The following is a 68,263-nucleotide window of genomic DNA, read 5'->3' as shown; positions in this document are numbered from 1 at the left end:
TCTTTCGGATAAATATACCCAGGATGGGATTGCTGGGCCATATGCTAATTCTACTTTTACTTTATGGAGAAACCTCCACACTCTTTTCCGTAGCAGCTGCACCATTTTGCATTCTCACCAACAGTGCTCGTGGGTTCCGATCGCTCCCTGTTCTTGCCAACACTTATCTTTTGCTCTTCTGATAGTGTCATCCTAACGGATGTGAGGTGGCATCTCTGAGTGGCTTTGATGTGCATCTCCCTGGTGATTAGTGACGTTGATCACTTTCTCATATACCTTTTGTGTGTGTTCTTTGGAGACGTGTCCATTCGAGTCCTTTGTCCACTTTTAATAGGGTTATTTGTGTTTTGGCTATTGAGTTGCAGGAGTTCCCTCTATATTTTGGATGTTAATATCTTATCAGATACATGATTTGCAAATATTTTCTCCTGTTCCATAGGTTTTCTTTTCACTTTCTACATACAATTGAATATTATTCAGCCTTTAAAAAAGAAGGAAATTTGGGATATGTGACACATGGTTGAACCTGGAGGGCACAATGCAGAGAGAAGTCAGCATTGGGACAAATACTGTTCCATCCACTTCTATGAGGAACCTAAAACAGCCAAGCTCATCAAAGCCAAGAATAAGATGGTGATCGCGGGGGGCTGGGGGAGGGAAATGGGGAATTGTTATTCAATGGATGTAAAGTTGTAGTTATGCAAAATAAAAAGGTTCTTGAGATCTGCAGAGCAATATTGTTCCTCCAGATAATAACACAGGATCGTCCACTTAAAAATGTGTCAAAAGGGTAGCTCTCCTGTTGAATGGTTTTACTTCGATAAAAGAAAACAAAAGGGAGGGATTCGGCTGGAGTCCCCAACTTCCCACTGTGCTTCCTCTACAGCTTCACGTGAGCTTTTTGTGTTTTAGTTTTGCCAACCCCAGATCCAGCAGACAGAGCCCCCTGCTTAGGGACGGCCTGGATTTAAGGGCCACACCTTCGGGGCTCTCAGGTTACCCGCCCGGCCCCTCGTAATGAGCAGATGGGCATCTGGGGCGCGCGTGTGGACCCACCATATTGGACCACTTTTCCCTGCCACCCCTCCCCCCGGCGCAGGGCAATCAGAGGCCCAGATGCCAAGCCTGGTTTGGGGAGATTTTCTCCAGCAGGCCTGTCCACCTCAGCCTGCCCCCCACCTCCTCCTGGTCCTGGCAGCTGTGAGGGGACCTCTAGACCTGCTAAGTGACGGGTTGGAGGGGCCGGGGGGCCAGCTCCAAACTGCCTCTGGAAACAATTTCTTGCTCTGCTTTGGGAGTCTGTGAAATTTTCCCTCCTGTCTCCCTGCTGCCTTGCTCTGAGGCTGTCCCTGGGGTCTGCTTTCCCTCTTGCCCCGGCCTGCGGGGTATGTATGTGTGTATGTGTGTGTGTGTATCAGAGAGACAGAGAGACAGAGAGAGATAGAGGCTGGGTCTGTGTTCACACCTCTCTCCCTCTCTCCTTGACCTCCACCTCTCTGTCCTGTGCTCTCATGTGGGGACAGCCCAGGCCTGCTGGGGGTCCAGCCAGCCAGCACCCCCCGATTGACCACCCTGGCCCAGGCACTGCCTGGGGTCCCTGAAAGATGACTTAGTTGTGGTTCCCTGCTGTTGGCATGAGAGGTGGACACTAAAACTAAGATGCTCAGGAGGGAAGGCTCCGGGCTCAGTGGATGTGGGGGGCACACACGCTCAGGGCTTCAGGGCCAGCATTGCTTCCGTTTGGGGACTCGGGAGGAAGTTACTTGAGTCTCTGTCCCTGAGTTTGCTCCACTGTCAGACCCAAAGAACCCCTCCCTCCCAGGGTTGTAGTGAGGACTGAATGAAGACATTAGTTTCTGAAAACGTGCTTCTTCGGAGTCAGCATCTTTATAGGCTCCATTTCACAGATAGACTTGCTCGTGGTCACAGCTAGTGGCTGGCATCAAGCTGCCACCTAGTACCTGAGGCTCCCAGGGTCTTTCCACAGAGCAGCCCTGCCTCCCCTCCTCCTCGTCAAGCTAAATCTGTCCTTGATTCTCCCCCCTTCGTAGCCACAATTGTGACACTCGGCCCCGTAGTGCACAGCTGCACAGCCAGCTCCTCCAAGGCGGGGACTGCCCCAGGCTCCCCTGTGTGGGGCAGGACGATCTGACCCAGCATTACCAGTGCTGCTGGAGTGCTTGCTTGTCCCAGAAGGCTGACAAGCCTTTGAGTTTCATTGTGGCAGGACTTTTGGGTCACGGGATGGAGAGCCACATCACCACACTGCCAGAGGGCCCCCTAGTGGCTTTGGGATTATGGATGCCTGAGGCCTTGGACCAGATCCTCTGTGGATGGAAACAGATGGATGGCCAGCTCAGAGGGACAAACAGGCATGAGTCCCTTAAACCCAGAAGGGAGGAGGTGGGGTACTATGAGCAGGACACCAGCGTGTCACTCCCTCACAGAGGCCCGGGGGTGTCTGGGCCTTGAAAAGGGCCACCCAGGGATAGGTGGGAATAGCCGGAAACGGGTGTCCCCAGAAGAGACAGATGGAAGATCCCGGCTGCCTCCTAGCCAGGCCTGCCAGGAGCAAAGTACAAAAGGAAACCACTTTCCATATGTGTCCAGAGACTGACAAGCTATCAATTAAGCTAAAACTGACTGCTGGATACAATTCATCCCTTGGAAAACAATTCAGAACAATAGAACTGAAAGTTCTGTGCACAGCTGCAGCGTTATATGCCTGAAAGTCAGCAAAGCACCAAAGACGACTGAGTTTAATTACTATTGCACATGTCCAGGGCCAGTCATGTTTGATGAAAAATAAAATAGAGACATGGGTAAGTCACAAATCTTTATATATTTTCCATTACGTTGATCGGTCTTGTCTTCCTTTCAGCAAAATCACTGACGTTGTTGTTGTAACAAGTATCTTCACATAAATGGGCTCCACGGATAGAAATCGTCTCAAGGAGAATCTTGCACATTTTTGTAAACTGGGGTCAAACATGTCTGAGCCTGTGGACCTGTGATTTAAGCTGCTTCCTAGCTGCCACCTTCTCTCTCTGGGAACAGTCTCATGCTTGCCTGGGAATTAAATGCAGGTCACACCCCCGGCTCTGGATACAGATTAAACCGAGGCTCCGGATGCCAGCACCTCAGCCTAGGGCCAGCCTTAGGGATCCGGCGGAGTGCCCTCCACTCTGCCCGGCTGCCTTCCAGACCCACTGCCTCCTTCATTTACCCGACACGTTGTTGGCTGCTTGGTTGTATTTTTTTTTAATTGCATGTGTTGTCAACATTCAAAAATGGAAACAATTTTTTACATAAAAACCTGGCTTGTTAATTTCTCTCAAAACTTGAAAAGCCAGCAACCCTTGGACACCTTTCTGCAAGGCAATATCCAACTGAAGCTGCCAGGAGCTTAGGCAGAGGCTGTGTGTAGAGGTCCCCAATAATCAATCATCCCTTCTTCTAAACTAAGAGGACCCTCAATTTTGGGCTGGGCACATGGTCACCCAAGATAGAAACCTTTCTCTGCCTCTCCTGCAGCTAGGTGTGCCATGTGACTAGATTCTGGCCAGTAGGAGATGAGCGGAAGAGACACGCCTAATTTGCGGGTTATACCTTGAAAGGGAGTGAATTTGCCCTCCCTTGGCCCCTTCCTGTTGCTGGAAGGTGAAGACACTGGTCGGTGGCCTTCAAACACCCAGAAGAAGACAATGCCCTTGGGACAGCAGGCCCACAATTTAGCAGAAGCCTCATTCCCTGAAGACTGGGTAGACCAGAGCTATCGTACCCACTCGCATTCACAAAATTTAAATTTCTTTCTCATCTAAGACACTGTCACTGGCAGGCCACCTTTGGGTGCCCCCTTTAGATAAGCCTCCCTCTCCAGTTCACCACAGTCCCCACCACCCCTTGTTTCCCCAACACCAAGGTCAGCTGATACCTTCTATTGAACTTGTGCTGATATTTTTCCTCCTAATCCCTGCCTGCTGCCCACCTGGCTCCACAGGCATTTGAGTTTGGGGCCCCTATTGACAACCCTTAAAAAACAAAGGGGAGAAGAAACAAGCTGGCGGCGTAGGTAACAGCTGCCCCCGCCGCCTCCCACAACCACATCAAAATCACAACTAAAATCCAGAACCACCAGCACTCAGAGCCTCCTGAGATCTGGCTGAACAGAAGCCCCACAACCAGGGAGCTAAAGAAGAACCGAGACCGGGAGGAGGGGCCCACACCCGGTGCCACAGGTTAAACCCGGGAGGGAATCTCAGCGGCAGAGGTTTCCCGGAGGAGCGAGGGGTCCCAGCCCCACAGCAGGCCCCCAACCCAGGGCTCCAGGGCTGGGAGGAGACATCCCCACACCTTCAGGCTGTGAACCCAGCGGGGACTGTCCCGAGGGTCACGGAGGCTGCGGGAGCCCCAGCAGCTCCTCTAAAGGGCCCGGCAGGACTCACTCGGACGCTCCCTCTGAGCTCAGCGCCGGGCAGCAGCCTGAAGGGACCCGGGACACTCGGGGAGGAACTAACCTGCCTGAGATCCGGGCGAGAGGCGGAGGGCGGCTTCCTCCCAGGCAGAAGGGCTGGCGGAGGCCATGGCTCCTGTGGCGAGTCCTCCCCGCACAGCCGGCAGGCAGGCGCCATGTTTGAGTCGCCAGCACCTGACTCACCTTTGGCCCCGCCCCGTGATTCCCGGAGGCCCCGCCCCCCCACCTGCAGCTCATCCGGGCCATTTCCAGGGGCTTTTCTGTGCAAGTGGCCTCTCGAGCCTCAGGCTTAGGACTTTCCTAAAATCTCTCAAACAAGCAGCAGCTGCCCCATGCGGCTTGATAAGCGGCCCCAGGCCTGGCACTAGCGGCAGCTGCACTGGCTCATAGCTGGGCCTCTCCTGGGCACCTCCAAGCCCAGCACAAGTAGCAGCCAACTACGGTTTGCTATGTAGCTCATGCTGGGGGGCCCTGGGCAAGGCACTGGCACAGGCTGACTTTGCACCTCCCGGGAGGCCCCAGAGACAGTGCACCTGGTGGTCAGACTCCACCACACTGGGTTACAACCCTACCACAGCCATGAGTGACACTCAAGGGGCGCACTTGGTGAAGTAAGCTCCACTGAAGTAAATCCTGCTCCATAGGGGTGTCTCCAGCACAGCAGCTCTTTGGCTGTAGTTGCAGCGGGTCCTCACAGCTGATTGGCCTGGGGGTCAGTTCCTCCCAGGGATGCCAACAGCAACCAAGGCTCAACTACAACAGGACAGTGCACACAGCCCACACAGGGAAGCAACTAGAAGGCCCAGCTCAGGGGACTGGGGAGGCTGAGCCACTGGACCCTACAGGACACCTACTACACAAAGCCACTCTACAAATTCCAGGAGACATAGCAGCTCTACCTCATACATAGAAACAAACACCTGGAAGCAGCCAAAATGTGGAGGCAAAGAAACATGTCACAAAGGAAAGAACAGAAGAAATCTCTAGAAGAGGAACTAAATGAAATAGAACCAAGCAAGCTAACAGATACAGAGTTCAGGGTTTTGTTTATAAGGATGTTTAAGCAGACTATTAGGGAAATAACTGAGAAAATCGATAACATAATAAAGTGCCAATTTGAAATGAAAGAACTGAAATGAAGAATAATTTACAGGGAATCAACAGTAGAGTAGAGGATGCTGAGAATCAAATCAGCAGTTTGGAACATGAGGAAACAAAAAACACCCAACCAGAAGAGCAAAGAGAAAAAAGAATCCAGAAATATGAAAATAGTATAAGGAGCCTCTGGGACAACTTCAAGAGGCCCAACATTCGTACTATTGTGGTGCCAGAAGGGGAAGACAGAGACCAAGAAATTGAAAACCTATTTGAAAAAATAATGACAGAAAACTTCCCCTACCTGGGGAAAGAAATCGACTTACAAGTCCAGGAAGCACAGAGGGTCCCAAACACGAGGAACCCAAAGAGGCCCACAGCAAGAAACATCATAATTACAATGCCAAAGGTTAAAGACAAGGAGAGAATCTTAAAAGCAGCAAGAGAAAAGCAATTAGTTACCTGCAAGGGAGCATCCATATGACTGTCTGCTTATTTCTCAACAGAAATTTTGCAGGCCAGAAGGGAGTGGCAAGAAATATTCAAAGTGATGAAAAACATGGAACTACAACCAAGATTACTCTACCCAGCAAAGCTATCATTTAGAACTGAAGGTCAGATAAAGAGCTTCGCAGATAAGAAGAAGCTAAAGGAGTTCATCACCACCAGACCAGCACTACAGGAAAAGCTGAAGGGTCTTCTTTAAGAAGAAGCTAATGAACAAAAGAATCTGATGAACTAAATAGATCCAGAGACACTGACACATGCAACAGAGAATCATATTTCAGAGGCAAGAGGGAAGGGGGGTGGAGGGTGGGAAGAGATTAACCAAAGAAGTTATATGCATAGCCCATGGACACAGTTAATAACGGGGTGAAGGCCTGGGGAGGGGTTGGGAGCAAAGTGGAGGGGGTCAATTGGGGGGGAAAAATGGGACACCTGTAATACTCTCAACAATAAATATAAATTTAAAAAAAATACACACAAAACAAAGGTAAAACACCCATTTTCCAGTCCTTTGGGGCTGCTCAGCTCTCTTTTTAGGGGATACACTCAGTGACTCTGGGCCTCCCCTTTCTGGAGAGGCCAACTTCGCTGACTCATTGGTGCTTTTTTGACACCTTCTCACTTGAGAAGAGAAAAAAAAAATCAGCAAGTTTTATCTCTGGCAGTAAATGTAAAGGAAGGTAAAATGAGGTCACTGCAGCCCCTTGACTATTATTCGGCCTGGCTCTTTGTGTCTGCCTACAGTCCCCATCACTGCTCCCCATGGGCATCTAGAGAGAGCCAGGGGAGGGGATTCAGTCTCGAGTGGTCTGGCCCTAAGGCCTGTGAGACTCCCTTCTGTGCAGCTGGAGATGCAGGGACAGGAGCCAGGTGACAGCCTAGGTCTCAGTTGCAGTGACTGACATGGAACACAGCCCCTATAATATGCCTAAAATGGGCAAAAAATGCCTTTATTCAGGACACTTATTTCCTCCCCAAATGCTCATTACTAGGTGACCCTAAAGCAAGCTTTGCCAGCAGGCTTCAGAAGGTATTGCCCAATCTGCTCAGCCCCATGGATGCACTGAGGGCTGGGGCCACTCCTCTGCCTGCTGACCGCACCACCTTGGCCCCTCCTTTGGTCATGGGGACAGAGCATTTAGCACCAGCTGGTCCAGTTCAGTCACCTGACCAGCAGCCTCAGCATCCCAAGACCTTGTGAGGAAGGCTGGACCTCAGGCCCCAGCCCAGACCTATTGAATCAAAACCTGTATGGTTTTTCCCTAAGATGCCAGGGGATTTGTGCACACAGCAAGTTGGAAAATCACTGATTTAGCAAAATGAGTGAAAATGGAAAGAGTCCAGGCTTTGATATGAAACACACCTGAACCCCAGCCACGCTACTTGCCAGCTGAGCGACCTTGGGCATATGTCTTAAGTTCTAAGCCTCAGCTATACGAAGGGAGAAATAATATTAGGTGAAACCATATGAAGGCCAAATGTAATCAATTTCATACGGTTCAACCTAGTACTTATCTTGTTAGGTGGTTGTGGGAATTAATTTTAAAATGAGGTAAAATATACAGCGCACCAGGTACATAGCAGATGTCCACTCAGTGGCACAGCCTGATCCCTCTCCTACCCTCACCCCACAGACCCCATGAAAATCACGCTACAGACTAGGGTGTCGCCCTGTCTCGGGAACATGATCCTCCGGCAGGGGCCCTTGGCATGTGCGCCAGGGGTTATCTCATGGCGATGAAACCTGCACCAGGGTACCTGCCACCATCACCCCCTTGAAACAGTTCCCATCTCGCTGCCAGATGAAGAAGGGATACGGATACCCTGGCGATGTCTCCAGGGCCACAGGGAGACTGGGACGCTGACGCTGTCCCCTACTTCCCTCTCGGGGTCCCCAGCGCATTACCCCAGGGGGTTTACGATCCTCCCCAGGAAAAGCATGCTCCCTGTGTCTGTGTGGAAGGTCATCACCAGGAAGGGCCTGTTGAACTCAGTGTCTGGGGCGGGTGTGGTGTCGGGGCCGGGGTGGGGCCCGGCAGTGAGCTGGATGCTGGTGGCAGCCGCGGCCTCAGAGCCCTTCTCATCCAGAGTCATCGCAGCCCTGTGAGTGACCTGCAAGGAAAACTCCGGAATCATCAACTGACCCTACAGGAGGGATCAACCAGACCTTCATTTTTGTATGATTTTTTTCAATTCCCTTACTTAGCCCCGTACTTAACCATTTGTTCACCTACCGGGCCACCTATCCTTCTCGTCCCCTTTGGGTGTGGAACTTCCTGCCGCCCCCCGAGGTATGTATCTATTTCTTTGGTTGTTGGGCCTCCCATTCCCGCCCTGAGTCAGACCTGCTCTGCCCACTGCTCTGTCCCTGAACTTCAGCTACGCCTGGGACCTTCCTCCCCCTAAGAGCACGTCATCTCCGTTACCGCCGCTGTCCGGGAAGGCCACCTAACCCGGAGTCAGAGGGCCTGGCTCCACATGTCCCCGGGTGATGTATCTTGGACAAGTTCCTTTCCTCTCAAACAGGGCTCCTGGCCCCCAGTTATCCGGTGAAGCGCCTGGGGCTCGGCAAGGTGGTGAGCCCCGTCTGAGTTCACACAGCCAGACGGGACGAAGCCAGGGCTCAGACTGGGGTCTGTTTGACCTCAGAGCCCACACTCCCTCACCCACCCTCCACTGCCCCTTCTAGAATGTGTGGGACAAGGCCACAGGGCCCGGAGCTGTTCAAGAAAAAGAATGTGGGCCTTTGATGGTCAACGATTTAGCTTGGCTCAGGCACTGGCTTGACACTAACTAGCAGTCATGACCTGGGGTGATTTCCTGAGCCTTTCTTGGCCTCAGTTTCCTCATCTATGAGATGGAGACAACAGCACAGACCTCGCCAATGTGCTGCCAGGTGCCAGCATGAGGCCTGGCATAGAGCGGTGCTCAGTGAATACCTTACAAGGGGCATGGAGGTGAGGCCAGTGGTGCCCGGGAGCCATGCACTCTCCCTCTCCTGCGATTCACCCCTAGGCCCCCAGCTCTGAACACTTCCCTCTGTTCTCTGCCTCTAGGGCTGGGTCTGACCTGTGTCCCCCCACAGATCTTTCTAGATCCTTCTAGAGCACAAGTACCATCATGCTTAAAACCCCAAGTGTGTCTCAGGATAAAGTCCCAGGTCATCCGTGTGGCTTCTGGGGTCCTCTAGGGCCTCAGCTCCACCCAGATGGGGGACTCTCAGTTCCCCAAGGCTGTCCCCATGTTTCCTCTCAGTCCCTTCTTTACACAGCTTCTCCCTCAGGCCCGAAATCAGGAATGGTGCCCCCCGCCCAAGCTTCCTCTGCACTTTCAGCCCTGATTGCATGTGCACCCATTCCTGCCTTCCCTCTCCTTGTCTGTCACCGAGGGCAGGAGCAGGGGCTGATTCCCCTGGGACCCCAGTGTCTTGTGGTGGTTGGTGTGCGATAGAGTGGAATAAATGCAGAGAACAGATGGTAACGTGCACAGTTGTAGAAAATGGCATCCTGTGTGTAAGGAGATACTGGGTGGCTTCTTCCAGTCTCTGCCCCAAAGCGTGGAGACCCCACCACCACCCATTTACCTTGGAAATGCTCAGGCCAGGCTGCCCGGGGAGGCCTCCGCCCACAGTCACTTGTGGGAGGAGCAGCTTCAGTCTGGAGGTGCTGGAGATGGAAAATTTGGGGAAGTGGAAATCGAGTTCTCTGTGGAGAGAGAATTGGTTTGCTGTTGAGACCCCGAGAGATCCTGTGTGTGTCACAGGCACCTCCACCCCGAAAAAGCCTTCTCACCCTCACTCGCACCTCTGGTCTCTCTGCCCCTTCAGCCCCTCCTTTCTGAGAGAGAGGGGGAAGGAGAGAGAGAGCTTTCTAAAGTGCACACTGTCTTCCATTCAACACCTGTCCTGGGCCCCCTGCTTAGGGGCTGGAACTCTGCTCGTCAAGGGGTCACCCAGGTTGGCACCAGAGCTGGGACTAGAACCAGCCTCTAGACTCCTGGGCCAGTGCAACTGATCAGGTCTCGCCCTGATGCCTGCAGGGAGGCCAGGGACAGTGCCCTGGGATGACAGTGCCCTGGGGTGACAGTGCCCTGAGAATTACAATGCCTTGGGGGTGACAGTGCCCTAGGGTGACAGTGCCTTGGGGGTGACAGTGCCTTAGGGTGACAGTGCCTTGGGGGTGACAGTGCCTTAGGGCGACAGTGCCTTGGGGTGACAGTGCCTTAGGGCGACAGTGCCTTGGGGGTGACAGTGCCTTAGGGCGACAGTGCCTTGGGGGTGACAGTGCCTTGGGGTGACAGTGCCTTGGGGGTGACAGTGCCCTAGGGTGACAGTGCCTTGGGGGTGACACTGCCTTAGGGTGACAGTGATCTGGGAGGTGACAGTGTGTTGAGGGTGACAATCACTGAGGGCGCTGCATGGTGGCTGAGCAAGGAGGCAGGGAGCCGTCTCCCCGGGCCCCTGCTGTGAGCAGCCTACCTGGCCCTGAGCAGACTGTCCCACTTGATCAGAGTCTCGGGCAGCAGGGCGCCCTCCAGCTGCCCCAGCCGGCCCCGCTTGGGGAAGATGAAGAGGGTGGTGGCGTTGGCGGCGTGGTCCATCTGCAGCACGGTGCACTGCAGCTCGGGGTCGTGGAGGAAGCGGTGGCGGGCCTTCTGCTTCATCATGGGCACCTGCACGCTCCGGCGCTCGTCCATGAAGAACTTCCTCGGGCTGGTGGCGCTCGGGTCAAAGGGTCGCGCCCACCCCGCTGAGTGGGAGAGAAACAGCGACATCACCTCAGAGAGAATCAAGAATGGGCTCGGGGGTCACCTACCTGGCAGCCCGTGGGGGTGGGGAGTCCACAGTTTGGACACCAAGCCCAGCTTCATAACCCTGGGGGTACAAGCTGCTCTGAAAACGAGTGCGGATCTGAAGCTGAGGCTCAGCCTGGCTTGCAGGCCTAAGGCAAGTTACCCCACATTGTGCCTCAGTCTCCCCACCTCTCAAGTGGACATAACAGTATCACTTTGTTGGGCTGGAAAGAGAATTCAATAAAACTTAAACATGCGCAGTGACAGGCATGATATCAGGGACTTCATATTTAGACCTGTGTGTGCAAACACGCTTACATAAAACACATGATAAATGTTCACAGGCACGTATTTGAGTAATGCTATAGTGGCTCAGGCAAATCACTTCTTTTAAAAAAATCTGTCTTCCCACCTGTGAATGGAAACATTAATCTTAGCCTTATATGCTTCATCCAGGCGAGAGGGTCAAATGAGAGGGTGGGTGTGAATACCCCTCGAGACCCGCAAAACACTGTACAAATACGAAGAGCCCTGGATTCATCTGCTGAATTAGGGAGTGTGATTGAGAAGTGAAGCGTATGATCCTATTGGCTCTTCTGGAAAAAATAAAAGGTCTCCCTGTCTTAGGAGTTCTCCCTGCTCTAACCCGTACCTTCTGGGACCTGCCAGAGGAAGGGAATTCTTGCTCCTTGACAGGGTTGCTCAAAGTGGAGGTCACAGCCCTCCTGCAGCAGAATCACCTGGTGGCAATTCAAATGCAGGGTCTTGGGTCCCTGACTTACCTACCGCTAAATCATTCTTCTGGGCACAAGTGCAGAATATCTGCATTTTAAACAAGTTCTTCAGGGAGTACTTATGCACACTAAAGTTGGAGGAAAATTCTTCTTTGAAAAAAACAAGTAGCATTAAAATGGGGTAGGTGAGGAGTTCCCCGTCACTGGAGGTATTCAAGCAGAAACATCAAGAATTCAGTGGACCTCCTATATCTAAGTAAGCAAGGGAAGCTTCTGGGTGCTGTGAGGAGCGGGGCTGCGGTGTGATTGGAGCCCCAGTCCCTGAAAAGAGATTCCACGTTGGATATATATATCCTCTTACCTCTAAGGAACACGTGATTCACGAGGACTTCTGCAGTCTCATTCCTGAGCTCCTCCACCCAGGCCCCAAGTTTCCCCTGCGTCTGCTTCTCCACATACTCGTGGATGCATTTCTGGGCCCCCACTGGGTCCTGGGGGGCTCCAGGGCCCAGGCCACTGAACTTGCGCTGGCCCACAGTCAGGAAGAGCTGGGGGTCCTGCGCAGGGAGCCTGAGCAGCAGGTCCTGGAAGGCCTCCTGGATCTCGGCCTCGGGCAGCATGGTGAGGTTGAACCCCAGGCCCTCTAGAAGTTGGGCCCTATTGGCTACAGGGGCTCCCAGGGAGAGCGTGGCCAAGGCCAAGGTGATGCTCGCTGGGGAGAAGAGAATGTTCTCTCCAGGGGCATCCAAAGCCAGCTGTCTGTAGAGGTCGAAGGCAAAGTCTATGTTGCTCACAGAAAGCTTGTGGCAGGGCAGGGTAGGCCCGGGAGGATTGTCCTCAGGGCTGGGGTCGATGGGATCAGAGTCTTCTTGGTGAACCAGGGCCAGACAATGACCCACAGCCATGAGTGCAGGGACCAGCAGCCACCACCGAGGGGCCTCCATCCTCTGGTGTCCTCGGCCTGAAAGCAGAGGCATGGAGAACAACAACAAGGACAAGAGTAATAGTAATCATTGATATTCAGGGGTGTCTGCTCTGCCCCGGGCACTATGCAAACACTTCCCAGGCATGTCCTCTTTTCATCTCACCACAACCCAGTATTTTCACACCCCGATTTGACAGATAAGAAAACAGAGGCTCAGAAAGGTTAAGTAATCCCCCCAAGATCAAACAGCTGGTAGGTGGTGGAGTCAGGACTTGAATCCAGAGCCTGGGGGGGGGGGGTTGGATTCATGATGAGATGAGAGGAACGCCCAAGCAGGCGTCTTGTCTGAACAGAAGCTCTCATCTGCTGTGCACCTGCTGGGAGCGCCTGGTCCCCAAGTGCATGTGGGAGCTCTATTTGTCCCCAGGGGCAGCAATCCAGAGGCCACAGGTCTCAAGTCCCCTGAATCTTCTCCATTTGCTTCGGTGGCCTGGGAAGGCCTCCTCTGCCCTGTGTCCCCTCCCTCCCAGCTCGCCTACTTCCTGCTCTCACACAGAGAGTGGGTCTCCTCAGACACACTCTGAGCCCCTCCTCCAGCTGAGCCTCTTCAAATCCTGGCTCTGCGGTATCCCAGGATGTGACCTTGGGCATGCTTTTGGACTCCTAGAGGAGGGAAGGGGCAGCAGGCCCCTTGCAGTGCAAGGAGGAGTCCTGGAGACTTGGGCTTACTTAGCCCAGGCTCTGCTGTCCTGTAGGAGCCCGAAGACATTGGTCAAGTCACTTTACCTCTCTGGGCCTCCACCTCCCCTCTGTGGGATGGTGCTAAGAACCTTCCCAGGTTTGTAGAATTTTACAGCAATCGCGCACCAAGCTGACCCCACCCAGGGCCTGGCACAGGACAGGACCCCGGGAAGCAGCAGATATTATTACTCTGAAGAACTGAGGCCTCCCCTCTAGCGATTCTGACTCAGCAGATCCCAGTCAACCTGAGAGTTTATTTTAGTAAGGGCCTAAGCTGGCCCCATGCGTCCACTCTGGGTTTGGGTAATTATTGACAGAATAAATCATCATCACACCACCCCATCCCGCCCCTGGTTTTTCCATGTGACCTTGGGCAGCCCTGGACCTTCCTAAACCTGAGTTCTCTTGTCTGTAAAGGGGAGAAGCAACTGAGACTCAGCCTCGAGGAAAGCCTTGTGGGCCAAGTTTGCTCCGTATCATCGATTTGTTGGCAGAGAACAGACAGGTCTCCACTCGCCTGGTAATTTGCTGTGATGAATATCTTGGCTTTGATGAAGAGATTATGGAGAGTTCATTTCCTTATTCCATTTAATCTTCATTTGTTCACTCATTCATTCATTCATTCATTCACTCACTGACCAAACATTGACCAAAAGTCTGTCGGGAATTGAGCTACACATGGGGGAGGCAGGATGGATGAGACACAGTTGCTTCCTCAGGGAACTCGGGTTCACTGGGGACAGGCACACAGAATTCATTCAGAACATTATGTGGGCAGGTCCCCCCAGCCGTAGAGCTTTCGAGCTGACAGGATGCCATGATCCAATTCGAGCACTGTGCAGATGAGAGAACTAGACCAATGTCTCTGGGCTCCTACAGGACAGCAGAGCTTGAGCTGAGCGAGCCCAGGTGGCCAGGGCTCCTCCCTGCACCACCAGGGGCCTTCTCTCCCTACCTGGAGAGAAGCTTGTTCATCCACTTATTGACTCATTCAACAAACATTCGGCAGTCAGGACATGAGGGGCTGGCAGCCCGGGCCCTGTCTAGAAGAAGCTTCTCAGCCACCGGGAGAAAGAAATGCAGAGATTACAACTCCCTGAGCAATGGCAGTCAGAGGTGACCGCCTACATAGGGTGAACAAGGGGCCTGCAGGAGTCAGGGAGTTCCTGGAAGGCTCCCTGGAGGAGGTAGCCCCTGAACTGAGACTGGAAGATGAAATCAGGAGAGAGCCAGGAGAAGGGTTTCAGCAGAGAGAAGAGCATGCTCAAGGTCATGGAGCAGGGTGAGCCAGCACCACTCCAGACTGCGGTCTGTATGCACAGCTCTTGGAGGAGGAGGGGTGCATGTGTATATACATGTGTGCATGCTTCTGAGTGTGTATGTGCACCTGTGTGATTTGTGATGAGGTAACTTGTGGCAGGTTCACCACACTGGCTGGGGGCCCCACCCGCAGCCCCATCCGCAGCCCCACACTCACCTGAAAATCAAATGCTTTCTGTGAACCTTCAAAGGAGCTGGAGAGACTCAGCAGGTCTGCGTGGCCCCGGACACAGACATTTGTCCCTGCAGGGAGGATTGTAACAGGCTGGAGTCTAACAAAACTAATAGACTGCACTGAGGCTGCCCTTGGCCCAATGTCAATTTTCAGCACAATCAATAGCGAGGAAAACAACCCGCCCCTCCATTCGGGTTGTGTGAAAATCCATGCACCGGAAAGAGCTCTGGAGCATGGTGGGGCTGGTGTCCCAGAGAAGAGTCCCAATTCCATCAGTATTTACAGCCAGACTCTCTCCTGAATCTCAGATTCCTCCTTTGCCCCCCTTACCACTCAAGGCTGTCGTGAAGTTTAAATCTAGTGACACGTGTGGACATTCTTTAAATCCAGGGAAAGGCTGAGTTCATTGGAGCCACACTCCAGCCTCTCTTGGTTCCACTCTTCCATCTGATACGCATCTATGGGCACCCACTTCCCAATAGACACTGCTCTACGCAGGACGCAGTTCAAATCCCGGTTCTCGCCTCCACAGAGCTTCTCGGGCTATGACTCTTTAAAATGCCATGATTGCTGTTCATTCTGCTCAGTGTTTTCCAAATTGCAATGACTAGTTCTTCAGGAACATCAACAGACCTCGCCGATTAAAGCAGCATAAACAGAAAAGTTGATATGTACTCAACAGAAAGAGTATTTGCGAAACTTTGGCAACTCAAATACCTTCTCCGTCCTGAGCTGGCTTGGTGGCAGGAAAGGGTCAAAGGTGGCCTGCAGACTGAGTGCAGAGACAGGGTTTACATGGGCTAATGGGTGTGAGCCAGACTTAATTTCTCCCAGATTTGGCTATTACTACTTTATTTTTACTCTCTTCATCCACTGCCTGGATAAACACCCACCCAGTTATTTCTTTTTTTTTTTTTTAAATCTTCACCCGAGGGTATTTTTCTTGATTTTAGAGAGACAAGAAGGGAGAGAAAAAGAGAGGAACATTGATGTGAGAGAGAAATATCGATCGGTTGCCTCCCGTACGCACCCTGACCCGGGATCGGCCCACAGCCTGGGCACGCGCCCTGACTGGGAAGCGAACCCACAACCTTCTGGTGCACAGGACGCTCGCCCAGCTGAGCCACACTAGCCAGGGCAGGAGATTCGTTCTTACTGGAGATCTTAGTTATGTCAGCATATGATTTTTTTTTTTCCTTCTTAAGTTGAGAACTTTCACCTTTTCCCCTAAAGGAAGGACTTTACGGCTTCTCTTTGGCATGTTTGAATTGCCCGCATCACTGCTCTCATGCTTGGGGCTATTATTAAGGCAAATAAGGGTGGGTGGATCACCCGCAGGGAGACACTGTAGGCACCGAAGGACTGCTGCATCCCACTGCCTCACCCCTAGGCCCCACCCCGTCCCCTTGGGTACTCTTCTCTTGGTCCTGGGGTGACAACTTTCCTCGGGACCCCTCCCTATGGGCCAGTCTCCTTGGTGAGCTGCCCTTTCTTAGATGACCCCTCAGTGGGGCATCACCCTTCTCTTTTCACCCCCAGGGAACTCATTTTAGGGGACCTCCCCCGACTGCTCTCTTGCCATCCCCGGGGGGCGAATCCTGACTGCCCCCTATGGCCCGGATTTGTGTCTCCTGAAGTCCTGAGCAGATTCCTCGTCTGTCTCCAGGGACCCGGAGAGCTCTGAGTGTGTCCAGACCTGAATGTGTCAGCTTCTCCCGCACGCTGCTCCTCCTGGGGCCCTGTCTCAGGGAGTCCGTCATCATCAGCAGGAGCCAAGCCCAAATGCGGGTTTTTCTCCTTTCTTCCCCACTCGTCACGCCACACTGGTTCTCACAACCTTCGAATCGTCCCCACTCTCTCTCTCTCCAGCTGGGGCCCATTTTTGCCCCATTTCCTTCAATGCACAGCCCACATCCCTGTCCTGGGCCCCGAATCACTTCGACAGAGCAGCTGGAGTCTTTCTAGTGTGCAAATCTGCTCACATCCACTCTCTGTTTAAACTCCTTTAAGGCTGCCTATGGCTCTAAGGAACCATTCCAGAATCCTTACTGAGCTGCCAGGACCTCAGCGGTCCAGCGGCTCCATCATGGCCCCCCCCCCTCAGCCCCTCCATCCGTCCCTCTTCCAGACCTGCCCAACTTCTTTCAGTTTCTTGAAAATGCCCCCATCACTCTTTCTCCTGCCCAGAACACCCTCCTCTCCATTCATCTTCTACTCTTCTTCTGATTGCAGAAGTCACCTCCTCCAGGAAGCCTTCCCTGACTTCCCTGACTGAGTTTGGTGCTCTCTGAGTCTCAGCTTCCAGAGCCTTGTTTTACCATCTATGTTGCCCATCAGACTGTAAGTCCCATGAGGGCCACCACTGTGAAAATCTTTAAGGGCAGAATCGCTTTGTGGCTTAGAGTATGTGACATGGAGCAGGTTGGGATAGCATCCTGCTGGCAATAATCACTAGCTGGGTGGCCTTGGGGGAAATTACTGAGCCTGTGCTCCTCAGTCTCCTCATCTATAAAATGGGATAATAACAGCATCTATCTCATAGGTCCTCACAAGTACTAAATGAGTCTTAGCAGCTGGCCTGGCAGGAAAATCTCAACCCTGTGTTCGCCGTTGTGACATAGTCGCTGCTGCCTGTGTGATCTCTGGAGGCCCCGCAGTTTCAGACCACATCAGTGGAGTGAACGGGTGCCTGATTGCTTTGATTGCAGCGGTATGTTCATTGCTCCTTTGCTCCCAGACCCTCATTCAGGTTGCTGGGGGGACCACTTGTCAGGGGGAGGGCTCAGAACTGGGAACCTGGAAAGTAGCCACTCTCCTCAGGTTGAGGTTACCTGGGGGCTGAAGGAGGATATTCTAGAAGAAGGGAGGCCCAGCTCAGCTGCAGGAGCGAGGGGTCCAGAGGTTGTGCCAGATGTGGTCAGCGTTGGGAGCCCTAGCAAGGGTCAGCACGTGGGCAGATCCAGGGGGAGGGAAAGAGTGACACTGGAGCTGGGTACCAGAAGTAGGAACCAGAAGCAGCAGGTTCCCCTCCTAGTCCTGGGCTTGAGGTCCAGGTTGGCTTGGTCCTGGCCAAGCTGCTGAAGATGAAGGCAGAGGGGCCCAGAGCCTGGCAGTGGGGCTGAGCCCATTTGGGAGACCAGGAGGCTTGGCCCTGGGCACAGACGGCTGCAGTGCATGGCACAAGGAACACGCCCAGTCCAAGGAAGATGGTTTATTGCTGGGGGGGGGGGGCGTCCCAGAGCCTCCGGATAACACTCCACAGACTTCCTGTGCATATAAAAGCCACAAGGCAGTCACTGTCACTTTCCCAAAAAATGAGCAGGCAGGGCCAGCCCCGCCAGCTCCTCGGAGCACAGAGGCCAGGCTGCACCCAGAGACCGGGTGCCCTTAGTGGGGATGCCCACCCCATGGAGAAGGCTCTAAGTTTCATTGGGGTTGGTGACTTTGCCAAAGAAGATGATGCTCTGGGTGTCCTTGGAGAGTATGGAAAACAGAAAGGGCCTGTTGAACTTCACAGTGATCGCTGGAATTTTTATGGACTTGACAATACCTTTGATCCCCGTGGCAGCAGCTGCCTCCGTGCCTGTCTCGGCCACTTTAATCAGGGTCTTGTGGACCACCTGTGAGGACACCAGAGCGTTACCCACCAGAGACGGGTGCGCAGCAGGCAAGCAGCCTGCCTGAGGCGCCTCGATGGGATGGACATTTATCTACCTCGGACCTGTCACCATGCTTGTCAACTTGTTCACTTCGTCTGTTCCTCCCAGAGCCCCGGGCAGCTGGTTTTGCACAGTCCTGATGTGCAGATGTGCAAACTGAGGCTCGGGGCTGTGAGTGACCTGCTAGGGTAAAAGGCAGAGGCACCCTGATCTACATTCCTCTCTGTCTGAGCCCAGAGGCTGAACCCAAATACCTGCGCTTATAGAAGGAGGGGCCAGGGCAATGCCAGGCATCTTCCTGCCAGCTCCTTTCCCTGCCCCTCCACCTGGAAGCAGCTGATGCCAGTGCTTCTTAGAGCCTCACGGGATGGGCTGGCCCTGCTTTCCGCACCTCTCCTGCCCCAGCTTTAATGTCTTTGGGCCTTCGGCTAGTTTGCATAGGATGTGGCTTCACATTCTTGGACCACACAGTCCCCCCACCCCTGCCCTCCCTGCACTTGACCGTCCATTGGCACCCTCTTTAGGAGGTGGGGTGCAGAGGAGGGGAAGGGCTGCCCAGCCGCTCCTCTTTCTGACTCCTCTGCTTCTAGGACCGCAGGGCAAGGCTCCCCAGGGTCTTGATCCTCTTAGTGTGTCTTCATCACAATTGCCGCATAGCCACGGTTACTGCCTGCTGCCTCTTACCTGCTCTGCCCGGCACTGCACACAAGCCAGGACCTAGCACCCCGCTTAGCCAGTGAACAAACTGAGGGGAAGAAGACTTTAATTATGTGCAGCAAAAGGTGGAGCGTGGGATGGGTCCACCGCTGATTCCACCCCAGGCTCTTCCCCATGACTGGCTTCTGTCACATGACACTACAGGGAGCTGGGGACCTGCCCCCAGTACCCTTAGATCCCAGCTCCCCTGGGTTGGGCGGAGTCCCAGGGAGGGTGGTTGGATAATAGAAATGCAATCTGTATGGAAATTCAAATTCCCCAACGTCTGCCAGTCCTTCTTTCCAGCTCCCACACGGAGGGTGACTTGTCCACACTCTAAAGGCTCACCTGAGAGACCGTCAGGTTCTTGGACCCTGTGACTCCTGACAGGTCGGCCTTTTTGGTGAAGATTTTCCTTATGCGCAGCTTGGGGAGGATGGCTTCCAGATTATAGCGGCTGGAGATGGAGAACTTGGGCAGATAGAGTTCTATCGATTTTCTGGAGACGAGAAAGATAAATATGAGCATCGGCTTGACTCGGTGCCCACCTGTCTCCCACCTCACAGTGTGGTCTTCCCTGGTTTCTCTCCGACAAGCCCCTTCTGGCTGGAAATGAGTATTTCTTTCCGCACTTTCTTAACCCCTCATGCTTACTCTTCTTTTTCTTTTTTTAAAAATAGGTATTTTATTGATTTTAGAGAGACAGAGGTAGGGAGAGGGAGAGAGAGTTAGAAACATCCATGAGAGAGAAACATTGATCGGCTGCCTCCTGCACACCCACTGTGGGCATCATGTAGGCAACCTCTTGGTGCCTGGGACAAGGCTCAGCCAACTGAGCCACACTGGCTGGCTGTTCTTAATTCATTCTTTATGCATTCCTGCCCCGCAGTGTGCCAGGGCTGGGGCAGCTCATGCACCTGGTCCTGCCCTTCCCCCGCAAGCTGGCGGTGCAGTGGGAAACCCCTTCAGGCCAACAGAGATTTCACAGCACCCCGGCAGACTGCGCTGGGGCAGGCGGCTTTGTGGGCACCAGGAAGGCTTCCTGCAGGAGGTGACAGCAAGTCTGAGCCAGACGGAGGGGAAGGAACTGGCTGGGTGAAAGAAGGGCAGGCGGCAGATGCATGAACTTGCAGTGCAGAGCTGCTTCTCAGGGGCAGCCTCACCTCTGCCCTCAGCCTGTCACAATTCCTCTGCCCCCTCCACCCTCAAGAGGCCCCGACAGGGGGCGGGCAGGCCTGCAGGTTGGGGGCTGTTTGGAGGATCTCTGGGACTTAGAGCATGTTAGAGTCAGAGGAAGTCGGAGCCGCTGTCCCATCTGATGCTACCATCTAGGGAAGGAAAACCTTCAGGCCTGAGGCCACACGGGCAGCCCAGGGCAAGGCGGCCCCGCTCCGCGCCTGTCCCCCCGCTGCAGGCCCAACCTGGACCTCAGCCACGCCTGCGCCCGTGCGGTGGGGGGAAGGGGAGCAGGGGAAGAGTGGGGGTGACCGCTAGTCCCGGGCCCCGGGGGTCGTCACCTCATCTGCAGCGAAGCTTTCCACCTCCTCAGGGTGTCGGGGAGCAGCGCGGCCTCCACCGTCCGCATCCGGCCCCTGTCCGGGAGGACGAGGAGCGCGCTGTGGCGGCCGGCGCACCCGAGCTCCACCACCGCGCAGGCCAGCGCCTCGTCCCTGAAGTAGGGCGCGGCCAGGTCCTCAAAGCTCATCATGGGCACCTTCACTGACCGCCCCTTACTCACGTAGAACTTGGACTGGAAAGTATCGTGGGGGTCAAAGGGCGTCTCCCACTTGGCTGGAGGCAGAGGAACCGTGGGAGAATTCTGTGAATGCGAGGGCGGCCCTGTCTCCATCCCTCCCCTCGTCCGGCTCCCTGGGCCGTGCAGACACTCCGCACCCCCACAGCCCATCCACAGCTCCTCCTAGGAATGACCTGGCCTCGGTTTGCAAGAACACCTTGGCCGATGGGGAAGCCCCACAGGTAAGGATCAGAAAAAGGGCTGTGAATCCCAGACCTGGTTAACTGTGCTCAGTGAGATACCCACAGGAATCTGGGCACAGGAAATGGGAGAGGGGGGGCTAGGGAAAGGGGAGAGGCATGGTGGTGCGGTGGAAGCTTGGGCCTGGGGAGAAATGGGAACCCCCTGACGGCTTAAAAGATGTAACCAATTGTCCATCACTGGCATTGCAGGGTGGGCACACACCCGGAGCATGTGAAACAGGCTGAAGCATTGGCCAAATGGGAACCCAGAGGGCAGGGCAAGGGTCAACTGAGGACATGGACTCGGGAACCCCCAGCCCCCCAGGAATACTAAGCACTCAGGGTGGTGGGGGGACTTCCTGGGGAGATCGTCCCCCAAATTAGAGACCCGGGGCTTCCTTGGTAATGTGTCACCACCTCCAGTGGGACTCTGTTTTTCACCCCTGCCTGTCCCCATGTCCCTGTTGTTAGAGGCAAGAGAGGAGTGGGAAGCTGGACTGGCTGGCGTGTCCTTGAGTAGGAGAATTCGGAGGAGAGAGTCCCAGGATAGGGCAGGGTGGCAGGAAGGAAAGCTCAGGAGACTCAAAGACCAGACACAGCGGTCAGGCCTGGGTTCCTTTCGCAGAGGAATTGGGATCCCTGTCTTCACTTGCAGATGGAAAGAGGCCCAGGAGGGCTGGCCAGGCCTCAGCCAGGAGTCCCCAGCGCAGGGCTCTCTCTGTGTCTCCACACAGCTCGTGTGTCTCAGGTACTTTACCACCCTCTGACCCAATGATCACCGTGTCCCTATCTACTTTTGTCCCCATTTGGACTGCTGGCTTTATAAGATGGAGTCTACCTGTTTGCATTCTATCCCCTTGATACAGGATGAGGTTTGCTTTTATTGTGTTTCTGTCTATGGGACCAGGCATTGGACCAACTGGGAAGGGGTCTTATCTTGGATATCGCCCTGCCCCAAGGCTCTTCCCAGGTGGTGGACCATTTTCAACGTCAAGAATATAGAAGAGCACAGTCACAGAACTGGGGATGGCCAGGCTCCTTAGAGGCGGTCTTCCTGTGAAGATGGCCATCAGTCCTGCAGGTCGCCCCCACCACTCCTGAGACCAAGGCACTGGCTGGGCTGGGACAGAGCCCAGGTCAGCGGTGTGCACCAGCAACAGGCCAGCCTGAGCACGTCCAAAGCATCCCTTCAGGGAGGAAGCTCAAGTTCCCAGCCCCCACTCCCCACCCCCTGAGTGATTTGGAAGCACAGCTCCTTCCTTCTGGGAGCTGAGCAGGTTCAAGTCAGAATAAAAAGTACCACTCTGACTCAGACTAAGAGATAACAGGCTCCTCTGGAGTTATGTCCTGGAACGACACACTTCTTTGGAAAACCCCAAGAGAAAATGATGCCTATGGGCAGGGGGTTGGGGCACAGTGCCCATGTCCCCTCTCCACACCACCCCACAAGCCCAGGGCACCCTCCTCTATAGCAGTTTCTCTAATAACACAGATGGCTGGGCCAGGAGAGCAATAGCCCTGAGGGCTACTTAATAAAGTCTGCTTCCTTCCGAAGCCCACGCCTGCCTCACCTTTAAAGAAGATGTAATTCACCAGGACCATCGCGGTGCTTGAGTCAAGGTGGCTGATCAGATCCACAATTTTCCCCTGGGTTTTCTCCCTCACATAGTCGTTGATGAGCTTCTTGGTAGCGGTGGAATTCTGGAAGTTGGTGGAGAAAGCCTCAGAGGCGTACAGTTCCTTGGCATCATTCCTGAACTGGTCCCGTAGCTTCAGCTGCTCATCGGCGAACATGGCATTGCTCACACTCAGCTGCAGCTGGCTGCTGGGTTGGCTGAGGGTTCGCAGGAGGTGCTGGAAGCCCTGGTGGATTTCCGTCTCTGAGATCTCCTTGAGGTTGAACTTGAGGCCTTTGAGGATCTCGGTCTGGGTGGTGCCCCTGGCCCCCAGGGACAGGAAGGCCAAGGCGATGGAGATGCTCATCGGGGAGAAGAAGACATTCTTATTGGGATTCTTCAAAGCCAACTGCTTGTAGAGGCTGAAGGCAAAGTCGGTGTTGCTGGAGGCTAGTCTGAGGTTGTCCACAGGTGCCTCATTGTGATGGTCCTCTTGGGTCATGTTCTGCTGGTCAAGAATCCCATCTGGGAGGCTGTGGACAGTGGGGCAGAGCCCAGCCACCAGGAGCCCCACAACCAGGAGAAATGACATTCCTTCTGCCCTCAACTCTGAAAAGCAAAGCTCCTTTAAGTCTCGGAGAGCCCAGTGGTGCCCTGACCACCTCCCACTGCCTCCCACATGGCCTGTTTTCTGTTCTCTCCCTCTGCTAGCTTTGTGACTCCCAGGGGTCGGCAGTCTCCTGGGCACCCAATATACGTAATTATGCTCTGCTCCCTCTCACATTTTGAGGTAAGCACTGAAATTGTTGCCATTTTCCCCCAGTGGAGAAACTGGGCACAGAGAGGTGAAGGGGCTTGCCCAAGGTCACACAGCAAGGAAGTAGCAGAGCGGAGGCGAAAGCTCGGTTTGCCTGGCTCCTAGGTGGGGCAGCTCGTGATGGGGGTAAGGCAGTGGCCATTCAGAACAGGTCCTCCTCGTGTTTGGTGAGCAGACACCAGCAAGAAGGGCCTAGGAAGCATGAACTGGTTTGGTGTATATCCCTTGTCCACCGCCCAAGTTGAACTCCAAGAAGGAGCCCTGGGCAGAGTCAGAGACCACAGCCCTGCTCCTGGCCTTCGATGACACATGGCAGGTGTTCTCTGCGTGGTGCCGGTGGCAGTAAGGGCTCATTCAGAGAAAGCACGGGAAGCAGAGCTATAGCCTGATGGCCCTGATAAGGGTTGGTGCAAAGGCTAAAAAAGGCAGAATGTTCTTTTCGGCCTCTACCAGGTTCACAACAAACAGGTATTTCCACCTTTTCTACCACATGCCTGGAAAGGGCTCCTGGTGGGGAGAGAACAGTGTGGGATCCAGAGTCCCAGAATCCTGGACTAGGATTTCATTTTGGCCCCTTGTGATTGCTGGGTGGTGACAAGTAAGTGACTGAACCTCTCTGAGCCTCAATTCTCATGTCAATGAGCATGTTGAGGAGCTCAGGTGAGACGAATGATGAAGGTGCCTGGCTCCTCACAGGTGTTCTAGGGACGTTGGCTTCTGCCACAGGTCCCCACTCTGAAACTACAAGCCAGAGGGAAACCAGAAAGACACAGCGTTCAAGGCCACTGACTGCAGCAAACAGGGTTATTACATTTAGCCTCTGCCCACTCAGGCCCAGGGTTCAGAGGGCAAAGGGCAGCTTGGGTGGTGGGGAGGGAAGAGGAGGGGAGAGGACAGGACACCGGGCTGAGCTGATTACCATCCTGAAGGCGGCAGAATTTGGACAAGCCCAGGGACAGAGGCAATTCAGTCACCTCAACTGCTTACTCCCTGGCTTATGTAACCATTTCTTTGGAAAAGAGTTAAACTTGTTTTTCCCCAAAAATTACTTCTGGACAAAAAAAGGCTTGTCTGGGCAAGTTGGCAGCCAGCTCTGTTGCTGAGCAGCCTGTCTTTTAGGTTGCTGGACAGCAGCCGGCTTGTCTGCTGGTGCCCAGGGATGACCCCCAATGAGTCCCTGTGGCCTCTGCCCAGAGGGACCCAAGGCAGTCATTCTGTCTGCACCACCTCTGAGGGCAGCCCCCTGTACCAGGCAAGGGGAGGCCCCTCCTGCCCCTCAGAGAGCTCTCATCCTGAGGGTGGATACACAGCTCTATGGGATGCCCAGCTGACTCAAAGCAGAATCCAAGTGTCAGGGCCAGAAATGACTCCAGACCCCTCATGGCCCATCCACCCCTTTGCAGGTGTAAAACTCAGACCCAGACAGGGGACTGTCTTCAGAGGGCACCAGGCCTGGCCCCCTGCACTCTGGCATACCTCCTCCTGCCTCCCTCCTGCCACACCGTCCATGGCTCCAGGCCAAGACCTGGAATAACCCTGGGCAAGTGGATTCCTTTGTTCGCCGTATGCTCAGCAACTTGGATTACCTGTCTCAGAGAGCCGGGTGTAGTTAGCGGATGCCAAGCTGCCGCCTGCCCGGAGCGCTGGATTCTCGTGGGTGCTAATGCTTATTTATCCCTGCCAAGGACTCCTCCCCTTGCTTGGGAAATGTTGGTGGGAACACCAAGCGTTCAGTTCTCAGACTAGAAATGGAAAAATGAGCATTTCTGGCAACATGGATTTATGAGATCTACTCCAATAATCCAGTACCAGGAACGGCTGACTTTTTGTCTCCTAAAAAGAAAACAAAACCTTTCCTTTGCTAGTTTTTTCTTTGTTTATGAAATACTCATTGAGGAACATGTGAAAACCCAGGAAAATATAGAGCAGGACATTGAAAAAATGTCCTTATCACCCAGGGAAAGTCTCAGCTAAGATTTTTTGTGTCATTTTTCTTTTTTAAAAAAATATGTCTTTATTGATTTCAGAGAGAGGAGGGGAGAGGGAAAGAGAGAGAGAGAGAGAGAAACATCAATGATGAGAGTCATTGATCGGCTGCCTCCTGCACGCCCCCTACTGGGGACCAAGCCCGCAACCGGGGCATGTGCCCTGACCGGGAATTGAACCCCGATCTCCTGGATCCTAGGTTGATGCTCAATCTCTGAGCCACACCCGGCTGGGTTATGTCATTTTTCTTTGAAGTGTGTGTGTGATATGAATCTCCTACAGAAACTCAGACATAGTTCTTAAAAATGCAAGACTCTTTATTTTCTTATAGCTCCTTTTGCATTTTGAGGTACCTCTCCCCAATTCCTAGAGATGTTGTTAGTGTGAGACCCCAAGCATATGGAGAGCAGAGGTATCCTGGGGCCTCTGGTCTCTAGCACCGTCTGTCTTCGGGGGCTTCTCTCCACTACAGGGTCACCCTGAGAGCTGGTTGTCCCTCATTCATGACCTGGAGGTCTCTTCAGATCTCTCTCTGAGCTCATCACAGGCCTTTCTCGGGTTCATAGGAAAAACCTTCCCCTTGGTCCCTAAGCGTGACAACCCTCCATCCATGACAGCCTCTGAGAAACCTCCATGGAACCCCGACACAGAGCACGGTCTGCAAACCCCTGGGTTAGTGGTGAGGGAGTGGCTTTAGCATGAGGAAAACTGGACTCTGAATGAACCACTCACCAGCTGTGTGACCTCAAGCAACTTACTGGAAATCCCTGTCTTCATTCCTTCTCTATAAAACAGAGGTAACATTTTCCTGGCAGGCTGGTTATAAAGATTAAGTGAAATAATAATAAATGTAAGCTCTATTAGGCCGGATTTTTGTTTGTTTGTTTGTTTTGTGTAATGCTGTGTTCTTCGAGTCCTTAATAAATACTTGTTGACTGTAAAGCTGAGGTTGACCAAGAAGAGTTTGGCCCATCCTCCCTGCAATGATGACTTATGTCCTTTTAAGCTCCAAATCTTTTCAGAATTGAATACATATTTTTAAGTTACACTGAATCCCAAAGAAAAGTTGCAAAACAAGACTGGATGGAGGCAGTGGGCTGACCTGGTGGCTCTAGGGGCCACTGAGGCTGCAGTGTCACTGTAGCCTGTGTGTCTCATGAGTCAGCGGTCCCTTGGAAATGTGACCCCCATCATATTTATTTTTCATTTTTTAAAAATTTATCTTCAGCCCGGCCGAGCGTGGCTCAGCAGTTGAGCGTCTACCTAGGATCGAGGCGATCGGGGTTCGATTCCCGGTCAGGGCACATGCCCGGGTTGCGGGTTCGATCAATGACTCTCTCATCATTGATGTTTCTATCTCTCCCTCTCCCTCTCCATTTCTCTCTCTGAAATCAATAAAGATATATATATATTTTTAAATTATCTTCATTGTTGAAAGTATACAGCTGTCTCCCTTCCCTCAACATTGACCCCCTTTACCCTGCACCTGCCTTCCTCACCCCCGCAGGCCTTCCCCACACTATTGTCTGTGTCCATGGGTGATGCATATATGCATATAAGTTCTTTGGTTAATCTCCCCCCACCCCCACCCCCTTCCCTCTGAGATTGATCAGCCTGTTCCATGCTTCAGTGTCTCTGGATCTATTTTGTTCATCAGTTTATTTTGTTCATCAGATTCCACATATGAGTAAGATCGTGTGACACTTGCCTTTCTCTGACTGGCTTATTTCGCTTAGCATAATACTCTCCAATGACCCCCAGCATATTCCTGAACCCCACCACAAAAGGAAGCAAAAAATATTAGAGGTCTACTGGTGTCTGCAGATATGCCCCTGCCCGTGAAGAAGAGAGCTTTGACACACTTGCTATACTCAAAGTGTGGTTTGGGGACCAGCAGCAGGAAGCTTGTTAGAAAGACAAACCCTTGGGACCCAGTGCAGACCTGCTAATTCAGAACTTGAACCCCGAGGAGCTGCCAGGCCATGTGTGTGCAACTTACAGGCTGCAGAGCACTGCTCTAGAGGCTAAGCAGGGGAAGGCAAGCAGAATGTGTCACCCAGAACGTGCCCCTTTGGCTACCCTTTTGGAAGGAACATTTACATTCATAAGGGAAATCTCCATTGTGAAGCTGCTTCCCTCCCTGTACCAGGAAAAGCAAGGTGAGTGCATCCCTAGAAGCCCACCAGTGGAGAAGGCAAGGACTTACATCTGCGTCACAACCGCGCTCTTGGTTATGGTGCTCTTCCCGGTCACCTCCCATAGGGCTCCTCCCTCCCCCGATGTCTCCTTTTGTCTTTAGCTGAAGATGATAGTTAAGGTGATGGCTTGGGCCATTTGGGGGAGTTCCTTGGTTTTTTTAGGTCTCTCCCATGTAGACAGGAGCTCCTGGTCATGCGTTCCTGCAGGAGCCAGGGGTTTGGGTGGAAGGAAACATTTCAACATCTGCTCTCATGCTTGCCCAGGGCCCCCAGCTGTTAAGTGATGGAGTTGGTGATAATTGGGCAACACCAACCCAATGCCAAATTCAGGCTCTCTTCATCCTTTCTTGCTCTTTCTTTTAAAAAAGGAAGGGAAGGGAAGGGAAGGGAAGGGAAGGGAAGGGAAGGGAAGGGAAGGGAAGGGAAGGGAAGGGAAGGGAAGGGAAGGGAAGGGAAGGGAAGGGAAGGGAAGGGAAGGGAAGGGAAGGGAAGGGAAGGGAAGGGGAGGGAAGGGAAGGGAAGGGAAGGGGAGGGAAGGGGGAAGGGGAGGGGAGGGGAGGGGAGGGGAGGGGAGGGGAGGGGAGGGGAGGGGAGGGGAGGGGAGGGGAGGGGAGGGGGGAGGGGAAAGGGAAGGGAAACACATGAGAGAAAATGACGTCGGGAGTAAATTCCTGGGTGGGTGTTGGGGTCACTGTGGATCTGTGTAGGGAAGGTTGCCTCCTTTATGTGGAGTGGAGTCTCAACTGAATGGGAGCTCTGTCCCCATCAGTCACCACCTCCCATCTGTGACTGTGAATAGACATGTCCCTCCTACTTGAAATGGACCCAGATGGGCAGCCCAAGGAGAGCTGAAGGGGTCATCCTGGCTTTGGTGGGGTCAGAGCCAGGGTTTCCAAGGCTCAGGAAGCCCAGAGGTATACGGGCGTAGAGGCGGGCACAGGCCCAAAGTGGTACCAGCTTTTGGGGCCCATGGGAGTGTGGCCATAGCATCTGTCTCACACGTGAGGAGATGAAAGGCGTACCGCATGTGCTAGCAGGTGCTCCGTCCTCAGGATGGTCACTCTCACTGTCCCCAGACACACATGGAGTCCGGGGAATGGGACTGACGTGGACTTTACAAGCTTGACCTTCGTGATGTTGTTAACTATTTCCCACAGCCCTTTGTGTTGCTACTTCTGACTCCTGACTGCTGACCTGGCACAGGTGGGCTACAGAGAACCTTAGGAAGAGTCCCCACCTGGGCTGGGATTGCAAATGGAGACAAGTGTGCCTCTAGGGCTCAATCAGGGTGGGGATAGACAGCAGGAATCCAAGTAGGAGGGTGTCCCACCACCCTGGGGAAGATAAGGCCAGGAGGGACCGGTGCTGGTTCCTTCCTCCTTCCTGGGGGTGCAGGAGGCAGGGCCATGGGAGGGGCCTGGCATCCTGGTTCGGCCACCATGGGTTAGCTGTGTGACTTTAGGCCAGTTACTTCACCTCTCTGAACCCCTGTTGTTAATCAGAGCTCCTGAAAGGATTCTCAGGAGGAAGAAATGAAATATTGGCAACTGCCCAAACCTCAGAACAGGTCCTGTCTTCTCTCTCACAGGCCGGTGGACTTGGCTCTCAGTTGGAAAAGTACAGAGACCCCAGCCCACCGTGGCCTGACACCCAGGCCACTCTCTAGCTGTGTTTGCACTGACCCGGTTCGTGGTCTCCGGGCAGATGCTGGCGGCAGATCCTGTCAGCGCAGCTCGCGTGGCCCTGCGTGGAGTGAGAGGCCCCTGCAGGAGTATTTGGCAGGAGCAGGGAAAATTCCTGTGTCTGCCTTGCAGGCTGCTTAGTCAGTCCCTCCTGTGTGCCCTGTCTTGCTTTGCTCTGAGGACGGGCGACCACTGCAGCTGGCCAGCACCGGCTTCTATGTCAGCACTCCTTCCTTCCCACCGAAGGTGACGCCTGGGAGTTCCTGGGAAACGGGGACCTGGGGACAGAGCAGCCCGCCCCGTCTTACCACTCGCCCGCCTTCCACACTCGGGCCTTCCTTTCTGTGAAGTGGGGCAGGAACACCCTCCCCACGCACCCATGTATTCAGTCAGTCAGGCCACCCATTTTCTATTAAGACGACTAGGAGGGTAATTCCTCTGCTGGATCCTGCGGTTACAATATTCTGGTCACTTTAAAGATGTGTCTTTGAAAATCCTGACTTCAAGAGTTGGACCCACTTAGGGACTTTTTTTAATGAAGGGAGTAAGGCAGAGGGATAGAGTACTATTTCCAAGCTACTGGGTTATAAAATGACCACGGCTGCTCCCGTCTTAGGTTTCCCCTCCTTCCCCCCCCCCCCCCCCACGCACTCCACGAGAAGCCGCGTCTGAGCAGCCCTGTGACTAGGCCCAGCAGTCGGGGAGCTGAGGCTTCTCGCCAACAGCCACGTGATGAACTTGGACGTAGAATTCCAGCCCTTGTCAGGCCTTTGGGGACTGCAGCCCCGGCCCATGACTTGTCCACAAGCTCATGAGAGACCCTGAGCCAGGACCACGCAGCCCACCCCTCCGAAACTGAGAGACAGCGAGCTGTCGGGGGGCTCCAAGCTGCAAACCTTCGGAGTGAGTCGCTGCAGCTGCGGCCTAACCCACGCCCGCATCGCCTGCCGCTCGCTCTTAGGATCGGGACGGCAGCAGGCGGAGGAACCTGAGAGTGACGTGAGAAAAGGGTCGGTTTCCCCACGAGCCTGGGCCACCTGCTGGTGCCTCGGTGAATGGGTGTCCTTCAGCCTTCCCTGTTTTTTCAGGGCACCCACCCACAGAGGCCAGTGGCGATGGTGATGTCATCACAGCTGTGCTGTTCTTTCTGCTAAGGGCTCTCACAACACCTTCTGAAGCGGGCTCAATCATTCTGCTTCACATACGAGAAACTGAAGACAGAGAGGTGAGGCGAGTTCCCAAGGTCCCAGCGGTCAGTGCCCAGCTGGGACCCCGCACCTGGCTCCCAGCCCACACCCTCGAGCCCTCCAGGGAGCGCAGCGCCACCGGGGACGCCTCTGCCCCTTTCTCAGCCTCGAGACTCAGCCACCAGACAGGAGCAGCCCAGCAGGGGGGTGGAGGCCTCTGGACCCCAGCCTGAGGCTTTGCCCATGCTCTGCCAGCCTTTGGAAAGATCCTGGCACATGGTCCAGAAAACCTGGGCTTGCAACCCGGCGATACCAATTATTGGTCACGGGGGCAGTGGCGGGTTTCTGATTTAGGGGCCCAGGGGTGTGAAGGTGCCTGCGGGCTGTAGGGGTCTTTGTTAACCTGGGTGCTGTTAACTCCCACTTCCCCTAGCTCCCCCGCCCCCCAAGCAGACCGGTCTGGCCTCAGACACCCTCCCAGACCACAGGGACTCTCCATTCTCCCCCAGCAGGGTGGTCTCTGCCTGCCACGTTTTCTGTCACATCGGTCACCTCTCACCTCTTACCTGGTGTGCTGAAGCCCTTTCCATGTTTCACAGGTTTGTGGTAACCAGAATTTTGACACCAGTGCCGACTAGGTGACCTCTCCCACTGATCACGCCCTAAATAAAACCCCTGCTGTTCTCTGCTCCCCAGTCTCAGCAAAGCTGCCCGTCTCCCAGCTTGGCCAGGGGGCTGGGGTCACCCTCCCTCTCTCCTCCCATTCATTGTGGGTTGGGACCACCCTCTTTCACATCCAGGAACCCACTCCCTGCTCTCCGTCTCTGCCGCCCACACTCTGGACCCAGCTGCTAGTCCTGTTCCCTGGGCAGTGACGCTGAGCAGTCTGCACGCCTCCTGCTGACCCCTACCCCCCACTTTCTGGCCAGCCTGTTTCCTCCCCAGTCTCCAGAATATTTTTAAGCATACAGGCCATTCAGGGCATTCTCCCGCTTGAAGGCTCCCTGGTCCAGAAGGGCCCCGGTGGCCTGGCCCCACCCTCCTCCGCAGCCGGGGGACCAGCCGTGCAGGGCCCTGCACGCATTCTCTCCAGCAGAGTTGTCTCTGCACAGTCCATGGGCCCCTCAACTTGAGCGAGGAGAAGAGAGGATTCCAACTCCCATACAAACCAGGGGCCTCGGGAACGTTCTGTCTCAGGCTTCCGTTTGATGCGATCACAGATGAATCGTCTTTGCTCTACTCCAGAATGCACAGCACGTGGCAGGAAGCCCCCCTGGTCCCTCCTGGTGGACCGGACCTGTTCGCATTCCCCTTACAGCAAGCAGTCTTCTCCTGCTGTCCCCGTGACTGACTTCCCTCCTCTCTGCACGAGGACCGTGGGCTTCTGGCCGTCGGGACGACTGCTTCTCACTCACTCTCATTTCCTACAGAGACAGCTGCCAGATTTGGTGACCAACAGGCCTCACACTTCCTAGGATATACCCGCACTGAGAAGTAGTCCAACCTGGCGGTCACATGTACCTGGGTGACTTTATGGTATCAGCAGCCCCACCTGCAGGGCAGGCTCAGGCTGTGCACACTAGGGGCTGCTGCTCAGGAACAGGGTGATCTTAGGCACTGGGCTGAGGACCTGTAGAGGCCTGGAATCTTCTGGAGCCTTCCCTCACTTAGCACTTCCATTCATTCATCCAGCTTTTGTGGAGAGCCCACTTTGGGCCGAGGCTGGTGCTGGGCACTGGGGTCCAGAGATGATCTGAGCTCTCACGGACTCTGTGGTATATGAGACACAGGCAGGCGAGGGATGGTGACTGCACGGTGTGGAAGGTGACAGAGGAGGGCGTGGGGGGCAGTGGGAGTCTGGAGATGGGTCTGGGGTAGTCAGGAAGGCTCCACCGAGGAAGAGCTCTGGCCAGAGTCCTAAGGAAGTGCCTCGCCCTGGTTTGTGACACTGGTTACTTGCCCATGTCTGCTGGGCTTACCAGTGCATCCCGTGCTGGCTCCGTGTTGAGCCCCTGCAGGCTCCCCATCAGCAATGGCCTTTGGAGAATGAGCTGATAAGTAGATATAGGCTGGGCATGGCTGTTTAGTGGGGCATGAAGTGTTTGCCAGGAAGACCAAGGTCATGATTTCTGGTCTGGGTCCCTGCAGGGGGAGGCAGGGGAAGGAGTCCGGGCCCTGGCACTGCTCCTCCCTGGGCTGGTGGCAGTGGCTCACAGAAGGAGGTCCTGAGAGTTTATGTGATCAGAGAGAGACATAAAAGTGTTTCCCTAAGAACAAGAATGAACTTGGCAATACGGGGTGGCTGTTCCGGGTTAAATCATGTCCCTCCCAAACTCATATGTTGAAATCTCAACTCCCAGTAACTCAGAACGTGACTGTTTAGAGATAGGGCCTTAAAGCAGTGATGACGTGAGTGAGCTCAGTGGGTGGGTCCTAATCCACTATGACCCGTGGAGACTGGAGATGAGGAGAATCTGATGCAGACTCTTAGACAAAGGACCACATGAGGACACAGAGAGGAAACAGCCATTTGCAAGCCAAGGAGGGAGACCTCAGAAGGCACCAGCCCTGCCGGCATCTTGATCTGGACTTCCAGCCTCCAGGACCGTGGGGATACATCTCTGTGTTAGGCTGCCTGGTCTCAGGTACTTTGTTATGACAGCCCTAGCAAACTAATACTAGTGACTAAGAAAGAGGGTCCTGGGAGGGACAGTCATGGAGGGACAGACCCGGTACCTTTTCACTGGATAGAGTGATGGGATCAATCAGAGGGGCGGCCAGGGAGGTGTTGGAGCAGGAGTGGATGGATGTGAGCACCCCCTAGAGGGTTGCGTGGTGATGTTTACTGATGTGCACATGGGACATTGAGGGACAAGAAGGGGTCCAGGGGAGGCCAGGGTGTGGCATGATAGCCAAACTATTCTGAAATCAGGATGGGAGAGAACAGACAAACCACCATCCTGTGCTCAGCATCCCTGTCCCTGGGCTGCAAGCACCTCCCCTCCTTCCCTCACACTGATCCCGACCGAGGTGTCTGGTTTCTCGTACACACTGCAGATCACTCAGCGTCAGGCTCTTCTCGAGCCACTGTTCCCTCTGCGTTAAAGTCCCAAATTGCTGTCTGTTGAAGTCCTATTCGACAATGCCACCTCTGAGAAAGCTTTCCTGACCCCCAGAAGTTCATTCCCTCTCTCTTTCTCTCTGAGCAGCTATACCATTGTGTTCACCCCAGGATCATGTGACAATTGAGTTATGTGACCCGCCAGGACACCCAGCAGGGTGCTTCAGGGCATGACACGCAGTGTAGGCCCCCGAGGCGGCACTCAGAGCCCATCCCAATCTCACACACAACAGGTGCTTTGTGATCATTTGTCCAGTAAACTTTAGATAGCATTGGACCTTGGCCTTACACATGTCACACAGGCAGAGCCTCCCCCTGACCTTGGACAGGCTGGGTAAACAATCAGAGAGATATTTGCCAAAAGAGATGAGGCATTTCACAAGGGAAAGGCACACAGGAGCGGGTCTGACCCCACGAGGAGGCCCAATCCTGAAAAGCTATCCTGAGCTTAAATCACAAGTGCAGACAAGCTGTCTGGGTTGGGATGCAGACATCAGCACTGCCACCAGCCAGCATATGCCAGCTGGGTCCCGGAGCCAGGGCCTCTCATTGTCATCAGCTGGAGGGCTCTGGGCGGGCACTTCAGTGCCCCTCTGTAAAATGGGTACAACTGATATGCCCTGCAGGGTTATTCAGGGATTAATGAGATAGATCACAGATGCAAAGTGTCCCTCTGGCTGGCACACAGTAGGGGCTTAGTGCTTTCGGGAACCGTCAAAGCTTGGGGTTCCAATCTTATTAGTCCTAAGGGGCACCCTTCTGTGATACAGTCCAGACTCCAGGGTCAGAGTGGCGGCAGCAGCCTCATGGAGAGCCAGCCAGGGACATGCATGCAAAGTGAGGTGGGCAGACATTCAGAGGGTCCGAGGTGGGGGCAGCTGGTTTAGGGGACAGCTTGAGACTGAGTGAAGGACTCACTTGACTCTTTAACGTGTCTGATCCCCTTCATTGGATGGACAAGGAAATGGGGTGGGTTTTGTAAAGGAGAGCAAGCCTATCTGGACCACGAGGGAGCTTATGGCCAACATGCGCCTGACTCGGGCTTCTGTTTCCTGGTCACGTCCACCCTGCAGCAGAGCACAGGGCTAACTGGGTGGGTCTGGGGCCACAGTTCAGGTCAAATCCTGCCTCCACCCCTTAGGAGCTATGTGACTAGGTAAGCCATCCGCTCTGCAAGCCTCGCCTTCCCCATCTGTAAAGTGGGGATAACAGCACCTGCTTCATAGGGCACATTGTAAAGGGCACTGCAACCACCCAGGTGAAGTGCCTCGTACCTAGCCCGGAACATGATAAGCTATTAATGTCACCATTCTCAGAGCTACTTCCATAAGGACAGTGACACCAGTGTTTGCAAAATGCTTTATTGTTATAGCTGACACTAAAATTCACACCTAGTCAGCAGTATCTTCAAATGATAAGCTACTGTTTGCAACAGGCCTCATTCTCCCACCGCCATCCCAGCCCGTGAGACTGTAACTTCGCCCACAGGATGGTACGGGCCTGGGATGGGCCATTTCCACCCTGCCACCCACTTGCTTTTATGAAGGATGAGTGACACTTGAATGTATTGATATCAGCTGTGGCTGGCAGGTAACACCTAGCCTTTTTATATGATTTCAAGGATCCTTCAATCCTTGACCTGATCCTTCACTGTATACATGGAGAAGCCAAGTTCAGAGAGGGACAATATTGCCCCAGTGTCACACAGCTGGTTAAGAAACCCCACTGCAGAGTCCCATTCCAGTGTTCTTTCTAAACCGCAATGAATTGATAGCTAGTATTGCTGATGAGTCGGGACTAGGCTGGGAAATGCACCTCCTGGTGCAAATGTCGACGGGAACAACTTCCCATAGAGCTTTGTGGCACTGGCTGGGATTCAGAGGCCTGGATTCTGGGCTTCTCTCCACCATTAACATGCTATGTGACCTTGGGCAAGTCAATCAAACTCTCTGGGCCTCAGTACTCATCTCCACTGATGAAAGGTGAGGGCAAGACCAAATATTCTCCAGGGTTCCTCAAGGCACCTGAGTCTTGCCATTGTGGGAAAGAAGCAATCCTCAGTGTATCAGTTACTATTATTATTTGCGAAAGTCTCATTAGTCAACTAAACCTGTGCAAGACACTAGCTCTCAGCAGATCGATGGCCACTGGGCACCCCCATTTTCTACTAGGGACGCCTGGGGCCTCTCAGGAGAAATCCCCGCCTGAGGGGCGGGTCACTTTGCCCAGGAAGAGAATGTTCTTGTTGTTCTCCACAATAGCCATCAGAAAGGGCCTGTCGAACACTATCCTTGGAGAGCCCATTCGGGCGGACCTGAATGCAAACACCATCCCCGTGGCGGCAGCTGCCTTGGTCCCCGACTCGTCCACCTCCACCATGGCTTTGTGCACCATCTGCAGGGGAGACACCAGATGCCACCAACTCACCAGGGGCTGGGAGAGCCCATTGCAGGAAATGGCCAAGCTTCCGCCTGTGGCATCTCTGTCCAAGTCTCTGCAGCTGAGCCTCGAAGCAGGTGTGAAATGATGTGACTGCACAGCTGTCCTGCCCAGGCACATGTGCACTCGTGTCTTTCATTGGATTCTCAAGGCATCCCACAGTGGGGGTGGGGCTCTGATTTTATAGAGGGAAAGGAGGCTCAGAGAGGTCAGATCATTGTTGGAGGTCGCGCTGCTAATGAGTGAAGGAGTTGCCACCTGATTTTTAGTTTTGATGGCTTAATAGAGGGCTCCTTCCCCCAAGGCAGTGCCGGAGATGGCTGCTCATTGTACAAAGGATATAAGACAGAAAGCGAAACCTTTGCTTATTACAGAAAAAAAGGAAAGAGAAAGAATATGGAATATGGAATATGGAATATGGAATGTGGAATATGGAATGTGGAATATGGAATGTGGAATGGAATAGAATAGCTGTCTCTGAAAGCAGATGCTCAGGAGCTTCTGGGCTCACCTCAGACACCTGGATGTTAGAGTGGTTGGTGAATCCAGTCAGGTCAGCATGGGAGGTGAACATGTCTCTGATCCCCAACTTGGGGAGAACTTTCTCCAGGTGATAGGACCCCTCAATGGAGAACTTGGGAAGGTAAAGCTGGAGCTTTCTGGAAAGAGAAGAGGACCTTTCTTAGGCTCTTCTAGAGGACCAGGTCCTCGGCTCATATCCCTGCCACTTCCCCTCAGCTTCATAATGATCCTTCAGCCCCTTGCCTAGAGCAGAGTCTATCTCACTCTGGACTTGGACCTGGACCTCCCCAGAGGTCACCGCCCCTCTGATCCCACCACCAGGAAAGTGGGCTTCCAGCCCCACTTCCTGCAGCTGGGCCAGGCCCTGGGGCCGGGGCTTCACCTGATGCCTCTGGGCTTGGAGGCAGTTCCTGGGCTGGGTGTGTCCTTCCCACCACCGCTGTGTGGCCCCAGGGGACATGTGTCTCCCTGGGGGGGGGGTAGGGTTAGGCTGGCCCCCATGTAGTCTGAAGAATACCTCTTGGTGAACTTCTTGAGCCACTTCCTCAGCGTCTCCTGGCTCAGTCCAGCTTCCACCTTGCCCATCCTGCCCTCGCTGGGGAGAATGAAGAGAGCCGTGGCATTTCCCTGGTAGGGGAGCCCCACGACCCTGCAGTAGAGGTTCCGGTCTAGGAGGTAGTAATAGTCATCCTCGCGTTTCATCATGGGCACCTGCACCACCGTCTCCGAGTTCACGTGGAAGTCCTGCTTGTGGGTGCTTTTGGGGTCGAAGCTTGTCTCCCACTTAGCTAAAGATAAACGTGGACAGGAAATGGGAAATTCTCAGCTGCAGAGGAAGAGCGCAGAGATGATGAACCTATTCAACAGAGATGATCCTCTTTAGGACGATCTCGTCGGTAGCAGTGACTGTTGGACCCCTTGGACTCCTATATAATTTTGGGGGCCACCTGTCTGAACTTTTTGTGGGGCTTTTGCAACATTTGCCAAACAAGGAGGTTGGTTTTCATGGCTTCAGAGGCCCTAACCCCTAATGTTTGTTGGATTCTCTGATGCAACTGAAGGTCAAACATCCAAGTGGAGAGGGTAAAAGATATGGATGGCTGGTGAAGCTACACTCTATCTGGGTGAGTCCTTCTAGTGTTGATGCTTTTCCCGATATTTTGATCTAAGTTTGGGAGAAAGGTTTGTAAGATTCCTGGAAATAAATGATTTTTCCTACTGGGAAGTCTTCATTTATGCTTCCTGCGCTGTCTGCTTTTTATGGGATTTTTTTACCAGAGTGACACAAATAATTATTTTCATCTTAATGATTATCAAATGTAGACCCCACCCCAATACCCCACTTAGCTTATTTCACAGTTGTTCTCTGCAGCCTGTTGTAATGGGCACAGCCCTGGGCTGAGGACAAGAAATCTTAGAAGCCAAGCTTAAGACTCACTCTCTGTGGCCATAGGAAGGGGGGCAGGTGGTTAACATTTAACTATCTTTGTCCGTCTCTTTCTCTACCTTCCCTTCTCCCCTCCCTCCCTCCTCTCCCCTCCCCTCTCCTCCCCTCCACTTCCCTCCCTTCCCCTCCTGCTCCCCCCCTCCCCTCTTCATCTATTTCCCCAGCCTCAGCCAGGCCCCATACAGAGCACTGAGGGGCTCAGTCCCTAGAACAGTGATTTCCAGCCTTTTCCATCTCACGGCACATAAACTAATTACTAAAATTCTGCAGCACACCAAAAAATACATTTTTTGCTGATCTGACAAAGAAAAAAAAGTATAATATTGATTCATTCACATTGGACAGCTATTGTGTTGGCTGTTGTCATTTTTAAATGCAACAATCTAATGGAAAAGTGGTCTATGCCCCTAAGTAGTTAGGTATCGCATGTTTTAAAAATCCCTGCGGCACACCGGATGGAAATCGCTGTTTTAAGAGTGGAAATGAGAGCTGAGATGAGTAGGGATACTTATAAGAGCTGTCTGGGAGCTAAAGCAGGGGATTAGCTCTTACAGAGAAGAGAGAAAGAAGGCTTTTCAGGGGAACAGGCTCTTGACCCGGGATTTCTTGGCAAAGGAAATAGCCCCTAGGATGGCCAGGATCTGGGGGGAGAGGGAGTGGCCTGGGGAATGTCCCCGAAGTTCCTTCTAAGGCCCGAGTTCCGCCCTGAGTGGCCATGTATCAGTTTCTCTGGCACATTGGCCGTGACCAAGTCATACTTCAGCACCCGTGTGGAAGCTGTGACTTCAGGTGTCCCCAGGGGCCCAAAGACAGGAAGCAGCTTTTCCCCAATAGAAGAAACTGCACTGGGGTTCTGAGCGCCCCCTTACACAGCGAGAAGGCACCCTCTCACCCAGGGCTGCTTGTCGGCCTCACTCTAGCAACAGGCGCCAGAAGAGACTAAATCTACTCCCGCTCCTCTGCGTGGGCGGGACTTGAATATTCTTTTAACAAAATTAGTTGAAAAGAAAAAGTTCAGGTTTGAACCCAAGGTCTTACCTTTAAAGTAGATGTAATTCACCATAACCATGATCTCGGAGCTGTCGAAGTCCTTAACCAGGTCCACAATCTTGCCTTTAGTTTGCTTTGCCACATAATCGTTGATCTGCTTCTGGGCCCTTTCAGGGTCCTCAAAGTTGGTGGGGAAAGTGTCTGCCAGGTACAGCGTCCTCATGGCTCTCAGGAAGGTGTCCTGGACGTGCACCGTGGGCTTGAGGAACAGGGCGTTGCCGAGGCTCAGCTGGGGGTCCTCCCGGGGCGGGCTGAGCCCCTGCAGCAGCCGCTGGAAGCCTCTGTGGAGCTCCTCTTCCTCCGCGCCCCCCTGCAGGCCGACGCCCAAGGCGCCCAGGATCTGCGCCCTCGTGGTGGACCGAGCCCCCAGGGAGATCATGGCCAGGGGCATGGAGACGCTCAGAGGGGAGAAGAAGACGTTCTGGTTGGGGCTGGCGGCCACCAAGGCCCTGAAGAGGTCGAAGGTGAAGTTCCCGTTATCAGGGGCCGCCGTGGGGACGACAGGCAGCTCCCTGGCCCTCTTCTTTGCCCTCCAGGAGTGGTGGTGGTGGCCCAAGCCCTGCGGGCTGAGCAGCAAAAGGCAGAGGAGGAGGCAGAGCTGCATGGCGGCTGCCTCTGGTTCTGGAAGGGAGAGTGAGGAGATGCTCAGGAGGCCGTGCAGCCAGCGAGGCTTCTCAGAGAAAAGATTGGGCCCGACGTGTGCAAGACCGACGTCCCAGAGGATGGTCACCGCCCAAGGAGCAGCATCAAAGAGAAAGGATGCACCTCTAAGGGCAGGGAGAGGAAGGAGGCCGAGGGGTGTGGACCGAGGGGGGCCGGCCAGCAGGGCAAGCGTGTCCCATCAAGGTACACAGTGTGCCACAGGGAGGCGGGATGGGGGCGGAGACATCTCCCTGGTTCTGCCTGGTCAGCATCTCTGGGTTCCTGGGAACTAGCAGCCTGCTTCCCCGGGTCACTTCTAACCCTCACGTCCGTCCTTGGGGACAGCATTTGCAAGGCCTCTTCTCAGACCAACTACCTCCCCGGGGCGCTTGCAGCACTTCTGGGCTTGTCCTTGTTCGTTCTGCAAATATTTAGTGAGCATCTCCCGTGTGGTAGGCAGGGTGCCAGGCTCCTGAGATTCATCAGTGTGCACACGGATGCCAATCAGTGCCCTTCTCCTCCCAGGGGCTGCTCTGCACCCTGCAAGGCGCCCCTGGGCCCTCATCAGAGGTACCTTCCCCTCTTAAGGAAATCGTGCCCCTCTTAACTCGAGCTCCTGGCCTCCCTTCCTCTTCTGTGATGGGCTGAACTGTGTCCCCCAAATTTAAATGTTGAAGCCCTCACCCCAGTACCTCAGAATGTGACTGTGTTTACAGTTAGGGTCTTAAAAGAGGTGATTAAGTTCAAGTGAGGTCATATGGGTGAACTCATATCCCAGCTGACAGGTGTTCTCATAAGGGGAGATTAGGACATAGGCACACAGAGCGAAGACCACACCAGGACACAGAAGGAGATGACCATCTACCTCCGAGAGAGGCTTCGGGGGAACCAGCCTGCAGACGGCTCGATCCTGGGCTTCTAGGCTGCAGAGCTGAGATGTCCACGTCTGCTGTTTGAGCCCAGGCCGCGCACTAGTTACGCAGCACGAGCTAAGACACCTTCCCTTCCTGTCCCCCACGTGAGGAGGCCTCACACTTGGTCTCCCTGTGGCCTCTCACATGGACCCTGGGAGGGGTCTTCCCTCATCCAGGCCTTGTCCCTGCCTTCAGTCCCTCCTCCTCTCCCTCCCCCATGTCCATGTACCCAGACCCTTCCTCTCCAACCAGAAACCCTTCCTGAGCCAGGGCCTCCCAAAGTCCCCCTTCTACCTCTTATGAACAGCCCGGAGTTTGCAGCCCGACCCCTCAGGTTCGAATCTCAGCCCCTCTGCCTCTTCCATGTGTGATTTGGGGCAAGTCAGTTACAGCCCAGCCACCACCCACCACCTGTACATCGGAGGTAACGACAATACCGGCTCTGGGGGTCTCTGGGGCTTTATTGAGTCGTCATATGCGAAGTGCCTGGCTCAGACCTGGTGCTCTGGAGTGTGAGCTGCGGGTGTGGCAGTGTCTGGCCAGAGCCCCACCTGAGACCTCCATTTCCTTGGCCATGCCGTGGGGTACCCCCTCTCACACGCTGGCTCCTGTGAGCCTGGCCGCAGTCAAGCAAATGATTCCCACGTTGCTGTTGGTCTGATTGACTCCTGGCAAAAGCTCCGGATTGATGAATTTCCTTCAGCTGGTACACACCCCCCGCCCCAGCAAGAGCAGGACATCAGGCCCCCGGCCCCAGGGAGCACTGCCAGTCCTGTGACCCATGCAAAAGCAAAGGGCCCCAAACAGCTGCATTGGACTTTGCTTGCAGAGCGGCCCCTGCAAGTGAGGTTTGGGGTGTGTGTGAACCAGCTGAAGGAAATTCACTTCAAGGGGAAGGGAGGGAGGCAAAGGGGAGTAGGGGGGTGGTGGGGGCATAGAAATACCAACGAGACTGGGAGCCAGGCAGAATTCGGCTGCAGCCCTGTCTTTGAGCCAAATTGAGTGACTCAAACTGGTCCCACTCACTGGCCCTGGCCTCCAAACTGCACCTGAGCTCACAAAGGAGGCCCATTTAGAATGTTCTGTCTGCAGAGCCTGGACTGCCCAGAACCAACGGCAGCAGCCTTAGCTATCACCGCAGCATGGGAGGCCCAGGCGCACGGCCCAGGCTCTGTCCTCACATGTGTCAACTCCTTGGGCCTCACACCCACCTATGGAGCTAGGTTCTACTGTTAGCCCCATTTACAGATGGGTAACCCGAGGCTCAGAGAGATCAAGTCACTTGCTAATAGTGGCAAAGCTTGGGCTCTGACCCAGTTCTGGCTTTTAAAGCCCACACTCTAAATCACCTCACCATTTGGCTTTCCCAGACCCCCGCTCCTCCATTTCTGCAGCACAGCCTCTAGATTTCATATTCCAGGCTTTCTAGGCAAAGATAGCCCCTGATCTGCAGATAGTTAAGAAACACGGTCTGTCCTTCCCATGCTGACACTCCCTATCTGTTCCCAAGAGTTGCCTTCAAGGAGGCCTTTCAAGGATACGTGGGTGGTTTAATCTCCTTGTCATTTAAACTAGTCTGTTTCACATCACAATGCAGTGCCTCCTGCCAAGTGTGAGTAGCACCCATGGTGCTGCTGAAGGAACAATTGAGCTCAGCACTCCCACCCCCGCTACAGATGCAGAGGGAGTTTCCTGCTTGGAAGGAGCCCAGAGGCAGCTGACCAGGGAGCAGGACTGGCTCTTGTCCACCCATCCTCCTGTCCGGGGACCTTGGCCCAGGCCCCTCTCCCCCTCTCTGGGCCTCAGTTTATTCCTAAACAACGGGAGGTCTGTCACTGGCTACAACAGTGACAGACCACTGTCCCCGCCCCCCAAACACCAGAGATCTGCTGAGCCAAAGCCACTTCTACAAGCAACCATGGGGGTTTCCCTGAGGATCAGGGTCTCCTTGGAGAAGGCCCCCCCCCTTCACTCAGGCTCCCTAGCTCAGGTTTGGGACCCAGAAATCTTGCTCCATTTGGGCCCACTCTCTTTTATTAAAGCCTCTATTTGTTAAGAACCTATTAAGACACTACAAATATTGCTATATTTAATCTTCACCAAAGTAAGCATTGTTAACCTCGCTTTACAGGTGAATGAACTAAGGCTCCGCAAAATGGAATTGCTTGTCCCAGCCAGTGAGGGATGAAACTGGGATAAAATTCAGGTTCCTCTGACTGGTGTCCACACTGCCCCTTGGCTCCCTCCATGGCCCCGAGGGATGGCGCATCTCCCCCGCCCCCCATAGCTCCTGGAGCATACCCCTGGGTCTCTCCCAAGCTGGTCACCTGTATTAGCTAATTTACAGTCCTCCGCAGCAACATGGGGTTGGTATCATTAGCATCATTGTACAGAAGAGGAAACAGAGGGTCAGAGAGATCCCTTCCCCAGAATGTGGAGGCCTCAGGGTACTCATTTCAGGTTTTCGAGTTTCAAAGCCCAGGCTTTGCCATCACACTTCTGGGCCTCTGGAAATACACAGCTCTGACAGTTTCGTGCCAGCCCTATAAGCCTGGTACTCGGGAGACCAGCACCCAGAGTGGCAGCAGAGCCTGGCCTGGCTGACTCTCCTGGGTGCCTGATGCCACATTCCTGCAAAAACACCCCCACCTGTCAGAGGGAAGACAGTAGAGTCATTGAGCTCATATGGCCTCCCAGGCCGGTGACTCCAGGCAGCTGTAGGTGGCCAGACCCTGGGCAGTTCTCCAGCTGATCCCCCAACATCCATGGCCCCCACACCTGCTGGCATTTATTCCAAATGTTAGGCAACAAAGTCCCACCCAGGTCAGTTTGGGACTTAGCTGAGGGCGGTGTGTGGCTGAGAAGGGCCTGTCTGCGATCTGCTAATTACAGAGGAAATGTACCTTGGAGCCCAGGCAGAGAGGGACAGACAGACTCCTGACTTCCCTTGGGTCCTAAAGACCCAGGGCCAGAGCTTCCAGAGAGCAGGGACCTGGAGAACTTTCCTAACCTCCCTCCCCATCCCTGGTCATCAGAGAGGCTTGTCAGTTTCTAGCTCCAAAATGTGCCTTAAGTCTTCCTGCTTCTCCCCATTTTCCCTGCCACCGTCTTAATGGAAGCCCCTCCCATTTTTCACCTGGCCCACCCCACTTCTCCTGTCCCCTGGAGCCCTTCTACAAAGCATCCGAATCTCCTTCAGTCACAAACAAGGTCATAGCACTCCCCTGCCTAAGAGTGTTGCCGGCTGTGTAAAATTTAACTCTGATCTGTGCGATAGCCCACGAGGCCCCCTGCAGTCAGGCTCTGCCCAGCTCTCACCAGCCTCAACTTGACCTGCTCTGCCCTCAGTCGTGTGTGTACTCTGGGCACACTTCTTTTTTCAATTCCTCAAACACAGCAAGCCCCATCCCAGCCCTGGGCCTCTGCACTTCTGCTCTCTGATGAACACTTCTCTCTGCCTTGCTCACAGGGCCAGCTTTCCACAGACCTCAGGCCTCTGCTGAAGTTACTTCTTAGTGACACCCTGCCCATGCCTGGCCCTCCCTCTCCACTGTGATTCTGTACAATGGCCTCCTCATCATTTCTCTCATCTGTCATATAAGTGCAATTATATATGCATTTGCGGTGGGCCTCTTGTTCCGATCTCTCTCCCCAACTAGGATACATGCTCACAACACAAGGACCCTCACCTGTGCTGCTCATGGAGTCAAGGGGAGGTGCTGAGACACTTCTGTGGAAGGAAGGAAGGAAGGAAGGAAGGAAGGAAGGAAGGAAGGAAGGAAGGAAGGAAGGAAGGAAGGAAGGAAGGAAGGAACCCCTCTCCTCTGTAATTCAGAGGTGTCAGACCACACCCTGGGCACTGAGTGGTGAAACAGAGCCAGGCTGGGCATCCAGAGCTCAGCTCTTGCCAGGTGACCTTGAGTCACTCCCCCAAAACTGCTCAGCTTCAGTTTCCTGTCTTTTTCTTTTTATAAACCGCTTCGTTAAGGTAGGATTGGCATAGAAAAAGGCTTACACTATAATGTACAGAACTCGATGAGTTTGGTGGTAAGTAAGCCCGTGAAACCATCACCACCACCGTGGCAGTAAATACATCCATCACCTCCCCCTAAATACATCCATCACCTCCCCGTGTCCTCCCCCTCACCCCCTCAGTTCTTCAGGGCTCTTGGTCTGTGGAGGATGTTGGCCCAAGGGAGCAGTTTCCCTTTCATTGTTCCCTTTCTTGCCACGGGCCACATCCTTAGAAAAACTAAAAGTTCCTCTCATTTTATATCTCTGTTTTGTTTATTTAAGAAATGGCCAAGAGGCATCTGCAGCTCCAGCAGTTGCTGTGGACGGGTGCTGGGCCGCAGCCTCCAGGCCGGGCAGCCTGAGCTCGGGAATCATCATATTTGACTATTTTTCCTGCTTTCTAAAGGTTAAAGACTCCAGGACCAGAAAAAACACAAGCTCTGGTTTGCCAAGCACCTCCTGAGCACTCTTGATGCCTAGTACGTCAGGGTTGTCAACCTGGGCACTGCTGGCATCTGGAGCTGGACCCTTCCCTGTCGTGGGGCCGGGGGCTGCTCTGGGCATTGCAGGATGTTTAGCAGCCTCCTCGGTCTCTACTCACTGGATGCCAATAGCAGGCCCCCTCCAGTTGTGACAAATAAATGTCCAGGTGTGACCAGATGTACCTTGGGGATAAAGCCATGCCTGGGTGAGAGCCATCACCATAATTAATCGTCAGTCACTCATCCAGAAGGTACTGTAAGTTGCATCTTACCTAAAAAGCAACTGAGGCTCAGCCAGGTTTAGTGCCATGCCCAAGGTCACCTCTGCCGCCCGAGAGGCCCTGAGTCCTTCCCCAGCACTATGGAGTTTTTCCTGCTGACTCTGGGCACCTCCAGAGCGGCTAAGCCCTCCCAACCCTGAAACTCCAGAGTCCATTTCTTCACCCTCCTCACACGCCCCCAAGCCCACGGGCCCTCGGCGGTCAGCGCTGTACTTACTCTGTCCCCTGGCTGAGGGTGCACAGTGGAGGCGACGGTTCCTGAGGCTCTGGACCGGGCAGAGGGCTGGCTGGAGTGGAGCCAGCACTTGTCACTGACCACAGTGGGGCTGTGGCTCCACCTCTCCCTGGCCCGGCCCCCAGCCCCGCCCTGTCCTGTCCCCAAAGGCTTCCAGCCAACAGTTAGGTGTCTGACAAAGCCACCTGAGCTCTGACCAGGGTCACCCACCCACTGCCCGGCAAGCCCCTGAAGGGGGGCATGGTTTGCCATCCCAAAATATGCCTCTGTGGGGACATTGATTATTTTAGTCTGGTTGATCTCAAGAAACAGCCCACAGGAGAGAAGCTCCGAAGCCCAGGCTGTAAAAGGACATTTACGTCTGCGAGGGACACCCTCACTTGTCAGTGTACCCACCCGCCTTTGCCAGCAATGAAGAGCAGCCTCGCCCTTGTTTACTGTGCTGTTCCTGGGCCCCGCCCGCAACGGACCCCCCCCCCCACCAACATTTTATTTGTCTTTAGCTAAAGGTGGCATTTAAGGTGGTGGCTTCAGCCATTCTGGTGACACTCCCTCCACACCCACCACCTTTGGGGAGAAGAGGCTAGGCAGGCACCAGCTGCCAGCATTGCAGACACCGGGGAGGGGACACCCTCTGGCTGATTCCTTTGTTTCCTGCAGCCAGTTTGCTGTTGTGGGGGCTACAAACATATATTAATACTTTCCCCTCACCGTCTACCGTCTTCCAGCTGGACTAATAAATTAACAAAAAGAGACGAACAGGAGAAAATCTAGTTTTAATGTATGCGCATGGGGAATTTTTATGAACATGAACATTCCGAAAACAGTGAGGCAACATTGGATGCGTAAGACATTTTGGGCAAAGGAGAAAGAAGGGCGGGGGTATTATGTTTCGGAAGTGAGGATGGGCGACTTCCAGGCAGTTGAGAGAGGGGCACACACGTGGCAGGAAAATCCTTGCTAGGTGACTCGGAAACAACGGGACGCGGGGGGTATGTAGCTAACAGGCACCTTCCAGAAACCCTCTTGTTTTCCATACTTAATTCACATTAGGCTAAGGCAGTGTCCTAAGATCTCCTTCCTGAAGCAGATTTCTCTGTCTGAGTCTCTTGGGCAGGAAAGGGGGGTGGATCAAAAGTTCTTACTGAGTCTGGTTACCTTTTTAATTTTTCATTAAAAACTATATTTTGTATTAGCTTCAGGTGTACCGCATCGGGGTCAGACAATCGTACACTTCACAGTGTCCCCCCGATATTCCCAGTACCCACCTGGCACCGTACAGTCATCCCAGGGTTACTGACATGTTCCCTGCGCTGTGCGTCACATCCCTGTGACCGCTCTGTGGCTGCCAATCAGTTTCTCAGTCCCTCCCCCTCCCCCAGCCCCCAGCCCCTCCCCTCTGACAACATCAGCTTTTTTCTGTGTCTACGAGTCTGTTTCTGTTTTGTCTGTTTGTTTATATTGCTCTTTTGATTCCACATGTAAGTGAAATTCTACGGATTTCTCTTGCCCTGACTGACTGATTTCACCGAGCATAATACCGCCCAGGTCCGCCTATGCTGTCGCAAAGGGTAAGACCTCACCCCTTTTCCAGCAGAGTAATATTCCGTTGGTTTTTGTACCACAGCTTTTGTATCCCCTTGTCTTTCGATGGCACTTGGGCTGTTTCCATATCTTGGCTATTGTAAATAATGCTGCGATGAACAGAGGGGTGCACATATTCTTTCGAATTACTGTTTGGGCTTCTTTGGGTGTGTACCCAGAAGTGGGATCTCTGAGTCACACGGCAGCTCCACTTTTAATTTTTTGAGATAACTCCATACCGTTTTCTACAGTGGCTGCACAGTCCGCATTCCCACCACAGTGCACGAGGCTTCCCTTTTCTCCACGCCCTCCCCAGCATTTGTTATTTGTCGATTTATTGGTGATATATAATAAGCAGCTTAAAATCAATTTCCCAAAAGCAGCTTCAGGATGGCGAAACTTTGGTTCCCTTCGCTGCAGGTCTGGGCAAGTGGGGCTTGAGCCCAAGCTCCCCACAGGCCTGTGTGCTGACTGCAGTCATGGACCCGCCGGCCAGGTTCTCGTGGGAATTCGAGGGAGCCAGAGTCTCATGGTGACTGAGATGAAGGGACCCTTGTACCGACCCCTTTACTGCACCTGTAACTGAGCCGAGGCTCAGAAACATGAAGGGACTTTTCAGAGATGTGCATCAAAGTGGGAACAGAGCGGGGCCGAGTGTCCGAGTTGCTGGCTCTAAGGCCAGTGCCCCCTGCTTAGGAAAGGGCTGTCTCTCAGATTCTGTGGCCTCAGCTGACTGTCATTATCTACCCGACCCTGGAGCTCCTGAACTCGGCCCCACACTTTCAGGAGCATTTCCAAGATGCTGGTGCTAGCTCAGCCCTTGTTTTACTCCCAAGGTGCCCATACCTGGGGCTTCCTAATACTGGGGCACACTCTGTGTGGCCATGATCCAGAAGCCCTGTGGGTGCAGGCGGGGTGTGCAGTTGGCACAGGAGACAGAGGGCCTGGCATTACCCAGAGGGAGTGATCTTGGTGCTCAGCAGACAGGGTCCCTCTATGAGCTCTGAGACATTCTCTCTCCTTACCCATTTATGGCCCATTTTTCTCTTTTAATCTTATAACAGTCTTACAAAGTGGATTTTGAGCTGCCCCTCATTCTAGAGTCAAACACTGTCCCCACCAGGCCAAAAGTGCCTGCTTTGTGCTCACAGTAATCTGGAAGGTGGGGACCAGCATCCCCCGATACCCCAAACCTATGGATGCTAACCAATATGACAGAAGGGACTTTGCAGATGGAATTAAATTAAGGATCTTGAAATTGCAGGTTTATCATGAATTACCCAGGTGGTTCCTAAATGTAATGACAGGGGTCCATATAAGAGGGAGGGGGGAGATCAGAGCCAGGAGAAGGCCATGTGGTCATGCACACAGGAGAGGACATGGGATGTGGTGCCATGGGCCAAAGATCTCCAGAAGAAAGAGCTGCCAATTTCCTGATGGCCCAGTGGCACCTAGTTTGGACATCTGACCTCCAGAGCTGTAAGAGAATAAATTTGTGTCACTTGAAGCCACGTTGGCTAGAAATCATTTGTTACAGCAGTCACAGGAAACTAGTTCAATGCCCCAGAATGTGCTTTGGACAAAACTACTCAGGAAAACTGGGACTAACCAAGATGCCAAAGGACTTCTCCAGCCCATGCGTGTCGTGCATGGACACGTCCTGTGTCCTGTTTCCCAAGCTTGCATTTTAAGGAATATCCTGAGCATTTGAGGAAGGCCTGTGGCAATCCCTGACTCCCCACTGCTACTTAGAAAGGCTTCTGAAGGAATGGGGGCTGAGGCTGGGGAAGTTTGGAAGGGATGGGTTCGAGGGCTTCTCTGGGCACGGTGCCCTCTGTGGACTGGGTGGCAGTGGAAAAACTCCAAAAGAGTCTGGAGGCTTTGGCTAGAAATAAGTGAGGAAGATTTACTCAGGGCCTTAGGGCTTTCAGTCCCCAAACATGCCAGGTAACTCCCAGAGCATCCTGAAGAAGAGAAACTCTAAGTTTTTATAGTCAACAGTGTGTTCTCGAGAAGAATCGGCCCTGCATGCCTAGCCTCTGGATTGCTCTGCGGTGGTCATCCGAGGTCGCCGGTGGCCTGGGCCTGGGTGTCGGGTGGTCTGGATGGTGAACACCCTCTCCTCAGCCCGTCAGGGGTAACAGAGGGCTGCGTGGGCGCTTAGGTGTGTCCAGGCACCAGGGCAGCGCTGGGAAGTGCAGACGCTTGTTCCCAGGCTCGTCAGAGCAACGACACAATCGCCCCCTAGAGCCACAACTGGCCCAGCTTTAGTAATTTAGCAGCTTCTCTGTAGCGACTGCATTTCGTTTCTTCATGCTATTCCTCGGGCTTAACCAGAGGACTATTTCTTGTGGTTCTGGAGGCTGGAAGTCCAAGATCAGGGTAATGCCAGGGTTGATTTCTGGTGAGATCTGTCTTTCTGGGAACTAGATGGGCCCTTCTCACTGTGTTCTCACATGGCCTCTTCGTGCACACGGGGGGGGGGGGACAAGCTCTGGTGTCTCTTCTTATAAGAACACTAGTCCTGTAGGGTTAGGGCCCCACACTTATAACCTCATTTAACTTTAATTACTTCCCCTAAAGTTCCTGTCACCAAACAGTCACATTGTGGGGTTCAGGCTTCAAGATATAAATCTGGGGGGACACAATTCAGTCCATAACACCCAGGGTGAGAGGGTACTTTGGGCCATGGGTCAGAATATGGGAATGAAAAACAGGAATGAAATGGACCAGATAGGTTATGATAGATTTATTTTTCCTTTGACATCAAGAACAGCAAAGAGCACTATCCCCAGTGGGTTATGTGTTAGGTCCCACTATCTCCATTTTACAGGTGAGGGAACTGAGGCACAGGGAGGTGGCCCAAGTCCCACACTGTGTTATGGGTTAAGCTGTGCTTAACCCCAGCCCCCAAATTGAAGCCTTAACCCCAGGACCTCAGAAAGTGACTTTATTTGGAAATGGGGTCACTGCAGATGCAATTAGCTAAGATGAGGTCATTCTAGAGTAGGGTGGGCCCTAATCCAATAAGACTGGTGTCCTTGTGAAAAGGAGGAATTTGGACAGACACACCCTTGGGAGAACACCGTGAGAGATGAAGGCGGAGATCAATAGCCACGGAAGGCGAAGATCCCAGCAACCCGCCAGGAGCTCCGGTTCGGCCTGGAGCAGACCCTCCCTCAGTCTCAGAAGGAACCACCCCGCTGACTGATGCCTTGATCTCCTATTTCTGAACTCCAGAGCTGTGAGACGTACGTTTCTGTTTGTTAAACCACTCCGTTTGTGGCACTCTGTTACCACAGCCCTCACAAACTAACATACTCAGTAATTCGAGGGGGCCAGGTTCTAACTTGGGCATTCTGGCTCCAAACCCAGGTTCTCTGTGTTCCCTCGATGACTCTGGAAACACTTGTCACCGTGCCGTGCCCATCGCAGGAGCTCAGAGCATGGGAGCTGTTTGTCTCAGATCTGCCCCTTCTGGGAGAAGGCTGCCTCGCCTTCCCGAGCAGCCAGGGGCGACCAGACTGCTCCGGACCTTCTCTGCCACATGTAGCCAGAGCCAGGGGCTCCCAGGCCTGTACCTCCAGGGGACCCACACCCAGTCTCCTCCCCTCTCCGCTGCTACAGCAGCTGCGGGGCTCTGCGCCCACCTCCAGGTGAGGAACCTGAGGTCCAGTGACATGAAGTGCTAGCCCCATAGCACGGGGTCAGTGGAGAAGCTGGGACCGAGCCCTCCTTGTCTCACTCCAAATTTCAAGTGGTTCCCCTCCCCTGGGGAGGCCCCTCTAGCTTCCTGACTAGTGGCCAATCCCACTAGTAACCATTTGTTGAACCAAGTGAACCCAGGATGCCTCCCCACGCACCCCCTGATGAGGGCCACGCAGTCTCCCCAGCTCCGCTGGCACCTGGGGTCCCCAGGCCACACCTCGGACTCTCATGGCGCTTGCACTGCCTCCCTCCGGGACCAGGCACAGAAAGACTGGGTTTTCCCACTGGAGGGAAACACATGGCCCCTCAAACACCGAACACCAGGCCCAAAGAAGTGGGCCCCCCGAGTGGCATCACAGGGCCCCACAAAGAAGAGACCCTGTGGGGGACCAGCAAGCAGAAACAAGGAGGCCCAGACCCCGCTCTCAGGGCACAAGGTGTCCCACATAAAGTCTTTTCATTTATTTATTTGTCTAATGTTCCAAAAGGGCATTTTGAAATCTGAAGAGCGGAACTAAATATTTACCCAGTCAATTCCAGGGACCTGCCAGGGGTGATGCAGAGCAAACAGCTCAGGGACCTTGGTCGGGACACAGCCTTTTCCACTCACTCATTCACCGATTCAGCCACCAAACATTCACTGGGCCTCAGCCCCACGTCAGACCGACCGCGAGCACTGGGGCCAGGTTCTGGGGCGCACAGGGCCCTGTCTTTGAGATGCTCCGTCTGATCGGGCCAGAGGAGTGTTTGATGGCAGGATGACAGTTTGCCTTTGGAAGAGATGAGGCGTCAGTGGGCAATCCTGGCAGAAGGCAGATTCTCAGAGGCGGGGAAGGGAGCATTCTGGGTGATAGGGACCCACAGGAGCAAAGGCCCAGAGGTGGAAGCTAAGGGCATCCTGGGAGAACAGCAGGACTTCCCGTGTCTGAAGTCACTGGATACGTGAGGCAGGAGAGACAGGCCGGGACCAGATCAGGGAGGCCCTGACTGCAGGTAAAGGAGTTTGAGCTGTAGGGAGCCACTGAGTGCTCTGAACAGGGGACAGATAAGCCAAATCACAATAAGGAGGCAGCGCTCTTGAGGCTGAACTGAAGGTGACTGTCCCCCCTTTTTCTCTCCTTCATCACACTAGGGCTTCACCTCCACACATCACCCCAGCCACAACGTTGCCATGGTAATCCTAGGCCTGTGTCACCTTTCTGGCTCATCTGAGACTCTTGAATCCACCCGCTCACCAGCCTCTGTTGGACAAAGTTGGGAGCCAGTCGTTCTGATTTTATTTCTTGCCCGGCTGTTAAAATGCACAACCCAACTTCTCAGCAGGTGCAGGAGGAAATGCACCAATATTTTCAGTAACACTCTTGCTTTTCAGCCAATAAACCCAGGGCGCAGAAAGGAGGGTGTGCATTTCTTTGAGCCTTGGAGGGGTCCAGGGTCTTGAGGCATTTCCTGGTCTTTGTCCATGCAGCCGGGGGCTGGTGTGGTTAGCACAGAATGTCCCTGATCAGCAGTGTCCTCACTGGGGAACTCTCCTCTGTCGACATCTCCAGGGGGTGTCCTGTCCAGCTCAGGGCTTGGTTTTAGAGGCAGGCAGGGAGAGAACCCGAATCTTCCCCTCCTCTCTCCTCTTCACACCATAAAGAAGTGGTCTGTCTCTTGCTGTAGATATCGGTTTCCCACAACAAGCCTATTCTGAAAGCTGGGACAGTATTTGGTCCAGAGACCATGTCATGCAATCCCTGGAATATTGGGCCTTAAACAGTCGTCGGTGCTGGATGTAGCTCTCAGCGTGCTCTCCTTAGTCACCAGTGAAAACTCTGGGTTTGTGGCATTGAGCCCTCCTGTCTTTGATGCACTTATCACCAAGAAAACCCACAGAGCCCTGCCCAGAAGAATTGATTTGCCAGGAATTACTGAGGTTTAGGACAAACGCAGCCAGGTGCTGTCAGCCTGCTGCCTCCTACGGGAGGGGTCCAGGTTTAGCCTTGTAGATTCAGAGTGGAACCTCCCTAGAGAGTTTGCCCCACATACTCAAAGACAGTCTGAGCTGGACCACCTGGGCCTGCCTAGATTATCCAGGCAGAGAAACTGAGGCCCAACGGGGAAGGGATTTGCCCGAGACCCCAGAGCACATCGGTGGCAGAGTAGGGATGTGAGAAGAGGCCTCCGGACTCCAATCCCATGCTCTTCCTTCTCTGGGGAGCATCCCATGGCCACGGTCATCTACTCGGGGAGAAAGACTGGCCCATCTCCATGGCCACGGGGGGGCGGAGGCTGAGCCTCCCACGAGGCCTCTGCGCTGAGCCCTCCTAACCAGGTCTCTGGGGCGGCTCCTTGGTTGGTGTCCTCCCTGCCAAGGCCTCGGAGCCCCCGCTCTGGGACAGGGCACCCGCCCTGCCGGGGGTGGCTGGCTGTCCATGCTGCCTCCTTCTTCCACAGACACCTGTGTTGTGGAGCACCTCGGGCCTGCCTGGGACCAGGTATGCCAGGGGAGGGCGGGGCCAACCCCAGAGGGATGGGAAAGGCATGCATTTATTAAGCATTTGCTGTATACAAGGTGCTGAACCAGGCTCCTTATAGCCATCAGTCTGTTTAGTTCACACAGGGTGTCTCCCACTTTCCAGGGCAGAAACTTACTCAGAGAGATTACATGATGCATAGCCCTGGGGAGTGTCCAGTCCACAGCCACCTGGCGCCACCCACACTCCTCCCGTCACCAACAGCTTCTGCCTGGACTCCTGGCATCTTCTGCATCCCTGACTCCAAGGCCGAGCTGCGCACAGCCGGCCCCCTCCAGGCCACGTCCTGCTGCGACGAGCCCCCCTGCGGGCTATGGTTTCGTGGGGTTGACCACCTTGCCCAGAAAGAGGATGCTCTGGGTGTCCGTAGAGGAGATCACCATGAGGAAGGGCCGGTTGAACTTCAGGACTTTGTCGTTGTGCTTGGAGGAGAGGAAGATGGTAGAGATGCTGGTGGCCGCCGCGGCCTCGGTCCCGGCCTCGTCAACGTCCAGGACGGCCTTGTGGAAACTCTGCGAAGGGGATCGCAAGCGTTACTTCTGAGAACGTGCGTGAGAGCTGAAGGGAGACTAGGGACAGGAGGGTCCCGGAGATCAAGACTGAGGTTCTCCGCATGCAAAGCCCCTTGTTGGGGACCTCACAGCGGGAATTTCTGCACCGGGAGGGCTGTTGAGTGAATGGCCTCTTGGAAATACAATAATGATAGCTGTCATGAACTGAGCGCTTACTGTGTCCCCAGCGCTCTTTCTGATCTTCAACACCACCCCTGAGGAAAGCACATTCAGAGACCAGGTAGCGCTGCCGAGTCATAAGAGGCGTAGCTGGAGGCAGGCTCTCAAACCCAAGGCTCTGCTCTGCCCTCTAGTGCACCGTAGCCTGACTTAGCTCACGTCACAGGTGCCCTCCACTCGCCTAAGAAATCTCTCCGATGCAGACGCACCCAGTCCAGCCTCATCTGTACCCTTCCTGTCTCTGGCATTGAACCTGTCACTGCTGCCATCTACGGAGGCAAGGCTGGAGTGCTCTCTGAGGACAGCGGCTGGGCGGGCACCGTATCCCCAGCACCAAGCACCACCCTTAGTGCGTGGTGGGTGGGTTCGTGGACGTCCATGCCTGTGGATGGTTGGACAGACTCAGCTCTGAGATCACCTGGTGGCAAGGAGAGCACCCCCCGAGGGGCAGAAGTTCCCGCGGAGGTCTCTAGGTGCTGAGGGCCACAGGCGACTTACCTTGGACACCAGCAGATTTTCCTGTGTGGTGATGCCGGACAGGTTGGCCTGCTGTGAAAACAAGTCCCGGATGCCCAGCTGGGGCAGAACCTCATCTAAGTTATAGGAGTCAGAAATGGAGAACTTGGGGATATACAGCTCGAGCTCCCTGTAATAAGAACTGAAAGAGGCATTGGGTTAAAACATTGGACTTACACACAAGCCAGGGACCACAGCAGGGCTGAGCTTTCCTTGACTGCACTTAGCTGGATCCACTCCACCCAAACACCCATTTGCTCACCCATCCTTCACGCCAGCGCTCCCAGGGGCCTAAGGCCAGGCTGCTTTGCCCTGGGGACTGCTGTCTGTGGGACCTTCCTCCCTCATGGGCTCATCTTCAGCTGGGTTTCTTTCTGTGGGCGCACCAAGTGCCCAGAGAGATGCGAACCTCCCCCTGTTGGGATCCTGTGGTTTTCACTTCTTTGGGACCAGCTGATTTCATTGGATCCAATTCCTGCGCCGCATGAATTGTGAGAAGTTTCCGTCCACATAAGGCCTCAGGTGGAGGCCCTTTTCTTAACTGTGGTTGGAGACTCACCCACTCGTAGTCCCGGGGGATGTGAAGCTTCTTGGCTACTTGCTGGGGTGGGAGGTTGGAGCTTTCTTACGCCCTGGACACCCCGGTCAGTCATCTTGACTAGAGGTGTCCCCCACCCCTCCAAGGGCTGGCGCCACTTCACCCAAGGCCGGTGTACTCAAGGGCTACAGCTAGAACTAGGATCCAACTCCTAGCTGACTCTCCCTTTCACTGATGAGGGAAATGTCCTATTTTGGATGCAATAGGAGAGCTCACTATTTAAGGAAGCCCATGGGAAGTCTTAGAGCAAATTAAGAGCTCTTTCATGACCTGGCATTACCCCATTTTGGACACTGGTTTTTACTAGAGGGTCCATTTGAAGGGCAGCACTGCCCACTCAGCACCACGTGGCACCCCGCTTACCTCTTCTGGAGCAAGTTGTTCCACCTGGCTAGCATCTCTGGCATCAAGACCTCTTCCACCTGCCCCATTTTCCCTTTGTTAGGAAGGATGAAGAGGGCCCTGGCGTTCCCTTTGTAATCCATCCTGAGCACCGAGCAGGGCAGGTGTCTGTCGTGAAGGTACCAGTGGTGTTTCTTGTCTTGAAACATCATAGGCACCTTGACTACCGTATTGTCATCAACAAAGAAGTCTTGGGGAGTGGTCTCCAAGTGGTTAAATGGTTGCTCCCACTGACCTGAGGGGAAGGAGGAAAGAAGGGGCAGGAGGTCCATGACCAACAAGCCAATCCGCCAGCCAGGGAGCGGCTCCCCCTGTCGCTCCAGACCCCCACCTTCCTCACTTATCAGCGGGCAGGATTCAGGGGTGGGGAATGGCTGGCTTCCGGGCCATATATGGCCCAAGAAATCATTTGGTCTGGCCCTGCCAAGGCCTCGCTAAAGAGAAGCCGTTCCAGCCGTTACATTAGGGGTAAGTTCATTAAATGTTTGACCAAATACAGCAGGCTAATTTTTAAGCTGATAATTTTGTACGGCCCTCGAATGATGTTATAAATATCCAAAAGGCCCTTGACAGAAAAAAGGTTCCCCACCCCTGGTAGATGGTTCACGGCCTGCTATGTCAGGGAAATGGACCTCCCAGGGCTCATTTAGAATCAAAATTGGGAGATACCAAGGATATCAGCAAAGCTGTTTCATGTCTCACCAATTCCTTAAATTTGTTGCACTTGTATTTTTTGCCAACCTGATGCTTGCATAGTGCAGGCCCGCTGTGGTTCTGGCATGCACTTTCTTGGTTGAAATTGGGGCTGGATAACCTTTCACATGACCAACTAGATGTCCTTTGTTTTAGTTCGGTGCCAGTTCATTTTTTTTTAGCCTGTATTTCAATAGGGGTGTTTCTTAGTGACTTGAGGGGTTCTTTCTGACACTACTTGTACATCAGTTACGTGTGTTGCCAATACTTTCCCTCCCTTGCTGACTGCTCTTTTCACTCTCGCTTTCTGGAGATTGAAATCCTTGAATGCAGTGAGCGTTTCAGTCTTTTCCTTGAGGGTTAGGGCTTCTGTATCTTGGTTGAGAAATTTTCCTACCCAAGTTCATGAAGATACTCTCCTGCAGGATCTTTTAGAAGATTTAGTCTTACCTTTTGCATTTAGGACTTTATCCAACCTGGAGTAAATACTTATGATTGCCAAGAAGGAGGGGCCCCAAGCCATTTTTCCCCCTTATGTACCATTTTTTTGTTTTTAAATTCATTTTTCCCCCAGTTCTTCATGGCAGCTTTGACAAATGTCAAATGTCTATATATTCATGGGGCCATTTCTGGCCTCCCTCTACTCTGTTCCATTGGCCTATTTGTACTACATGGTCTAAATTAATACAGAGCAATAATAAGCCTCACTCTCGGGCAGGCACGTTTTCTCATCTTAGCTATTCTTGGCCCTTTGTATTCTCATATACATTTTAAGATCAGCTCATTAACTGCCACCTAAAAGGAAAAAAAAATTAGGATTTTTATTAGGATTAGATTAAATATTCAGATTAATTGGAAGAGGGAGAATGGATGTCTTTACCATCCTCCTCATGAATGCAGTTTATCTGGTTTTTATTTAAGTCTACTTTCATATCTATCAATATCATCTTTCCGACAGAGATACTGCACAGCTATGGTTTGGATTCTTCCAGGTACTTTGCATTTTTGAAGATGAGCCACAATGTCCCACTGTCCTCACAGAGCGACCTATGTTAAGGTCTTGGGGCTGCATTTACATCCCCAGAGTGCTGGGAACACGGCAGAGGGCAGGGTGGGTCCTCTCTTCCATATCCGGACAACCTCTCTTTCTTATGCCCAGGACACTAACCCAGTTGGAACTAGGTCTCTTTCAGGAAGAGAGCACCCAAAATCTTCATTATTTCTGGCCAGAGCTTTGGGTGGGTGATGGTATATACTATACATTTAGATTTAGATTATGTTTAAAAAGGAATAGAGTCAGTAGAATATTGTGCAGCCCCTAAAATGAGATCTAAATAAAGTTTTCCATAGCATAAAACTGCATGCATGCTCGTGTGGGCACGCACACACGCATACACACACACACACACACACACACACACACACACACACACAGAGTCCAGTACATGCAAAAACCAGCAATACCCTGGCCGATTTGGCTCAGTGGTTAGAGTGTCAGCCCGTGGACCAAAGGGTCTCAGGTTCAATTCCAGGTCAAGGGCATGTACCTTGGTTGCAGATTCAATCCTTGGCCCCGGCTGGGGCACGAGCGGGAGGCAACCAATCAATGTGTCTCTCACATCGATGTTTCTCTCTCTCTCTCTTCCCGCTCCTCTTACCTCCCTTCCACTCTCTCTAAAACATCAATGGAAAAAAATATCCTCGGCTGAGAATTTAAAAAGCAACCACCAGTAAAAGCTGAATAACGCCTGCGATTGCACCCATGTCCATCTCCTGGTCTTACTCTTGCACTACAGCAAGTAATGTGTTACGGAGGGGAATCTGGTGAAAGGTACACGGGGCATTCCGTGCTGCTTTTACAACTTCCTACGAATTTACAGCTAGTGCAGAATTTTAAAGATTTTTTTAAAAAATGTTTTCACCAGTGCATGAAAATTCCTCATGGAAAACGCCAGTGATGACCAATTTGGCTGGATCGTTAGTCTGGGACTGTGTCCCAGAATCTGTTCTCTGTAGATTCTGGTTCAAGCTGGTTATAAGTGTGAGACTGGGAGGTGGACGTGAAGCGGCCTCTGCTCGCTGAAGGTCTTCGTGGGCAGATTGGGTAACGATCAGACCCAGAGAAGCCCTGGGAGCTCCAGCTCATCCATGCCGCCCCCAAGTGTGTTGTCCCAGCTCCAGCCTGCTAACCAACAGTGTCCCTAAGCCACCACCAGGTGCCCAGCATGAGTCTCTCCACAAGCTCCCTCAAAATGGGACCCATCTGGTGGCTTATGTGCCTGGTCTACAGGTTCCTGATAACCTCTAACTTGTGACCTGCACCAGTGACTTCTTCTCTGTCCCTCTACCTCCCTCTTCCTCCAGATCTGCACTTCTCTAGCCCCTCCCATGATCATGCGAAGACTAATTCCTGTAACAGCCCCCTTTCCTTTAGCACTCCTGGTGGCTTTGCTCCACGGATGGGACCCTGATGTAGACACACTGTACAAAAGTCTCCCCACACTGTGATTTCAACTGTGTTAACATATGTGTGTGAACCAAAGACTGGAAAGAATTACGCTGTAATGTTAACATTGGTCGCCTTAGGGTGGTAGAGCTATAGACAATTTCTATTTTCCCTTTTATGTATTTTTAAGATTTTCAAAATAAGCATCGTTATCATTAGAGTAATTACAATTACTGTAATTATTTTTTGAGTATATATAATAGTCAGGCATCAGGCAAACTTCCTTTGCAAAGGGCCAGAAAGTAAATATTTTAGGCTTTGCAGGCAGGTCATTCTATCTCTATAACAATTGCTTATCTGTGTGTGTGTGTGTGTGTGTGTGTGTGTGTGTGTGTGTGTATGAGAGAGAGACAGACAGACAGACAGACAGACAGAAAGCAGCTAGGGACAATATGTAAATGAGTGGATGTGGCCACATGCCAATAAAATTTTATTGGCCCATCAGATGACCCATCAGATTTGGTTGGGGGCAGTAGTTTGCCTGATCCCTGTAGGCCCTCTTCTAAGATGTATACAAACATGGAACATCATTTGATCCTCAAAATAAAACTCTGAAGCAGGGACTCATTATCCTTACAACCTGCCCTGTTTACACTGCTGGAAGTGGCGGAGCTTCAATACAAATTTAGCGGTTCAACTCATGATCACTTTATATGATGTATTTCATAAATTACTGTTATTAAAAGAATAAATAAAATATGTTTAAAGCTATGAAGAGATGAAAATCTCAGTATTACACAATCTTAAATATCTGACACTAACATTAAATCTTCTAAGAGGTGCTTGATCCTATCATACCCAATCCATCCACTTCCTTTTCTCAAAAATATTTAATTTGTCGATAAATTAGTGGGGGGAGGGGAGATAAAGGATCTACCAATGAACTGACTCTTACCTTTGAAGTAAATGTAATTCACCAGCACCATCACCGTATCTGGGCTGAGCCCACTGACCAAGTTTTCAATCTTCCCTTGAGTCTCCTCCTTGACATGGTTGTTGATAAGCTGCGTTGTGCCCTCAGAGTCGAGGAAGTTGGTGCGAAAAAGTTTGGACTTATAGAAGGCCACAGTGTCATTAAGGAATCTCGGAAGGAGCTGTAGGTTCTGGCTCAGGAAAAGGGCACAGCCTACACGTGTCTCCAGGTTGTCATTGGGGAGGTTGAGTGTGTGCAGCAGGTGCTGAAAACCCCGGTGGATGTCAGGCTCCTGCACCTCGGTGAGGTTGAAGCCCAGACCCTGGAGGATCTGGGTCCAGGTGTCTGAGGAGGCCCCCAGGGACAGCATGGCATAGGCGGCAGAGATGCTCAGCGGGGAAAAGAAGATGTTCCTTCTAGGGTTTTGGGAAGCTATCAGGTGGTAGAAGTTGAAGGCAAAAGCTGTGTTGCTCGGGGTGATCTTGAGGCTGGGGGACCCCTCCTCTGTGCCTGGATCCTCCTGTTGGTGGTCTTTGGTTTGACCGTGGCCATCTTGAGCAAAGGCCAGTAGTCCAACCAGGAGGAGGAGCCAGTGGCCTGCAAGCTGCATCTTCTGCGATTTCAGGTCTGTTGGAGGAAAGACAGCATCCAGCAAATTCCTTCCGCACAACACCCAACCCTACTGAGAAGTCAGGCCGGGGGCAGGGCCCCATCAACTCCTGCGGGGGGACTTAAGACAGGCTGCAGACACCTAGCACCCTCCACGTGTGTGGTGAAATGTTATCCTGGCACACTCCTGTGTCCACCATCTCATTTCCCATCTTTGTGAACTCGGCATGGCATTGATTACAGAGATGGAGAAACAGAGGCTCCCAGAGTGACTTAGCCAAGTCACCCCACTGGTAAATATCCGAGCTGGAACACGAGTCTCTGGGCTCTCGGCCTGCGGCGCCTTCCACTATGTGAGTGTCTTTCCTTAGCCCAGCCACTCATTGTGCCAAGAGTGCTAATCACCAAAGGTTATTAGTGTCTACTCCACATACCTCCACGGTGTGCTTTACAGTTTACAAAGTCACTTCTATGCGATGTTGTTTGACCCTCTTACCCAAGTAGAAGTCAGTGGAACTGGTATTCTTACCTCCCTGTAGAGATGAGACCACAGATATTGAATAAATGATTTGCTCAAAGTCACAGGGACAGGATTGATTCATTCTCCTAAAGAGCTCGATTGTCCAAAACAGGATGCTTGATTTTTGCCACCAAATCCACTCTGCCCCATCTGGTGGCCCTACCATTACCTGGTTCTCAGCCCCCCAAACTCAGTTGTCATCTCTAACATCTGCCTGGCCTCCCATCCACCCCACCTCAGTCCATCAGCACGTCCCATGGCCTCTTCCTTCAGCCTCTCAGCCCCTCCACTGCCATGACCCTTATTCAAGTCCCCAGCTTCTTTCACCGAGAGCAAGGGTCAGAAAACTCCTGTAAAGTGCCAGACGGTCAATACTTTGGGCTTTGTGGGCCATATAGTCACTGTGGCATTTACACAACCACACAGTGCCAGCTGGAAACTGGCCACAGGCAAGACACACACAATGGCCATGACTGCGCTCCAGTGAAATTGGTTTATGGGCACTGAGATCCGAACTGCATATAACTTTGACATGTCACAGAATAATGTCCTTCTTCTGATTTTTTTCAACCATTTACAGCTTTTATATTTACATTGTATATCTTTTGTTCTTAGCTCACGGGCCAGATTTGACCCTGACCTAGACCCCTGCAGTAGCCCCCTAACTCTCTACTCTCCGCTTTCCATACAGCTGTTGGAGTTTTATTTCAAAACATGCATTGAACCACTTGGTTTACCCACTCAGCACCCCTCCACCCAGCATCACATCCTAGCAACCCATCCCAACTCCTCCTGGCCCCCAACTCTCAAACGCTTCCCAGCGGCTTCCCGGCGAGATCACCCAGAATTTCCCTCTGCAGGAGCTCACCCAAAACATCTGGATCAGGAGCCAGAAGGCCTGGCCCGGCTGCGTGCAGCCTCGGAGGGCGCTGTTGCAGGGCCTGGGCACTAGTCCCCACTGGTGCAGGGAGGAGGTTGGTGCACAGGTATAGGGGTCTTTTCAGCCTTAGGATTTGTCACCTCTGGGGAGGGTGACCGGTGGTCCCAGTTTTTCCAGAACTTTGTTAGTTTTAGCTGTGGACAAAGAAGGGGTCCTCTAATAAAACTGACAAGTCCAGTGACAGAAAGTAACCTCACAGGGTGGTCTGACCATGAATTCCTAACTGGGCAGCTCATGGTGGGCAGTCAGTCCCAGGAATGCAACGTCTTAAGTAAAAGGTTCATCTTTGCCTTAAGCAAGCCCAGTCCACTGTTTCTGGGCATCTAGGTGAAGGCGCCTTTGAAACGCCTTTTCAGACCCTCTTTCTAAAGCGAGAGCCCGTCCAGGGCGCACGCAATCTCATTAACCGCCTTTTCAGACCCTCCAGGGCGCACGCAATCTCATTAACCGCGCTGCCATCCAGCCCCGCCTTGCTTCCCCCACCTCCGGGCCACCCTCACGTTCCCGCCTCAATTCCCAGTGCACACGAGGAGCTGCGAACTGCCCTGTCGCCAGCATTTTCCTCCGGCTGTCGAGATCTCGCTTCCAGACGTCTGCTTGGCGCATATCAATTCTAAAAACTCTTACAAGATATTTCTGCAGGTTGGATGTTTACGTGGACCTGGCACCGAAAGTCTGTCCCCCAGCCCTCCCCTTAGAGCCTCCACTGTGGCCCTCAGGGGGTTACTCACGGCACAGCGGAGTCCAGAGTAGTCTCCGTGTGGCTGTCCCAGCTCTAGAGGTGGCCCAGGAATGTGACGGGTTTATCAAGCCCAGGGAGATTGAAGAAACTTTTATCAGCACCGCCTACCACCTCTCCAATTAGGTAATTATTAATAAGCAGACCAGTGAGCACGGCGTGGAGTCCTGACAGAGAGAAGCCTCACTGGACGTTGGCTGCCCTCCTCCCAAGGGAACCCCTTCTTCCCTCCCGGAGACGCCAGAGGGTCCCCCCTTCCTGACTCTGTTGTACATTGAGGTTCGCCTGGTACTTGCTCCTCCCTGAGCTCAGGGGAACCCCTAGTGGGTGGCCTCTCTCAGTTTTTATCTCCCCTTCCCCCCAATTTCTCCTTTCCCTGCAAAATGAAGAATTGGACCAGACCGGGAACAGCAAACTCCAGTATCTTTGTTAGTTTTAGCTGTGGACAAAGAAGGGGTCCTCAGCTCTCTGCAGCCAGTCAGGACCCATTCGGGGCCTGGATCCTGCCCCGCGCCCCCAGCTTGCCGTTGTGGATGCTGTGGCCTTCAAGAGCCTTCCAGCTTTAAGTTGCATGGTTCTGAGATGGAACCCACCGAGGTGTCACATGTTGGCCTTCAAGGACAGTGCATCCCAGGGGCAAGGGTGACATGGGCTGGGACCAGACCCCTCCTTGGGCCATGGATCCAATTCCACATTTTCTCTTTATGGAGCTTGAAGCTGTTCTCTCTCCAATCATCAGTGAGCTTCAGCTTCCTTGGTCGGTTCTGGGACAGCTGGGTGCTTCTCAAGCCATTTGGGAAAGGACCACAGGGAAAAGACCACAGGGAGTGACTAGCCCTCAGTGTCACATGGAGGGTGAATGAGATGCCCTTGGCATTCAAGCTTCCTTCTATAGACTTTTCTGAATGTGTCTCTAGGTACTTGGGGCCTTAACTTGAGTGAAATATGCACCATTGAGCAGCACGATCGGGCTGGGAGCCCTGAACGGGGCAGAGCACAGAGCAGTAGAGGAAGAAGGCCCAAGACAGGCCTGGACCCAGCTGGCCCAGGGTCCAAATCCCAGACCTGCTGCCGGGCTCACAGAAGTTTAAGATGCGGACGAAAGCTGGTTTCTAGGGAAAGTAACCTCCCAGGGCAACCTGACCTTAAATTCCTAACGGGGCAGGTGTTGGTGGGTAGTCACAGCCCAGATAAGTAACTTCTTTGGAAAAAGGGTGATCTTTGCCTTGAGTAAGGCCTGTCAGTTTTCTGTGTATCTAGGTTAACAGGCCTTTGAAATGACTTTTCAGCGCCCTCCTTTGACCCCCGTGCCCCCTCCCACCAGCTCAAAGGAGCACATAATCCTGTTAACTACCCTGTAGCCCAAACCCTGTCTTCCTTCCCCCCATTTATCTCAGTCTGCTGAGGCCTTGCTTCCAGTCGTATCCTCTCTACAGGTTTGGATATTCCTACGTCGACAAAGAGCATGTCCAAGTTCACAGGACAAAAATGCATCAACACCAGGGCAAGACTGGAACTTGATGTGCCAGATAAGAGCCTCCCCCCCCCCCCCCCCCCCCCCCCCCCCCCCCCGTCCCACACGCACGTGCGCATACAGACACACTAGGGGTGCTATCCTTAACCCATTTACAGATGAAAAAACTAAACCCCAAAATAGTTGTTAGCTCAGATTCCAAGTCAGGACTTGCACCCTGGACCATTCTTTTTCTGCATGGACAAGCCCATCCCCCCACTAGAATGTCCTCTCCAGTTCTGTCCGCTGCTGTGACCGAAGCACTAGAACAGGGTAAGACAGGCAGCAGGTGCCCAGCAGTGTTCCCTGAGTGAAGGAACGAAGGAAAGATGGCTGTTGACTTTTGGCCTCATGAGTGCAAAACCATTCCCTTCACGATAGTCTACAGTTTGGGGTTCTGCCTCCCTAGCCTGGCTGCTGCGGTGACTCAGAGGCTGATCAGCAGAGTGTCTGAGCTGCAGCTGCCCTTTGGGTCCTAGCACCCGCCCCTGCGGCACTCTGGGCAGAGGTTAAGCTTTGGAAGCAGATAGGATCTGCCACCGCTGAGCTGTGTGACTCTGGGCAAGTCACTCCACCTCTCTGAACCTCACTTTCCTCATTTGTCAAATTAGGAGCAATTACTAATTGGAAGGGCTGATATGAAGGGCGTGGGGGAGCGGGGCATCCTCAATGTGTCCAGTTGTACGTCTGTCAGGCTCCAAGGGTGTTTCCTTCTTTCCTCCCACTCGCCACTGCGCTGGAGGGCAAGGACTCTGGGCCATTTAACCTCAGCGTGTTGGCCAACCAGCCAGAGGCCGCAACAACCCACATTTTCCCCCTCAGAGGCGACTGAGCTTTTGTAAAAAAAAACCACTGGTTTATGCTGGTAGCCTGAGAGCACCCGAGGGAGGGACTGTGTGTGACTCTGGCCCTGCGATTCCCAAGGCCACACTCATGGTCACAGGACTGAGACGACTGGCCCCTAAGACCACAGAGGCAGCTGGGAAACTCAAGATTCGGCCACTCTTTGGCCCAAGACCAACATTCCTCAAAACGTGGTCCTGGGGTCCTTCAGAAGCAGGTACTTACTAAAAGCAAAGAATCACAGACCTTCCCCCAAGCTTCTTGGGTCATAATCATGGAGGTGGCGTAGGGTGGGTCGGAGTATCTGCGCTTTAGGGAGCTCCCCAAATGAGCCTTGGAAGTCACCCGTCTTCTCAGAGCCAGCGCTTAGCTGGGCTTGGTCCCTGCAGTTTCCCATTTCACCAGCAGAGGGCGCGCCACCACTTCTATTGGCACAGGCGTCGAAGCCGACAGGTGTCCCAAAACCTTTGCCCTGCGACTTGGGGTGAAAAACGGCAGTTTTGTGTTTAAGAAAGCACACCTGGCTCTCTGCTATTCTGAGCGAGTGTTAAAGTTAACTCATCCAGCCAGAGAGACAGAGCTTGCCCAAGGCCAGTTAATGGCAGAACTGGTCTCAGAAAGAAGGCGCAGCTCCGTCCACACTAGCACAGGCCCCCTTTCCCTTTGAGCTCAGACGACTACAGATCGGAGGGAAACTGACACACCTGGGGGTTCGGGAGGAGAAGACATAGGCTGGTCCCTGCATCCATTCATTCATTCATTCAATCAATCATTCATTCATTCATTCACTCATCCCCAGCTGTTTGCTGAGCCCCGCTGCATGAGCAACATGACCGCATCCTCGATGGGGGGCAGGGCTTAAGCGCACCCTCGCCTGCGACCAGCACTGTAGTGTGTAGTTCTGAAGGGCAAGTTCAGGAGGCAGGACTGGCTGAGCGGGACTTGCTCTGGCCAGGGCAGGGTGGGGGCTGGAAGGGTTTACTGAGGAAGGGACTCCTGAGCTGAGCAAGAGGAGACACGTTCAAGGAGAGGGGCTGGCGCAGAGAGCGGTGTTCCAGACAGGGGAGCAGCCGCTTTGAGATTTCTTCCTTAAGAGTGAAAACAAAAGGTCGCACACTGCTGGTCACAGTAAAAAGGACTGAAACAGGCCCTGGAAAATTATATGGCGACAAACTAAAATGAGCTCATTTGTCAGCAAATACTGTTTAATGAGCCGAGAAAACGTTGCTGACGGTCCAGGGCAGGACTTGAGCAGAGCAAATCCCCCGCATGGCTGCTCTGCTCTGTGGCTGGGGGACCATAGTGGCTGCTCTGCTCTGTGGCTGGGGGACCGCACCGGCTGCTCTGCTCCGTGGCTGGGGGACCACACCGGCTGCTCTGCTCCGTGGCTGGGGGACCGCACCGGCTGCTCTGCTCTGTGGCTGGGGGACCGCAGCGGCTGCTCTGCTCTGTGGCTGGGGGACCATAGTGGCTGCTCTGCTCCGTGGCTGGGGGACCGCAGCGGCTGCTCTGCTCTGTGGCTGGGGGACCATAGTGGCTGCTCTGCTCTGTGGCTGGGGGACCGCAGCGGCTGCTCTGCTCTGTGGCTGGGGGACCGCAGCGGCTGCTCTGCTCTGTGGCTGGGGGACCATAGTGGCTGCTCTGCTCTGTGGCTGGGGGACCATAGTGGCTGCTCTGCTCCGTGGCTGGGGGACCGCACCGAGTCCACTATGTCTCAGACGGGGGTGTTTGCTAGACTCTCAGGCCCTGTTTTGCAGTGAAGTATACCCAAAACGCTATATTTTTTGGTGAAGCATTAAAGATGTACTGGAGGATACATATTTTTCAACACTACGTTATTTCTTAAATCAAAACAGAATTTTTACGGGAAAAGGGTGTAGGCACAGGGGTATTTCTTTAGACTAGGACAGGCAAAGGAGCCTGGGGTGTGCTTATAGGGGGAACAGCACGTGTGAAGCTCCTCGCCTCGCCGGCAAGAGGGCTGAAAGGGCTTATCCATCTGCTAGATTGCATTTTGAAAACTTTACAATTTTTTATAATGACATGGAGAGTCATTTTGAAGGTCTTGATTTGAAAGGTATTTAATGAGTTTTATAAAAATCACATCTCAAAGAGACTCTTTACAAGGTGGGGAATTGTGCTGAAAGTTTTAATGCCACGGAAATTTCCTGCTCACCTGTGAAAAGTCCTGGAAGGTGTGATTGGCAAAGACGGGGGCATATTGTTTCTTTCACGCAGGACAGGTGTTTCAAGCTTATTGACTCTTTTTTTTTTTTTTGCAATAAGAAGTGAATCTTATTTGCAAGTAGATTTAATTCCCCCCAAAATCTGCCTTTTCTAAATAAAATAAGTTTTCAGTATGAGTCAGACAATAATAGTTTTCAAAAGACAAACAAAAGCAGCCTCAAGCTTTGAAAATCTTTTGAAAAATGGATGTATGGGGACAATCCTGTTGTTATCTAATGCCGTTGTTCAAAGCCATGTCAATGTGCCACCTATAAAAATTCTCCACTCGCCCTGGCCGGTTTGTTCAGTGGTTAGAGCATCAGCCCGTGGACTGAAGGGTCCCGAGTTCAATTCCAGCCAAGGGTGCGCACCTCGGTTGCAGGCTCCATCCCTGGTCCCCATCGGGGCGTGTGCAGGAGGCAACCAATCGATGTGTCAGACACTCTCAGATCAATGTTTCTCTCTCTCTCTCCCCCTTCCACTCTCTCTGAAAAGCAATGGGAAAAATATCCTCAGGGGAGGAAAAAAAAAAATTCTCCACTCAACCCCAGGAAAGCTTCTAAAATTGGGGTCGTGGGGAGGCAGGGGCAAAATCAACCCAGTATGTAGAAAAAGACAACCATCGACTAAACACACAGGTAAGTGGGCATCTAGGCATGTGGAAGTGTGGCGTCAGCGATGGTCAGTGTCTCCCCCTGCTCCAGGGTCAGATGCACAGGGATGTGCTCATGTGGGGACAGCGATGGTCAGTGTCTCTCCCTGCTCCAGGGTCAGCTGCACAGGGATGTGGCTCATGTGGGGACAGCGACGGTCAGTGTCTCTCCCTGCTCCAGGGTCAGATGCACAGGGATGTGCTCATGTGGGGACAGCGATGGTCAGTGTCTCTCCCTGCTCCAGGGTCAGCTGCACAGGGATATGCTCATATCCGCCATGCCCAATGGTGGTCCCAATGCCCAGTACACAGTTGGTGCCAAAT

General features: G+C 53.2%; 4 protein-coding genes across 9 annotated transcripts; all 4 read right to left on the bottom strand.

Moving 5' to 3' along the window:
- Positions 1-6,999: 6,999 nt before the first annotated feature.
- On the bottom strand, positions 7,000-14,891 carry LOC308559451 (putative serpin A13). 3 transcript variants are annotated; one of them, XM_081142195.1, is made up of 5 exons: positions 14,745-14,891; positions 11,963-12,562; positions 10,554-10,824; positions 9,660-9,780; positions 7,000-8,188 (listed from the first exon to the last, which is right to left on the bottom strand). In XM_081142195.1, exons 2-5 carry the CDS (start codon positions 12,543-12,545, stop codon positions 7,979-7,981), a joined length of 1,185 nt encoding a protein of 394 aa, XP_080998321.1. In that variant the 5' UTR covers positions 12,546-12,562; positions 14,745-14,891; the 3' UTR covers positions 7,000-7,978. The 3 variants fall into 3 exon arrangements, with proteins under 3 accessions (XP_080998321.1, XP_080998322.1, XP_080998323.1); XM_081142196.1 differs by lacking the exon at positions 14,745-14,891 and adding an exon at positions 13,457-13,512; XM_081142197.1 differs by lacking the exon at positions 14,745-14,891 and adding an exon at positions 13,313-13,389.
- Positions 14,892-17,959: 3,068 nt separating this feature from the next.
- Positions 17,960-25,163, bottom strand: LOC308560869 (alpha-1-antichymotrypsin-like). Its single transcript, XM_081145211.1, has 5 exons — positions 25,114-25,163; positions 22,666-23,319; positions 20,635-20,908; positions 19,466-19,616; positions 17,960-18,382 (listed from the first exon to the last, which is right to left on the bottom strand). The coding sequence occupies exons 2-5, from the start codon at positions 23,300-23,302 to the stop codon at positions 18,182-18,184; spliced, it is 1,263 nt and encodes a 420-aa protein (XP_081001337.1). The 5' UTR covers positions 23,303-23,319; positions 25,114-25,163; the 3' UTR covers positions 17,960-18,181.
- A 9,883-nt stretch (positions 25,164-35,046) lies between these two features.
- On the bottom strand, positions 35,047-45,878 carry SERPINA5 (serpin family A member 5). 3 transcript variants are annotated; one of them, XM_081144483.1, is made up of 6 exons: positions 45,710-45,784; positions 44,405-44,445; positions 39,148-39,780; positions 37,180-37,450; positions 36,652-36,799; positions 35,047-36,095 (listed from the first exon to the last, which is right to left on the bottom strand). In XM_081144483.1, the coding sequence occupies exons 2-6, from the start codon at positions 44,415-44,417 to the stop codon at positions 35,889-35,891; spliced, it is 1,272 nt and encodes a 423-aa protein (XP_081000609.1). In that variant the 5' UTR covers positions 44,418-44,445; positions 45,710-45,784; the 3' UTR covers positions 35,047-35,888. The 3 variants fall into 3 exon arrangements, with proteins under 3 accessions (XP_081000609.1, XP_081000610.1, XP_081000611.1); XM_081144484.1 differs by lacking the exon at positions 44,405-44,445 and having other exon boundaries at positions 45,710-45,878; XM_081144485.1 differs by lacking the exon at positions 44,405-44,445 and having other exon boundaries at positions 45,706-45,784.
- A 7,715-nt stretch (positions 45,879-53,593) lies between these two features.
- On the bottom strand, positions 53,594-62,772 carry SERPINA4 (serpin family A member 4). Of its 2 annotated transcripts, none has more exons than XM_081144509.1 (5): positions 62,698-62,772; positions 59,880-60,524; positions 55,747-56,020; positions 54,768-54,927; positions 53,594-54,050 (listed from the first exon to the last, which is right to left on the bottom strand). In XM_081144509.1, the coding sequence occupies exons 2-5, from the start codon at positions 60,505-60,507 to the stop codon at positions 53,850-53,852; spliced, it is 1,263 nt and encodes a 420-aa protein (XP_081000635.1). In that variant the 5' UTR covers positions 60,508-60,524; positions 62,698-62,772; the 3' UTR covers positions 53,594-53,849. The 2 variants fall into 2 exon arrangements, with proteins under 2 accessions (XP_081000635.1, XP_081000636.1); XM_081144510.1 differs by having other exon boundaries at positions 59,880-61,039; positions 61,895-62,738.
- Between the last annotated feature and the right edge of the window lie 5,491 nt (positions 62,773-68,263).

The sequence above is a fragment of the Miniopterus schreibersii genome (genome assembly GCF_964146895.1).
Source record: "Miniopterus schreibersii genome assembly, chromosome: 1".
Lineage (NCBI taxonomy): Eukaryota > Metazoa > Chordata > Mammalia > Chiroptera > Miniopteridae > Miniopterus > Miniopterus schreibersii.
The sequence above is the reverse complement of the archived record's forward strand: the minus strand, read 5'-3'. Positions and strand labels throughout refer to the sequence as shown.

Bases quoted from the DNA above. Each gene is read 5' to 3' on its own strand.
- LOC308559451 (XM_081142195.1), bottom strand. From the start codon at position 12,545: ATGGAGGCCCCTCGGTGGTGGCTGCTGGTCCCTGCACTCATGGCTGTG. The intron at 10,825-11,962 runs GTAAGAGGATAT...TCTCCCACTCAG, and splicing joins GAATCACGTGTTCCTTAGAG to CGGGGTGGGCGCGACCCTTT. The intron at 9,781-10,553 runs GTAGGCTGCTCA...CTCTCTCCACAG, and splicing joins GACAGTCTGCTCAGGGCCAG to AGAACTCGATTTCCACTTCC.
- SERPINA4 (XM_081144509.1), bottom strand. From the start codon at position 60,507: ATGCAGCTTGCAGGCCACTGGCTCCTCCTCCTGGTTGGACTACTGGCC. The intron at 54,928-55,746 runs GTAAGCGGGGTG...TGCCTCTTTCAG, and splicing joins AACAACTTGCTCCAGAAGAG to TTCTTATTACAGGGAGCTCG. The intron at 54,051-54,767 runs GTAAGTCGCCTG...TCCCCTTCGCAG, and splicing joins AAAATCTGCTGGTGTCCAAG to AGTTTCCACAAGGCCGTCCT.
- SERPINA5 (XM_081144483.1), bottom strand. The intron at 36,800-37,179 runs GTATTCTTCAGA...TTCTCTTTCCAG, and splicing joins CTCAAGAAGTTCACCAAGAG to AAAGCTCCAGCTTTACCTTC. The intron at 36,096-36,651 runs GTGAGCCCAGAA...TCTCCCCTGCAG, and splicing joins CTAACATCCAGGTGTCTGAG to ATGGTGCACAAAGCCATGGT.
- LOC308560869 (XM_081145211.1), bottom strand. From the start codon at position 23,302: ATGTCATTTCTCCTGGTTGTGGGGCTCCTGGTGGCTGGGCTCTGCCCC. The intron at 20,909-22,665 runs GTGAGGCAGGCG...CTCTGCCTCCAG, and splicing joins GAATTACATCTTCTTTAAAG to CCAAGTGGGAGACGCCCTTT. The intron at 18,383-19,465 runs GTGAGCCTTTAG...GTGTCCTCACAG, and splicing joins AGAACCTGACGGTCTCTCAG to GTGGTCCACAAGACCCTGAT.